At 39.4% G+C, this 72,089-nt stretch overlaps 1 protein-coding gene across 1 annotated transcript; it reads right to left on the bottom strand.

Moving 5' to 3' along the window:
* Window positions 1-14,136: 14,136 nt before the first annotated feature.
* On the bottom strand, window positions 14,137-52,851 carry LOC131996414 (uncharacterized). The gene is made up of 3 exons (XM_059366083.1): window positions 47,683-52,851; window positions 47,509-47,610; window positions 14,137-14,364 (listed from the first exon to the last, which is right to left on the bottom strand). The coding sequence occupies exons 1-3, from the start codon at window positions 52,849-52,851 to the stop codon at window positions 14,137-14,139; spliced, it is 5,499 nt and encodes a 1,832-aa protein (XP_059222066.1).
* Window positions 52,852-72,089: the final 19,238 nt, after the last annotated feature.

Raw genomic sequence — 72,089 nt, 5'->3', positions numbered from 1 at the left:
GGCAGACCATCTGTTATATTATTGTAAGCAATTCTTGGCAAAGACAGCAACAGAAAAGTACAACTGGGACATTAAGAGTACGTTGTGCTATAAGTGTTTGTGTTGCCATACATAATTCCACCGCAACGCAGAGGGTATATCGTTACCAGATCTGTACTTTTCCAACACTGGCAAGATCGATGTATTACTTGGAGCAGAGTTCTACTCCGCCCTGATCTTATCACAAGAAATTAAAATGCTAGTGAAAGGGCCCAGGCGGATCCGGGAACTATAACGTGTACAATTCTGGGAGAAAGTGAGCGGGCCTTGGAGGACTTACCAAAGAAGTTTTGGAGCAAGACGACGCAGGACCAGAAGTTGACGCTAGCAGATAAAAGGCGTGAAAATCAGTTCAACCAGCACACAACGTTCAATGAAGAAGGCCGATTTGTAGTACGATTTTTGCCGATGATTTAGAGAAACTATCCGATTCACTCAATATCGCTGCGTCGGATGTTGTTCTGCGAGAGCAATATGCTAAATACATGAAGGAATATGAAGGTCTAGGGCACATGATAAAAACACAATCAGGAGAGGTGCGAGGAAGCCATTATTACATTCAGCACCATAGTGTCTTACGACTAGATAGCAGTACAACAAAACTCAGGGTTGTATTTGACGCACCCTTTAAATCGTCATCAGGATGGTCACTTAACGATGTTCTACATTTAGGTCCGAAGGTTCAGGGAGATTTGTTTAGAATGTTGACAGACATTGCAATGATGTACAGACAAGTACTGGTCGATAAGAGGGATCGCAAGTATCCACTGACCGTATGGAGAAATTCCCCGCACCAGGAGCTCGAGCACTATATGTTGAATACATTAACATACGGCACGGCATGCTCAACTTATCTAGCCACCAGATGCTTCAATCAGCTGGCAGACACCAACATACACAAATATTCATTGGGTGAACCAGCACTTCAGAAGAATTTCTATGTAGACGACGGTATATGCGGCTCCAAGAGCTTATCAACAGCGATAGAAATTCAGAAGCATATTGTTGCAAGTAAGGTTTAGATTGCGAAAATGGTGTACGAACCATGTGAACCTTCTGCATGGAGTCCCTCCAGAAGACAGAGAAGTGGACCTCAACTTCGATGACTCATTAAACAAGGACTTGGGTTTGACATGGAATCCTCAAGCAGATCGATTTCGTTTGAAGAGTGATGTAACTGATGGTGCAAATGTTACCAATCGGAAGGTCACATCCGACCTGACGCGATTCTTCGATCCGTTAGGAATAGCAGGTCCAGTAGTTGCTGTGGCAAAAATATTTATTCAACAAATATGGAAACAGAACGTAGCATGGGACGACGAGCTTTCGTCGGAGATGACATCATATTGGTGAGCTTTCCGTGAGAGTCTAAAACTTTTGAACAACTTCAAGATACCCAAACATATGTTCGAGAGAGAACAAGTAAAAGCGTGCTAAGTTCGGCCGGGCCGAATCTTATATACCCTCCACCATGGATCGCATTTGTCGAGTTCCTTTCCCGGCATCTCTTCTTAGGCAAAAAAGGATATAAGAAAAGAGTTGCTCTGCTATTAAAACGATATCAAGATATGGTCCGGTTCGGACCACAATTAAATTATATGTTGGAGACCTGTGTAAAATTTCAGCCAATTCGTATAAAAATTGCGCCCATTGGGGCTCACGAAGTAAAATAGAGAGAACGATTTATATGCGATCTGTATCGGGCTATAGACCGATTCAGACCACAATAAACACGTTTGTTGATGGTCATGAGAGGATCCGTTGTACAAAATTTCAGGCATATCGGATAATAATTGCGACCTCTAGGGGTCAAGAAGTAGAGATCCCAGATCGGTTTATATGGCAGCTATATCAGGTTATGAACCGATTTGAACCTTATTTGACACAGTTGTTGAAAGTAAAAATAAAATACGTCATGCAAATTTTAGCCAAATCGGATAGGAATTGCGCCCTCCAGAAGCTCAAGAAGTCAAATCCCCAGATCTGTTTATATGACAGCTATATCAGGTTATGGACCGATTTCAACCATACTTGGCACAGTTGTTAGATATCATAACGAAATACTTCGTGCAAAAATTCATTCAAATCGGATAAGAATTGTGCCCTCTAGAGGCTCAAGAAGTCAAGACCCAAGATCGGTTTATATCAGGTTATAAACCGATTTGAACCATACTTGGCACAGTTGTTGGATATAATAACAAAACACGTCGTGCGAAATTCCATTCCAATCGGATAAGAATTGCGCACTCTAGAGGCTCAAGAAGTCAAGACCCAAGATCGGTTTATATGGCAGCTATATCAGGTTATAGACCGATTTAAACCATACTTGACACAGTTGTTAGATATCATAACAAAACACGTCGCGCAAAATTTCATTCTGATCGGATAAGAATTGCGCACGCTAGAGGCTCAAGAAGTCAAGACCCAAGATCGGTTTATATGGCAGCTATATCAGGTTATGAACCGATTTGAACTATACTTGGCACAGTTGTTGGATATCATAACAAAACACGTCGTGCACAATTTCATTCCAATCGGATAAGAATTGCGCACTCTAGAGGCTCAAGAAGTCAAGACCCAAGATCGGTTTATATGGCAGCTATATCAAAACATGGACCGATATAGCCCATTTACAATACCAACCGACCTACACTAATAAGAAGTATTTGTGCAAAATTTCAAGCGGCTAGCTTTACTTCTTCGGAAGTTAGCGTGCTTTCGACAGACAGACGGACGGACGGACGGACGGACGGACGGACGGACGGACGGACGGACAGACGGACGGACATGGCTAGATCGACATAAAATGTCACGACGATCAAGAATATATATACTTTATGGGGTCTCAGACGAATATTTCGAGTAGTTACAAACAGAATGACGAAATTAGTATACCCCCCATCTTATGGTGGAGGGTATAAAAACCGACAAACGGTTGAAGTCCACACATTTGTAGATGCTTCAGAGAAGGCATATGAAGCGGCGATTTATCTTAGAGCTACCCTGCAAGACGGAAGGCGGATAGTTAGACTCCTATGTTCAAAATCAAGAATCGCAACCTATCAAGGAGATCACGTTGCCAAGGTTAGAATTGTGTGCAGCTGAATTAGGAGCACAACTGACGACATAGGTCAGAGCAGAATTGGACTAGAAAGAGGCAAGGACTGTTTACTGGTCAGATTCAGAGATTAACACTGTACTGGATAAACTCGGAATAATCTACACTGGAAATGTTAGTTGCCAACATGGTTAAGCAAATCCAAGACAGGCCACTTAGTACTCAATGGCGACATGTTGGAACAAATTACAATCCGGTAGACTTTATATCCAGAGGGATGACTCCAGATCGACTATCAGGATGTATGATGTGGTTCTACGGACCGACCTTTCTACACGGAAACGAATCACTCTGGCCGGTGCTTTTCTCAAAAAATGGAAAAAATCAAACAGATCTTGATTTTAAGGTGAAGTCAACAGTATCGGCGGTAGCTTCACAGCAGATTGCAAGATGTGATCAATGGAATTGGCCACAAGATTCGTTTAGCATATTTAACCGAATCATTTGTTATGTCTTGCTGTTTACCGAAAGGTTACGGGGACACAAGGATGGAATTGACCCCGGCAGAGTTGGACCGCTCCATGCATTTTATAATCAGGACTGTTCAGGTGTCATGGTTTGCTGAAAAAGGCCAGCAGTAACGAAAACATGGAGCATTAGATAAATCTAGATCAGTACTCAGTCTAACCCCGTTTTTAGATGAAAGAGGAATATAAGAGTCGGTGTCAGATTGAATGAGGAAACCTTATCATACGACGCAAAACATACAATGCTGTTACCATACAACGATCCTTTGGTGAAACCGATCCTGGGAATGATTCATTGGAAAAACAAACACTGTGGCTCTCAATTGCTATTGGTCATATCCGACAGAGATTTTGGATAATCAAAGGAAAGGTAATGGCACGAAATTTTGTACATGGCTGTGTAAGGTGTATAAGGGCAAAACCTAAGTTGTACAATCAAATCATGGGAAATCTCTAATCTAGCAAAATCACGCCAGCGAGGCAGTGTTATCTGGCGTTTCTATTGTGACCCATTGTGGTTTCATTACAAAATAAGGGGCAAAAGACCACACAAGGTGTATATTTCGGTATTTTGTTGTTTCGCGACAAAGGCTTGCATCTCGAAGTAGTAACGGACCTCACAACAGAGGCATTTATTGGTGCGTTGAAAAGATTCATAGCTCGTAGAGGGAAATGTCAAACTTTATATTCAGACAATGCCACAAACTTTGTGGGAGCCAAAAACCATCTTAATGAGCTAAATCATGCTGTATTTGAAGAGCAAGGCAAGAAATTGATAGCAGAAACATGTTCAATGGAAGGTATCGAATTCTAAGTCATTCCCCCGAGAGCTCCGCACTTCGGTGGTCTCTGGGAGGCCGCAGTGAAGTCAGCTAAAAACCTGCTACTGCGTACTACAGACAGTGCATCGTTAACATAAAAAGAATTCGAGACTGTCGTCTTCGAGATAGAGGCAATCCTAAATTTCAGACCGCTTACTCGGTATCCAACGATCTGAATGATCTTTAGCTTTAACGCCTGATCATTTTTTGTCGGCGAACCTCTTAAAGTACAAGTTGATCCAACAGCTAGGCAATCTTCGTCATCGTTGTCAAGTAGGTGGAAGGTAGTAGGACAGAATAGGCATGCATTTTTGGAAACGTTGGTTAACGGAATATCTATGCACTCTGCAAGAAAGAAGAAAATGGAGTACATCATCTCCAAATATTGAGCCTGGTCAACTGGTCATCATTAAGGATGACAACATGCCTATAATGCAATGGCCGCTAGACAGAATAATCCGAACTTACAAGGGCGCCGATGGAATCGTTCGGGTAGTAGACGTTAAAACCCAGAACAGTGAAGTTAAGCGAGCTATCAACAGGTAAGCTCTATTAATCGAAACTGATGAGGAGTCGCCACTGCCTATAGAGAAGGAAGGTGGGGTTGAAGGATCAACATCATCAAAGCGAATCAAGGAGAGTAGTGTCGAGTCAGGCCATTAACGAGCATGCTGTTATCAACAATGCTCATGGCACTATTCTTTCTACCGTTATGCTTGTACCACCCCTTTAATATACGCAAGTTTGAATTCAAGCCCGGAATCTACTTCGAATGTATTAGAGTCACAAAGGTCATCATAGACGAATGGAAGTTATTCACGTATTACGAAATTTCTCCGTTTTGGGCAGATATGGATGACCTGTCCACTGGGATATAACATCTTCAAGAATTGTGCAAAGGATCCATCGAAAATAGAAGCTGTGAAATTGTCACCGGAAACCTTATTCAAGTTCAAAAACAGCTAGATGCTGGAACAACTAAAATATCTCCCAGGCACAGCAGAGGGCTTCAATATAGTAAGAAACCTCACACACTCGCTGGAGCTACTAAAAAAACAGAAATCAATCATAGATTCTACAGTGAACATAATCAAAATTGATGAAAGTATGAGTCAAACAAGTTTTAACAACATGAGATCTCAGATGCAACGTTTAGGAAACAAGGTAAAGAAAGAGGAAGATACTGCAAAAACAACTCAGGCAATCATTTTCCAACTTCACAACTTATCGTCAAGGTTATAGCGTGTAGAAGACACCATCAACGACTTCTTGACTGATGCGCATCACGACCGCATAAGTCCCTAGTAGCTATTGACCGAGCTACAAACGATCAAGGTGCACACTCCGCAATCTCGTGCTGTATCCGTTTCTGAAGAGAATGTAGCGGACTACTTTAAACTGATGAAAGGCAAAGGGTGTTATGAAAAATAGCATCATACTCGATATGATTTATTTAAATGATTCCCATACCCATCCCATACCCATGCGATACCGGAGTATGGTCCGCATTATTGGTAGCTAACGCTCATGGGGATTAATTCATATCACTGCCGACGGAAGAAATGCACAAGTGATACGTATTACAAATGACGTCTTTATCTGCCCTAACCCAGCAAAGTTTAGCAAGGGTAACCGGTCACATTTATGTGAAGTCAACTTCTTACAGAACAGATCATCAATAGCTTGCGACTCGGAGTCAAGCATTCATCATGACAGCTGGAGACAAGTGAATCATAAGGTTCAATGGATATTCACCTTAGAGAACAAAGCGGAACTATCATTTGTTTGTGGTTTACAAATGGTACACCTCGAGATACAAAGAAATTGTAAAGATTGGGCCAATTTGCACACTAAAAGACAACATCATCACTGTGAGATATTTGGCTCTTTGCATTGGAATAATATTATTCATCTACGTCACATTCAAGTTTCGTCGAAGCTCAATTTCAAACAACAGCAACAACAATCCAATGACAACCCTTCGACAATCATTGGCGGCATCACGTGTCATCGACGTTATCGTTTCTTGGACGGTCACCGTTCAACGTGGAGAATGATCCAAAAGAACATAAATGAAAGTACATCATAGCAACTTCGTCATAATCTAGTTTTAATTTGTAAGCTATGTTCCAATAACACTATTATTTTTATCTGCATTTAGTCATTATGCTAATATTTTCACCTACATTTTATCGTTATTTATGCAAGTCAGTAACCTTGGGCTACTGACTGAAGTAAATTTGTACTTGTATAAGAAGCTTTCTTTCAATAAATAAAGGGCAGTTTATGGGAAATCGTAAAGCTGATACTTATTGTGTTAAGTACATCAGTTATTCTATTTCAAATTATTCACCATCCTTCATTTATTTCTTAGTTTAACATTCATCCCACATTTCAGACATCCAGCTCCATATACAAAGAATGTACCAAATTTGATACCTAAATGTTACAATTGTGAAAAAATCATACAGTCGGGCATCATGTACTTCTAAGTTATACCTACATCCCAAATGTCAGCCCCCTAGCTCCATCTGCACAGAAAGTACCAAATGGTACCAAAATGTACGAATTTATAAAAGATACTAGTCACCCATCATATATTTCCTACGTGCCAAATTTCGGATCTCTGGCTCCATCTGCAATGAAAGTACTAAACGGTACCAATTGCGATACTAAATGTACGTTTCCTCCCGTTACTAGTACTATTTTTCCAGTTCACCCATTTCGTACCTTTTCAGTACTTTTTTTAGAACCTAAATGTAAAAATTTCCAAAAAGTATTAAGTAACCCAATTAGGTTTGTCAAAGTGTTCCTAAGTTCCAAAATTCAGAGCTCTAGTTCAATTTACAAAGAAGGTTTCAAACAGTACCAATTGCGGTACTGAACGTACTATTTTTCCCACTTCCAGTATGATTTTCCAAATTTTTTGCACCATACCTTATTTTCTCGATACGGTCTTTAATTTGAGTCTTATAGCATAATTCTAGCCCTTTCCGTTTGCGCTGGGCAAATATATACCATTTCGTACTTTTTAGTACCTAAACGTACGAATGACACTAGACCAACATTAAATATTCCGGTATTACAATAGCTCCATTCAATAGTTTCGATAATTTTCTTCATAACTAACGATATTATCGACAAATTTGTGAATTATATTATAAAATATAAATATTTTCAAAGAAAACATGTAAACTGCGTAAATTCGGCAGGTCCGAACAAATAAAATTTAGTAATATTACAGTACTCCACCTATCCTTCTACTAAAGTGCAAATATCAAAAGGTGCCACAAACTGATCAATAAGTCTAATGATCGATATGTCTTCCTATTAAGTTTCGCTGGCCTGAAGACTTTTATGTTCATCGTGGTCCAAAACCCATTCGGGTAGGTCAACTATACAGTTAGGAGCAAACTGCCGTATAAAGGGTTATTTTTTAAGAGTCATAGGAAAGTTAAAAAAAACAAGTAAAAAGGCGTTAAGTTCGGCCGGGCCGAACTTTGGATACCCACCACCTCGGGTATTTATGTAAACCACCTTTCATCAAAATTCGGTGAAAATTTCATACCTTATACTCATATACCTCATACCGATCTGAACTATATACGACACGGATGTCGAAAAGCAGAACATAAGTCACTGTGTCAAATTTCAGTGAAATCGGATTAAAAATGCGCCTTTTATGGGGCCAAAACTTTAAATCGAGATATCGGTCTACATGGCAGCTATATGCAAATCTGGACCGATCTGGGCCAAATTGACGGAGGATATCGAAGGGCCTAAGACAACTCACTGTTCCAAATTTCACCCAAATCGGATAATAAATGTGGCTTTTATGGGCCTAAGACCCTAAATTGGAGGATCGGTCTATATGGCAGCTATATCCAAATCTGGACCGATCTGGGCCAAATTGACGGAGGATGTCGAAGGGCCTAACACAACTCACTGTCCCAAATTTCAGCAAAATCGGATAATAAATGTGGCCTTTATTGGCCTAAGACTCTAAATCGGTGGATCGGTCTATATGGGGGCTATATCAAGATATAGTCCGATGTAGCCCATCTTCGAACTTAACCTGCTTATGGATAAAAAAATAACCTGTGCAAAATTTCAATATCTCTATTTTTGAAGCCTGTAGCGTGATTTCAACAGACAGACGGACGGACATGTCTAGATCGTCTTAGATTTTTACGCTGATCAAGAATATATATACTTCATAGGGTCGGAAATGGATATTTCGATGTGTTGCAAACGGAATGACAAAATGAATATACCCCCATCCGTCGGTGGTAGTACGGTCCATATATTCTAATATTTGAAAATTATGTCATGCAAATTTTGACCGTGACTGCGCCTCAAATGGTCCATTCGTTTAGTCCAAATTGTCTCAAATAAATGATTCAATGTTGTCTTCCAATACGGTTGAATTGAAGCAGGTTTGTCTGTATGGACATGAGCTTTAACAGAGCCCCATAAAAAATAGTCTAAAGGCGTTAAATCGGTCCCGGTCCCGAACGTGAAATAAATTTTCACCAAACTCGCCTCTCAATAAGCCCTTTGGTACACGAGCTGTATGGCATGTGCTACCCTCTTATTGAAACCAAATGTCATGCAAGTCAAGATCTTGCGTTTTGAGCCAAAAAAAAATTAAGAGCGTGCTAAGTTCGGCCGGGCCAAATCTTATATACCCTCCACCATTGATCGCATTTGTCGAGTTCTATACGGGGTAACTATTTTTAGACAAACATAGAATATTGAATAAGAACTGTTATCCTATTGGAGCTATATCAAGTTATAGTTCGATTCGGACCATAAATGAATGCTGATTGGCATTGTAGAAGTCATTGTGTAATATTTCAGTTCATTCGGATAAGAATTGCGCCTTGTAGGGGCTCAAGAAGCAAAATCGGGAGATAGGTTTATATAAGAGCTGTATCAAGCTATTGGTCGATTCAGACCATACTAGACACGTATGTTAAAGGTCATGAGAGAAGCCCTTGTACAAAATTTCAGCCAAATCGGATGAGAATTGCGCCCTCTAGAGGTTCAAGAAGTCAAGATCCCAGATCGGTTTATATGGCAGCTATATCAGGTTCTATATCGATTTACGCCATACTTAGCACAGTTATTGGATGTTATAATAAAACACCTTATGCAAAATTTCAGCCAAATCGGATAAGAATTGCGCCCTCAATTGGCTCAAGAAGTCAAGATCCAAGATCGGTTTATATGGCAGCTATATCAGGTTATTGACCGATTTAAACCATACTTGTCACAATTGTTGAATATCATACCAAAACACGTCGTGCAAAATTTCATTCAAATCGGATAAGAATTGCGCACTCTAGAGGCTCAAGAAGTCAAGACCCATGATCGGTTTATATGGCAGCTATATCAGGTTATGAAACGATTTGAACCATACTTGGCACAGTTTATGGATATAGTAACAAAACACGTCGTGCAAAATTTCATTTCAATCGGATAAGAATTGCGCATTCTAGAGGCTCAAGAAGTCAAGACCCAAGATCGGTTTATATGGCAGCTATATCAAAACATGCACCGATATGGCCCATTTACAATACCAACCGACCTACACTAATAAGAAGTATTTGTGCAAAATTTCAAGCGGCTAGCTTTACTCCTTCGGAAGTTAGCGTGCTTTCGGCAGACAGACGGACGGACGGACGGACGGACGGACAGACGGACGGACATCGCTAGATCGACATAAAATGTCGCGACGATCAAGAATATATATACTTTATGGGGTCTCAGACGAATATTTCGAGTAGTTACAATCAGAATGACGAAATTAGTATACCCCCCATCTTATGGTGGAGGGTATAAAAATAAGATATCATCTCACGGTAGAGCTCACCATTCACAGTTACTTTACGATTCGCATCATATTTGTCCAATGATGCCACCAGCCAAATACAATATCCCTTCCAATCACTTCCCCCCTCTAGTTGGATTTTTAAGAAGAACAAGTTAAGGCGTTATAAATTCGGCCTGGCCGAATCTTGGCACCATTAATTCTGCTAAAAATGTATACAAAATAAATTTAGTAGAAAGGTATAATTTTATTCTACATTCCAAACTTCTGTCAAAACACAACGTGCAAAATTTCAGCCAAATCGGACAAAAAATGAGGCTTGTGAGGGCTAAAGAAGTCAAATCGGGAGATCGGTTTATATGGGTCCTATATCAGGTTATACACCGATTTAGAACGTACTTGGCATAGTTGATGGAAGTTATAAAAAAACGCTACATGCACAATTTCAGCCAAATCAAAAAGTTTCGGCTTGTAAAGACACTGGAAATCAAATCGGGAGATTGGTTTACATGGGAGCTATATCCAAATCTGAACCGATATGGACCATTAGCAATCACCAATGACCTACCTCAAGAAGAAGTATCTGTGCAAAATTTCAAGTGGCGAGCTTTACGCGTTCGATCGCTTCGTGATTTCGGCAGATGGACATGGCTAGATCGACTCAGAAAGGCACGTGCCTAGCCACATGGGAACACATTCTTAATCCCACAAATTATTTGAACATATATTTGGATTTAATATTTTATGGATCACAACGCATGCTATGTTTCCTTTTTATCCACCACCGACAGATGGGGGTATATTCATTTTGTCATTCCGTTTGCAACACATCGAAATATCCATTTCCGACCCTATAAAGTATATATATTCTTGATCAGCGTAAAAATCTAAGACGATCTAGATATGTCCGTCTGTCTGTTGAAATCACACTACAGTCTTCAAAAATAGAGATATTGAGCTGAAACTTTGCAAAGAATCTTTTTTTATCCATAAGCAGGTTAAGTTCGAAGATGGGCTATATCGGACTATATCTTGATATAGCCCCCATATATACCGATCCGCCGATTTAGGGTCTTAGACCAATAAAAGCCACATTTATTATCCGATTTTGCTGAAATTTGGAACAGTGAGTTGTGTTAGGCCCTTTGACATCCTCCGTCAATATGGCTAAGATCGTTTTGGATTTGGATATAGCTGCCATATAGACCGATCGTCCAATTTAGGGTCTTAGGCCCATAAAAGCCACATTTATTATCCGACTGTGCTGAAATTTGGGACAGTGAGTTGTCTTAGGTCCTTCGACATCCTTCGTCAATTTGGCCTAGATTGGTCCAGATTTGGATATAGCTGCAATATAGAGCGATCGTCCAATTTAGGGTCTTAGGCCCATAAAAGGAACATTTATTATCCGATTTTGCTGAAATTTGAGACAGTGAGTTGTCTTAGGCCCTTCGAAATCCTTTGTTAATTTGGCTCAGATCGGTTCAGACTTGGAGATAGCTGCCATATAGACCGATCCTCCGATTTAGGGTCTTAGACCCATAAAAGCCACATTTATTATCCGATTTTGCTGAAATTTGGGACAGTGAATTGCCTTGGGCCCCTCGACATCCTTTGGGTATTTGGCTCAGATCGGTCTAGATTTAGATATAGCTGCGATATAGACCGATCCTCCAATTTAGGGTCTTAGGCCCATAAAAGCCACATTTGTTATCCGATTTAGCTGAAATTTGGGGCAGTGAGTTGTGTTAGGCCCTTCAGCATTCTTCGTCAATTTGGCCCAGATCGGTACAGATTTGGATATAGCTGCCATATAGTCCGATCCTCCGATTTAAGGTCTTAGGCCCATAAAAGCCTCATTTGTTGTCCGATTTAGCTGAAATTTGGGGCAGTGAGTTGTGTTAGGCTCTTCAGCATCCTTCGTCATTGGCCCAGATCGGTCCATATTTGGATACAGCTGCCATATAGGCCGATCCTCCGATTAAGGGTCTTAGGCCCATAAAAGGCGCATTTATTGTCCGATGTCGCCGAAATTTGGGACTGTGAGTCAAGTTAAGCCCCTTGACATACTTCTGCATTAACGCATAGATCGGTCCAGATTTGGATATAGCTGCCTTATAGACCGATCTCTCGGTTTAAGGTTTTGGGGCCATAAAAAGCGCATTTATTGTCCAATGTTGCTAACATTTGGGACAAAGAGTTAAGTTAAGCCCTCCACATATATCTGCAATTTGGTCTAGATCGATCAAGATTTGCATATAGCTCGATTTAAAGTTTTGGCCTAATAAAAGACGCATTTTTAATCCGATTGCACTGAAATTTGACATACTGACTTATGTTATGCTTTTCGACATCCGTGTTGTATATAGCTCAGATCGGATTTTTTTAGATATAACTACTAAAAGGTCCAATATTTTTTTATGTACAATTGAACAATGACTTTTACTTATTAGTATTTGGTCCAGTTCGGAACATATGTTAGTTAGTTAACGGAAATCAATGTGAACAAATTGAATATCCAATTTGTTCACTTAATCTAAGAATTTTTTTTTTGCCTAAGCAAAGTTTAACAGTGAATTGTTATGAGTTTCTATAATCTAAGAATATACTTTGGTAGTTAGTCTTTCCTTCTGAATTGCAATAGAATCTAAATTATTATGAATTTTTATACCCTCCACCATAGGATGAGGGTTTACTAATTTCATCACCTCGAAATATGGGTCTAAGACCCCATTAAGTATATGTACTCTTGATCGTCGTTACATTTTAAGTCAAACTAGCCATGTCTGTCCGTCGAAAGCACGATAACTTTTGAAGGAGTAAAGCTAGGCTCATGATTTTTTGCACAAATTTTTCTTATTGGTGTAGGTCGGTTAAGATTGTAATTGGGCGAAATCGGTCCATGTTTTGATATAGCTGCCATATAAACCGATCTTGGGTCTTGACTTCTTGAGCCTCTAGAGTATACAATTCTTCCGATTTGACTGAAATTTTGCATTAATTGTTCTGGTATGACTCGCAACAACTGTGCCAAGTATAGTCGAAATCAGTCTATAACCTGATATAGCCGCCATATAACTTGATCTCCCGATTAGACTTCTTGATTCTCTAGAGGGCGCATTTCCTATCCGATTTGGCTGAATTTTTGAATGACCTGTTTCGTTATGACTTCCAACAACTGCGCCAAGTATGGCCCAAATCAGTCCATATCATGAAATAGCCGCGATATAACCCGATGTGTTTTCTTGGTCTTCTAGAGGGCAACTTTAAAATCACTTGCATAATGGTTAATTCAAATGGTTTGGCTGCACGTTGTGACCGTAGTTGTCGCTTAAAGAAAGCACCAGCGATTACACCTGTATACTCGTCATAATGTACATATTTACTTAACATTTAAAGTCCTCACAAAACATGTTCGGTGTCCACGTGTAAGTACTTAAATAAATACCTGCTATTTTTCTTTGTCACTCCTGTAGGTTCGTTTACTCTCTTCTTTGTTTTGCGAAAATTCATCCAAAATGAAACGGAAACCCCGTACATAATTAATCTGTCAGATTATGGTGACATGTCACACCAGATGATATGCTTTCACGGTATTTAATTCCTATATTGTTTTTTCCTCTTTGCAGCAAAGCTTTAACTGTTTTCCACAAAAAAAGAAAACCTCTGCGAAAAATGAAAATGCTTTCAAGTGTATGAGCTAATCCAAGGGAGCGAGGTGGTTAAGAAGACAATGAAAAGTTGGTCTTTGTTGGTCGTGTTTTTCTTGGTGGAAAAAATCACAATGTAAATTCAAACAAACCAGGCAAACAACTGAACATATTTGCGAAGTGACAGAAGAAAATAAATGATGATGAGCTAGATGGGAGTGCTGAGTGGCTGCATGCACTTTACCATCATTCTCATGTTCATCACCCTCTCAACAAGGGTAGATATCCACAGAGCATCATCAGCATCACCATCATCATAAATATAAGCATTCGCCACCTTATTACCGTCGTCATCAATGTCAGGAACGTCATTATCATTTCGTGATTTTGGCGTATATAAATCGAGAATGTCAAAAAAATATGGCGAGCAAAATGTCTGTGAGGTGAATGAATGAAAATTTAACTGAAGTTCAATTGAAAGTGGGCTTAAATTGGAACTGAAATTAGAGTCTGCTCAAAAAGATTTAGTGTTATTTAAATATATATATATAACCATAGACGAAACGCATCCCAGAAGGTTAGTGTGAGTTGCTATCTATGGCTTTCTATTTGATAAGGGAATCTCCGATCATTGAGATCGTCTCGAAAGAGAAACAAACAAAAAACAAGTAAAAGCGAGCTAAGTTTTCCCGGCATCTCTTCTTAGGCCAAACAAACAAAAGCGTTGTAAGTTCGGCCGGGTCGAATCTTTCATACCCTCCACCATGGATCGCATTTGTCGAGTTCTTTTCCCGGCATCTCTTCTTAGGCAAAACAGGATATAAGAAAAGATTTGCTCTGCTATTAGAGCGATATCAAGATATGGTCCGGTTTGGACCACAATTAATTATATGTTGGAGACCTGTGTAAAATGTCAGCCAATTCGAATAAGAATTGCGCCCTTTGGGGGCTCAAGTAGTAAAACAGAGAGATCGATTTATATGGGAGCTGTATCGGGCTATAGACCGATTCAGACCAAAATAAACACGTATGTTGATGGTCATGAGAGAATCCGTCGCACAAATCAGGGAAATCGGATAATAATTGCGACCTCTACAGGCTCAAGAAGTCAAGATCCCAGATCGGTTTATATGACAGCCATATCAGGTTATTAACCGATTTGAACCATACTTGACACAGTTGTTGGATATCATAACAAAATACTACATGCAAATTTTCATTCCAATCGGATAAGAATTGCGCACTATAGGCCGAATCTTATATACCCTCCACCATGGATTGCATTTGTCGAGTTCTTTTCCCGGCATCTCTTCTTAGGCAAAAAAGGATATATTGTAAGAAAAGATTTGCTCTTCTATTAGAGCGATATCAAGATATGATCCGGTTTGGACCACAAATAAATTATATATTGGAGACCTGTGTAAAATGTCAGCCAATTCGAATAAGAGTTGCGCCCTTTGGGGGCTCACGAAGTAAAATAGGGAGATCGATTTATAAGGGAGCTGTATCGGGCTATAGACCGATTCAGACCATATTAAACGCGTATGTTGATGGTCAAGGGAGGATCCGTCGTACAAAATTTCAGGCGAATCGGATAATAATTGCGACCTTTAGAGGCTCAAGAAGTCAAGATCCCAGATCGGTTTATATGGCAGCTATATCAGGTTATGAACCGATTTGAACCTTATTTGACACAGTTGTTGAAAGTAAGAATAAAATACGTCAAGCAAAATTTCAGCCAAATCGGATAGGAATTGCGCCCAATAGAAGCTCAAGAAGTCAAGTCCCCAGATTTGTTTATATGACAGCTGTATAAGGTTATGAACCGATCTGAACCATACTTGGCACAGATGTTGGATATCATAGCGAAATACTACGTGCAAACTTTCATTCCAATCGGATAAGAATTGCGCACTCTAGAGGCTCAAGAAGTCAAGACCCAAGATCGGCTTATATGACAGCTATATCAGGTTATGAACCGATTTGAACCATACTTGGCACAGTTATTGGATATCATAACAAAACACGTTGTGCAAAAATTCATTCCAATCCGATAGGAATTGCGCACTCTAGAGGCTCAAGAAATCAAGACCCAAGATCGGTTTATATGGCAGCTATGTCAAAACATGGACCGATATGGCCCATTTACAATACCGTTCGACCTACACTAATAGGAGGTATTTGTGCAAAATTTCAAGCGGCTAGCTTTACTCCTTCGGAAGTTAGCGTGCTTTCGACAGACAGACGGACGGACGGACAAACGGACGGACATGGCTTTATCGACATAAAATTTCACGACGATCAAGAATATATATATACTTTATGGGGTCTCAGACGAATATTTTAGACAATTGTCTATCCGAACGTTTTTTACCAAAACATATCAAATTTGCACACAAATTTGACAATGAAAACAAGTAAAAGCGTGCTAAGTTCGGCCGGGCCGAATCTTATATACCCTCCACCATGGATCGCATTTGTCGAGTTCTTTTCCCGGCATCTCTTCTTAGGCAAAAAAAATGATATAAGGAAAGATTTGCTCTGCTATTAGAGCGATATCATCTTGGTCCGGTTTGGACCACAATTAATTTATATGTTGGAGACCTGTGTAAAATGCCATCCAATTCGAATAAGATTTGCGCCCTTTGGGGGCTCAAGAAGTAAAATAGAGAGATCGATTTATATGGGAGCTGTATCGGCCTATAGACCGATTCAGACCATAATAAACACGTTTGTTAATGGCCATGAGAGAATCCGTGGTACAAAATTTCAGGCAAATCGGATAAGAATTGCGCATTCTAGAGGCTCAAGAAGTCAAGACCTCTGATCGGTTTATATGGCAGCTATATCAGGTTATCGACCGATTTGAACCATACTTGGCGCACTCTAGAGGCTCAAGAAGTCAAGACCCAAGATCGGTTTATATGGCAGCTATATCAAAACATGGACCGATATGGCCCATTTACAATACCAACCGACCTACACTAATAAGAAGTAGTTGTGCAAAATTTCAAGCGGCTAGCTCTACTCCTTCGGAAGTTAGCGTGCTTTCGACAGACAGACGGACGGACGGACGGACGGACGGACGGACGGACGGACAGACGGACGGACATGGCTGGATCGACATAAAATTTCACGACGATCAAGAATATATATACTTTATGGGGTCTCAGATGAATATTTCGAGTAGTTACAATCAGAATGACGAAATTAGTATACCCCCCATCTTATGGTGGAGGATATAACAAGTAAAAGCGTGCTAAGTTCGGCCGGGCCGAATCTTATATACCCTCCACCATGGATCGCATTTGTCGAGTTCTTTTCCCGGCATCTCTTCTTAGGCAAAAAAAAAGGATATAAGAAAAGATTTTCTCTGCTATTACAGCGATATCAAGATATGGTCCGGTTTGGACCACAATTAAATTATATGCTGGAGACCTGTGTAAAATGTCATCCAATTCGAACAAGATTTGCGCCCTTTGGGGGCTCAAGAAGTAAAATAGAGAGATCGATTTATATGGGAGCTGTATCGGGCTATAGACCGATTCAGATCATAATAAACACGTATGTTGATGGTCATGAGAGGATCCGCAGTACATAATTTCAGGTAAATGGGATAATAATTGCGACCTCTAGAGGCTCAAGAAGTCAAGATCCCAGATCGGTTTATATGGCAGCTATACCAAAACATGGACCGATATGGCCCATTTACAATACCAACCGACCTACACTAATAAGAAGTATTTGTGCAAAATTTTAAGCGGCTAGCTTTACTCCTTCGGAAGTTAGCGTGCTTTCGACAGACAGACGGACGGACGGACGGACGGACGGACGGACGGACGGACGGACGGACGGACGGACGGACGGACGGACGGACGGACGGACGGACGGACGGACGGACGGACGGACGGACGGACGGACGGACGGACGGACGGACGGACGGACAGACGGACGGACATGGCTAGATCGACATAGAATGTCGCGACGATCAAGAATATATATACTTTATGGGGTCTCAGACGAATATTTCGAGTAGTTACAAACAGAATGGCGAAATTAGTATACCCCCCATCTTATGGTGGAGGGTATAAAAATCGCCAAAAATCCGTTCTGAGATATTTTAAATAGAGGTAACTCTAGCTGTGAATTCACTTACTCACTATGTTCGTGATAATTGCTGCAAATCGCAACCTTTTTATACCCTCCACCATAAGATGGGGGGTATACTATTTTCGTCATTCTGATTGTTACTACTCGTAATATTCGTCTGAGACCCCATAAAATATATATATTCTTGATCGTCGTGAAATTTTATGTCGATCTAGCCATGTCCGTCCGTCTGTCCGTCCGTCCGTCCGTCTGTCTGTCGGAAGCACGCTAACTTCCGAAGGAGTAAAGCTAGCCGCTTAAAATTTTGCACAAATACTTCTTATTAGTGTAGGTCGGTTGGTATTGTAAATGGTCCATATCGGTCCATGTTTTGATATAGCTGCCATATAAACCGATCTTGGGTCTTGACTTCTTGAGCCTCTACAGTGCGCAATTGTTATCCGATTGGAATGAAATTTTCCACGACGTGTTTTGTTATTATATCCATAAACTGTGCCAAGTATGTTTCAAATCGTTTCATAACCTGATATAGCTGCCATATAAACCGATCATGGGTCTTGACTTCTTGAGCTTCTAGAGTGCGCAATTCTTATCCAATTTGAATGAATTTTGGCACGTAGTATTTCGTTATGATATCCAACAATTGTGCCAAATATGGTTCAAATCGGTTCATAACCTGATATAGCTGTCATATAAACAAATCTGGGGACTTGACTTCTTGAGCTTCTAGAGGGCGCAATTTCTATCCGATTCCTTCTCGATCAATAGCGCACGCTTGGATACCAAATATTCCTTCAGATCCAGAATCCATACTTGAGAGACTAAGAGAATGTTATCCCAATATTTCAAGTGCCGGCTGGATATAGACAGACTAGTCAAGTGGATCACGAGGGCCCTGAATTACTCGCCTGTGTCAGCGTGTAATAGTGCCAACCCAAGGGGCAAACTGCGACCGACATGGTGGATCCCATAACTTTTTGGCCTAAGGAAGGGCTGCAGAAAACTTTTCAAAAGGGCCACAAGAGCACCACATGTTTGGGACGTTTTTAGGGCTGAGCTTAGAAAATACAAGGGCGAGCTGAAAAAGGCTCAGATGGAATTCTGGAATATCCATGGAAGATACATCTGAAAGAAAGATATATGGGCGGCCACTCAGTGAGTTGGCCTTGAATATATATATCGGATTCGTGTTTAACTTTAAAAACCCTCTTATTTGAGCATCATATTGCAATAGTCAGAAAGTACTTACTATTTGGGTGGTGTTGTGGGGGTGGCGTGGCCCCATAGACACTTTTCCCGAATATTGATATCAAAGTTGTGCTTTACTCCCAAAGATCTTTCATTTGATCCCCATATTGCTATGGTCGTAAATTTGTCTCCTTTTGGGGGATGTTTTTGTTGAGAGGCGGCCCCCCAAACACTTGGTCCCATATTTGGATAACAGACTCGTATTCTACATTTAAATACCTTTGATTTAAGCCCCATACTCCCCAGAAACGTGGTCCCACATTTGGATATCAGGTTTGTATTCTACTCGCAAATACCTTTCATTTGAGTCCCATATTGCCATGGTCGGTAAATATGTCCGTTTTAGGGGTGTTTTGGGGCTTGGGGTGGTCCCCCTAGCACTTGGTCCGACAATTGGATATCAGATACATATTCTTATCCTAAATACCTTTCATTTGAGTCCCATACTGTCGTGATTGGCCTAAATATATGTTTGGTAGGTTTTAGGGTGGGGTTTGGATACCAAATTTTTATTTTTAGGGTACTACATGAGAGCACACAAAATTTCGCTTAAATCGCACCACCCATCTCCGAGATCTGGCGTTTCTGAAAATTAGGGTAAGGGGGAGGGTAGTACCCTATTTTCAGCAGGGGGTCATTATGCAAAATCTGTGAAAATTTGAAGAAAATCGGTTCAGCCGTTTCTGAGTCTATAAGGAACACACAAACATACAAACAAACAAACATACAAACACACACAAATTGATTTTTATATTGGGTTGCCCAAAAAGTAATTGCGGATTTTTTAAAAGAAAGTAAATGCATTTTTAATAAAACTTAGAATGAACTTTAATCAAATATACTTTTTTTCTAAACCAAGCCAAAAATAACAGCTGATAACTGATAGAAGAAAGAATGCAATTACAGAGTCACAAGTTGTGAACAAATTTGTCAACGCCGACTGGATGAAAAATCCGCAATTACTTTTTGGGCAACCCAATATATAAGAACAAGATGTTTCCTTCCAGACCAACCTACACAGCATGTGAAAATTTCGAGAAAATCGTTTCTGCCGTTTTTCAGTCTATGCGGAACAATCAAACCGAGTCAAATATATCCGTTATTGGCTAATGTGACCATTTTGGGTGTTTTTTGCGGGAGCGGGTTAACCCCCTATACTTCAACAAGAATTTGTATGCCAGATTCGTTATCTACGTTCCTCTTCCGATACCGAAAAATTATATAACCCATGTTTTCTTCCAGACCAACCTACACAGCATGCAAAAATTTCGAGAAAATCGGTTCTGCCGTTTTTCAGTCTATGCGGAACAAACAAACCGAGTCAAATATATCCGTGATTGGCTATTGTAACCATTTTGGGTGTTTTTTGCGGGAGTGGGGTAGCCCCCTATACTTCGACATGAATTTGTATGCCAGATTCGCTATATATACTCCCGAATACCTTTCATTTCAGTCCCATGATCGTCAAATAAACCTATTTTAAGGGGTTTTGGACCTGGGGCGGCCGCCTACCTCGCTTGGACCATACTTTTATTATGAAATTTATACTCTACTCTTGAATACCTTTCATTTGAATCTCATAGTGTCCCGTTCGCTCCACTTTTATTTTTGGGTAGTACTTTTGGGGTAAGAAGGAGGCTCCCATATGATCTATATTGGACCACGAATTCGCTCGGAGGTATTAATACTATTCTAAAGACTTAATTTCCGCCCGATATTTTCATGATGTCCGATTTAGGAATGTTTTCGGCGGTGAGGTGGTCTCCTAGTCACTTGGCCCTGAAAAAATATCAGCATCGTGCTCTTGTTTCAAATACCATTTATTTAAACCCCATTTTGCCATTGGTTTAAGTAGAGTTTATAGGATGAGGCGTCCCCAAACACTTGACCATAAACTTGGTTACCAAATTAGTTTTCTAATCTCAAATACCTTTCATTTAAGCCCCACATTGACATGGTCAGTAAATATGCCAGCTTTAGGGGTGTTTCGGGGAGTGGGAGGTCCCCAAATACTAAGCCCTGAAAATATAACAGCATCGTTTTCAATTCTCATGTATCTATATACCATTTATTTGAAACCCATTTTGGCATTGGCCTCGAATTTGGATTTCAAATTCATTTTCTAATCTTTCATATAAACCCCTTATTGAAAAAGTTAGCAAATATGTCCGGTTTGGGGTATGGGCCCCAAAAACTATCAATATCGAGCTCCACTATTTCTAGGACCCAAATTGATTTGGGCAGCAAATACGTCCCATTCGGAGGTTTTTATGGTGGTGGTATGTCCACTAGACAGTTGGTCCCGAATGTTGATATCTTATTTGTGGTCCACTCTCAAATACCTTTCATTTGATCTCTATATTTTCATTGTCGGAAATTTCCGGTTTGGGGTTGTTTTGAGGGATGGCGCGGCCACTCATTTACATGGCCTTGAAAGTCAAGCGCCCCCCTAGGTACCCCATCCGAAATTTGGATACCAAATTATTGTTTGTAAGTTGCTATAAGGGAAAACACAAAATTTTCCTTAAATCACAAAGGTAAGGGGGAGGGTCCGCTCCCTCTTCGGATATCAAAAAATGTAGTGCCGTATTTTTATCACGGAATCATTATGCACCATCAGTAAAAATTTCAAGAAAATCAGAACAGCCGTTTCTGAGTCTATAAGGAACACACAAACAAAAAAACGCAAATTGATTTTTATACCCACCACCGAAGGATGGATGTATATTCATTTTGTCATTCCGTTTGCAACACATCGAAATATCGGAGTTTCTTAGTCAATTTGGCCCTTCGTCAATTTGGCCCAGTTCGGTCCGGACTTAAATATAGCTGCCATACAGACCGATCCTCCGTTTTAGGGTCCTAGCCCCATAAAAGCTACAATTATTATCCGATTTTGCTGATGTCTTAGGCCCTTCGACAACTTTCTTCAATTTGGCCCTGATCGGTTCAGATTTGGATATAGCTGCCGTATAGACCGATATCTCGATTTAAGGTTTTGGGCCCATAAAAGGCGCTCAGATCGGTCCAGATTTAAATATAGCTGCCATATAGACCGATCTCTCAATTTAAGGTTTTCGGCCCATATAAAGCGCATTTATTGTCCGATTTCGCCGAAATTGTGCTTTTTGTAAGGCTCTTTTTTTGTAAGGCTCTTCAACATTTTTCTGCAACTTGGCCCAAATCGGTCCAGATTTGGATATAGCTGCCATGTAGACCGATATCTCAATTTAAAGTCTTGGCCCCATAAAAGTCACATTTATAATCCGATTTCGCTGAAATTATTATCAGAGGCTTCTCGACATCAGTATCGTATATGGTTCAGATGGGTTAATTTTTAGATATAGCTACTGCACTTATTAGTATTTGGTCCAAATCGGAACATATTTCGATATAACTGCTATGGGACACAAGGTATGAAATTTTCACCGAATTTTTATAAAAGGTGGTTTACATATATACCCAAGATGGTTGGTATCCAAAGTTCGGCCTGACCGAACTTAACGTCTTTTTATTTGTTACTTGTTATCTTATAAATAACAAGTAAAAGCGTGCTAAGTTCGGACGGGCCGAATCTTATATACCCTCCAACATGGATCGCATTTGTCGAGTTCTTTTCCGGCATCTCTTCTTAGACAAAAAAAGGATATAAGAAAAGATTTGCTCTGCTATTAGAGCGATATCAAGATATGGTCCGGCTTGGGCCACAATTAAATTATATGTTGAAGACCTGTGTAAAATATCAGCCAATTCGAAAAAGAATTGCACCCTTTGGGGGCTCAAAAAGTAAAATAGAGAGATCGATTTATATTGGAGCTGTATCGGGCTATAAACCGATTCAGAACATAATAAACACGTATGTTGATGGTCATGAGAGAATCCGTCAGTTGGTCCCGAAGACGGATGGACATGGCTAGATCGATATAAAATGTCGCGACGATCAAGAACATAAATACTTTAAGGGGTCTCAGACGAATATTTCGAGTAGTTACAAACAGAATGACGAAATTAGTATACCCCCCATCCTATGGTGGAGGGTATAAAAATCAATTTGTGTTTGTTTGTTTGTGTGTTCCTTATAGACTCAGAAACGGCTGAACAGATTTTCTTGAAATTTTCACAGAAGGTGCATAATGACCCCTTGGGGAAAATAGGGTACAACATTTTTTGATATCTAAAGGGGGGCGGACCCTCCCCCTTACCCTTATTTTCAGAAACGCCAGATCTCGGAGAAAGGTATTTAGGATAAGAAAACGTATCTGATATCCAATTGTCGGACCAAGTGCTAGGGGGACAACCCCAAGCCCCAAAACACCCCTAAATCGGACATATTCACCGACCATGGCAATATGGGACTCAAATGAAAGGTATTTGATGAGAATACGAATCTGATGTCCAAATGTGGGACCACGTTTCCGGCGGTCCACCCCTTTCCCAAAACACCCCCCAAACAGGACTTATTTACTGGCCATGGGAATATGGGTCTTAAATAAAAGGTATTTGAATGCAGAATACTAATCTGATATCCAAATATGGGACCAAGTGTTTGGGGGGCCGCCTCTCATCAAAAACATCCCCCAAAGGGTACAAATTTACGACCATAGCAATATGGGGCTCAAATGAAAGGTCTTTGGGAGTAAAGCACGAATTTGATATCAATATGCGGGAAAAGTGTCTATGGGGCCACCCCACACTCACAACACCACCCAAATAGAAGGTATTTTCTGACTATTGCAATATGAGGCTCAAATAAGAGGGTTTTTAGAGTGGAATACAAATCCGATATATATTTTCAATGCCACACTGAGTGGCCGCCCATCCCCCAAAACACCCGCAAGCCGGTCATGTTTGCCGACTATGGAAATATGGGACTCAAAGGTATTTGGGAGTAGCCCACGTATCTGATATCAACATTAGGGGCCATTTGTCTAGCGGACCTCCCACCACCATAACAACCCCCAAATAGGACGTATTTGCTCACCAAGATAATTTGGGTCTTAAAGAGAGTGGAACTAAATATTCATAGTTTTTAGGGCCAATACCCTAAACCGGACATATTTGCTGACTGTTGTAATAAAGAGTTTAAATGATATTAGAAAACGAATTTGATATCCAATTTTGAGTCCAATTGCAATATGGGGTTTCAATAAATGATATAAAGATATATGAGAATAGATCACGTTGCTGATATATTTTCAGGGCTTAGAATTTGGGGAACCACCCCACTTCCTAAACAATCGGGCATATTTACCGACCATAACAATGTGGGGCTTAAATGAAAGGTATTGGGGGGTAGATACCCATACCCATTTTCGGAACCAATTATGTGAGGGTCTTCCCCTTTCCCAAAATACCCCACAAACAGCTATTTTAGTGACCATGGCAATGTGGGGCTCAATAAAGGTGTTTGGGAGTAGAATTCAAATTTGATGTCCAAATGTAGGACCATTAGGGCACCATCCCTTTCCCAAAATCCCCCAAAGGAAAACTTTTTTCGACCATGCCAATATGTGGTTCAAATGAAAGGTATTTGAGATTAGGAAACGAATTTGATAACCTATTTTTGGGCCATGTGTTTTGGGGACGCCTCATACTGTAAACTCCTCTTAAGCAAATGGTAATATGGGGTTTAAATAAATTGTATTTAAGAGAAGACCACGATGCTGAAATTTTTCAGGGCTAAGTATCTGGGGGACCACCTCTCCCCCAAAAACACCATTAAATCAGACATCATGAGAATATCGGGCTGAAATGAAGTATTTTTTATTAATGGCGTACACCTTACATCCAAACTTTAATGACCTTAAAAACTTTCGAGCGAATTCGTAGTACAATAAAGATCATATGGGATACAGACAAAGGCGCTTATATTGTTTTACTGTTTTTCAAGCGATATGCATATACTATCTCAAATACCTTTGATTTGGGCCACATATTGGCATGTTTACCCTTTGGGGGTGTGTTTTGGAGGTTATGGATATCAGATTCGTATTCTACTCCCAAATACCTTTATTTGGGCCCCAAATGGCGATGGTCAGTGAATAATTGCGGTCTGTTGGGTATTTTGGGCAAGGGTTAACCCCACAGAAAATTGGTAGACCTACATTGAGATGGTCGGTATTGTCGATTTAGGGAGTGGGGTGGTCCACCACACACTTAACCCAAAAGTCAGCAAATATTTTCCGGTTCCACTGTCTAGAAGACCCAAATTGTCTTATTTAGCAAATACCTTTCATTTGAGCCCCATATTTCCATAGTCGGCAAAAATTACCGGTTTGTGACTTGGCCCTGAAAATATATACGAATCTGAGTATTCTTCCCTCAAATACGTCTTATTTGGGCCCTATATTGCAATGGTCAGCAAATACTTCCTATATGGGTGGTATTTTGGGAGTGGGTGGCCCCATAGACACTTATTCCCGAATATTGATATAAGCTTCATGCTTTACTCCCAAAGACTTTTTATTTGAGCCTCATATTGCTATTGGGCCTCCAGGAGTTGGGTCCCACATTTCGATATCAGATTCGTATTCTACTCGCAAATACCTTTAATTTCAGTCCCATATCTTCGTAGTCGATAAATATCTTTGATTTAGGAGTGTTTTGGGGATTGGGGTGGTCCCCCAATCACTTGGTCCGACAATTGGTTAACAGATTCGTTTTCCAATCTAAATTACCTTTCATTTGAATCCCATATTGTCGTGATCAGCGTAACCGTTGGAAATTTTCAAATAGTGGCACAAAAAATGTCATTTGTAAAAAAAGTAGCATTTTATTTTTTTAAAAGTTGCAGAATAAGGGGCATTTTTATACCCACCACCGAAGGATGGGGGTATATTCATTTTGTCATTCCGTTTGCAACACATCGAAATATCCATTTCCGACCCTATAAAGTATATATATTCTTGATCAACGTAAAAATCTAAGACGATCTAGACATGTCCGTCCGTCTGTCCAGACAGACGTCTGTTGAAATAACGCTACAGTCTTTAAAAAAAGAGATATTGAACTGAAATTTTGCACAGATTCTTTTTTTGTCCATAAGCAGGTTAAGTTCGAAGATGGGCTATATCAGACTATATCTTGATATAGCCCCCATATAGACCGATCCATAAAAGCCACATTTATTATCCGATTTTGCTGAAATTTGGGGCAGTGAGTTGTGTTAGACCCTTCAATATCCTTCGTCATTTTGGCTCAGATCGGTACAGATTTGGATATAGCTGCTATATAGCTATATGGACCGATCCTCCGATTTAGGGTCTAAGGCCCATAAAAGCCACATTTTTTATCCGATTTCGCTGAAATTCGGGACTGTGAGTTGTGTAAGGCCCATCGACATTCATCGTTAATTTGGCTTAGATCGATCCAGATTTGGATATAGCTACCATATAGACCGATCCTCCGATTTATGGTGCTAGGGCCCATAAAAGGCACATTTATTATCCGATTCTGCTGAAATTTGGGACAGTGAGTTGTGTTAGGCACTTCGACATCTTTCTTCAATTTGGTCCAGATCGGTTCAGATTTGGATATAGCTGTCATATAGACCGATTTCTTGATTTATAGTTTTGGGCCCATAAAATGCTCATTTATTGTCCGATGTCGCCGAAATTTGGAACAGTAAGTTAAGTTAAGCTCCTTGACATACTTCTGCAATATCGCACAGATCGGTCCAGATTTGGATATAGCTGCCATATAGACCGATATCTAGGTTTTAGGTTTTTGGGGCCATAAAATACGCATTTATTGTCCGATGTCGCTGAAATTTGAGACAGTAATTTGCCCAGATCCTTAATTTTGCCCATATCGGTCCAGATTTGGATATAGCTGCCATATAGACCGATCTCTCGACTTAAGGTTTTGGGCCCATAAAAGCGACATTAATAGTCCGATTTCGCTGAAATTTGGGACAGTGCTTTGTGTTAGGCTCTTCGACATTTTTATGCAATTTGACCCAAATCGGTCCCGATTTGAATATAGCTGCCATGTAGACCGATATCTCGATTTAATGTCTTGGCCCCATAAAAGTCACACATATAATCCGATTTCACTGAAATTTGGCACAGTGACTTATGTTAGGCTTTTCGACATCCGTGTCGTATATAGTTCAGATCGGTTTATTTTTAGATATAGCTAATGTACTTATTAGTATTTGGTCCAAATCGGAACATATTTGGATATAGCTCATATGGACATAGGTATAAAATTTTCACCGAACTTTGATGAAAGGTGGTTTACATATATACCCGAGGTGGTGGGTGGTTTACATATATTTTTACTTTTTACTTGTTAGTATTTATAGATGTTTTGCAATTTTCATATAGTAAAAATAATGTTCGACATGTTCATTTTCCTTGCTCGCTGCATACAAACCACATATATACAGCCATTAAAGTGCATATAAGATAATATATATATTAAAGAGCTATATCTAAATCTTATCTGATGTTGTTTTTTGTACACATTTCAATATCTTTAATGTCTTATTTTAGATTTTTTAGATATCGTGATCGATTTCAGCCATAAACATGTATATTGGGTGAAAGAAATATAGGGGCCAAAGAGTAAATATGAACCGATTGCGATGAAATTTGGCCGACGTATAGCAAATACAAATTTGCCCATAAACATTCCACTAAGGAACTGGAGCAAACGACGTATCGGGACATCAAATAGTTCATCTCTTATAAAATTTGGTAATGCTCGGACTGAAATTGTCCACAGCCTTAAAAGCACATATTGGATGAAAGATATATATCGGACCTATATCTAAATCTGAACCAATTTTGAAGAAATTTGCAGACGTATTGGAACATCAAAAGTTACATATTTTTCCAAATTTGGTAAAGCTCGGTCTAAAAATGTGGCTGCCACAACCATAAAAGCACATATTGGATGAAAGATATAAGGGAGATATATCAAAATCCGAACAGATTTTTTTCCAGTTTTAAAATTTTCATTTCTAGACCAAAAAAAATATTTTTGCTAATTTTGCTAAAGATTTGACGCTTTTCTGAATTAATCTCCTTTTTGGATGCCAAATACCCCACTGTGCATTGTGCGTGCCATTTCCACTGGTGACTTCTTGACAAGAGGTTTCTATGTCTTTTGGCAAATGGGGTTGGAAATAACCGCGGAAATACTGAGTTGGACTGTTCTCCCGAAGGATCCCACACCACTACTTTAGACCGATTATCCTCTTGGCCACACTGGATGTGAAGGACGCATTCAATAACGCGCTCAGAGGGTAATTTAACATACAGGCGTATCTGATGAGAATAATAATAAGATGATGGAACGAGTGAATACGAGGTCACATCAGAAGCGACCTATGGCTCCATACATGGATCGGATCTTTGGACTGCCAGTTAAGATCGTCTGTCATTTCTGCTCGAAGTATTGCGAATATATATACTTTATTGGGTGTTCCCAACGGAATGACTAGTGAGGTATACGCCCATCCTATGGTGGTGGGTATAAAAAGTTAAATCATGTACTCAACCTTGTAACCATATGGATAAATAATAACAAGTAAAAGCGTGCTAGCTTCGGCCGGGCTGAATCTTGGCAACCCACCACCATGGATTCTGCTAAAAATTTATGCAAAATAAATGAAGTTATTTTATTTTATTAAACATACCAAATTTCTGTCACACCAACAAAAAATAAAGCTTCTAGGAACCGAAAAAGGATGATCGAGAGACCGGTTTACATGGGAGCTATATCAAGTTATATACTGATTTTGGCCGTACTTGGCACAGTTGTTGGAAATCATAACAAAACACTACATGCAAAATTTCAGCCAATTCTGACAAAATTTGGGGCTTGTAAGGGGTCAAGAAGTCAAATCGAGAGACCGGTTTATGTGGGAGCTATATCTAAATCTGAACCGATATGGCAATACCCAACGACCTACATCAATACTAAGTATCTGTGCAAAATTTCAAGCTGCTAGCATTACGTGTTCGACCTATGTCGTGATTTCGACAGACGGACGGACATGGCAAGATTGATTCAGATCGATGAGAATGACCTGATTAGTATACCCCCATCCAATGGAGGTGGGTATAAAAAAATTACATAACTGATAACAGCGGACTTCCTTTATTCGGTCGTAAGGAGGCCATACCAAAATATTAACTGAGATGTGTAATTTTTCGAAAACATTTGAACACATTAATAAGTAAAAGAGTGCTAAATTCGGTCAGGTCGAATCTCGGGAACCTACCACCATGGATTCCGCTAAAATATGGGAGTCAGGTATGTAGCTAGGATTTTATTTTGTGGGGTCCACGTCACATTTTTTCAAAATCGAAAATTGCCTACATTCTGTTGTTATTTAAATTAATAAATATACCTCAACATTTTTTTTTTTTGAAAATTGCCATTTGTTATGGTGCAGGAACTGGCCTATCGGCTGTAATATTTGGTTAAAGTCAGAGCGGAATTTTTTACTACCTCTCAACAGACTAACATAGGCCTATTCTTATCTCTCAAAGACTTTAAAATGTGGTTGTCTTTGCGAAAATCTTAGTTTCAAAGTGATAGTTTTGGCGAATCAGCTTCAGTATTTTGATGAAATTTTTTTCAATTTTTGCGCGTAGCCATCTTCGATCTGCTAAAACTATGCTGCTAATTTCTCATCCGAACTTAATTAAAATCGATTGAAAATCCATTTTTGATAGAAAAGATGTCCGGTAAAAATTGCATCCAACTTTTGCCGTATATGGCAATAATTTGCATCGTGTCTTTATAAGTCTTAAAGTGTTCCTAATTTATTGGAGATAAAATAAGAAAAGGCGGTAGAAATCTGAAATACGAAGAGAGATAATTCTTACTCGGTAGATGAAATAAATAAACTGTAAGTGAAATATCAAACTTGCTCTCAAAGACAAAAGTCTGCCGACTAATATTTTTATACCCTCTACCATAGGATGGGGGTATACTAATTTCGTCATTCTGTTTGTAACACCTCGAAATAATCGTCTCAGACCTCATAGAGTATATATTTTCCTGGTTCACATAGGTATATATCCTGAAATAGCTGCCATATAAACCGATCCTGGGTCTTGACTTTTTGAGCTTTTAGAAGGAGGAATTCTACACATAGTGTTTTGATATCATTTCCAACAACTGTGCGAAGTATGGTCCAAATCGGTCCATAACCTGATATAGCTGCCATATAAATCGATCTTAGGTCTTGACTTCTTGAGCCTTTAGAGGGCGCAATTCTCATCCGATTTGGCACATATTTTGTACAATGGCTCCTCCCATAGCTTATAATATACGTGTACAATATGGTCAGAATCGATCTATAGCTCCCATATAAACCGATTTCCAGATTTTGCTTCTTGAGCCCCGAATCGGACTATAACATGATATAGCACCTCGTCCGTCCTTATTCATTATTCTTTGTTTGCCTAAAAAAAGATAATGCACAAAGAACACGACAAATCCGACCATGGCGGTGGGTATATGAGATTCGGCCCGGCCGAACTTAGCACGCTCTTACTTGTTTTTACATATTTCATTACTTAAGGACTGTATCGAACCCTAGGAACAAAGCCTACAGAATAATAAATATAAATAACTAGCTGACCCGGGCCCGCTCCGCTGCGCCTTCTTTTACTTTATATGGAACACAATTTTCCTTGGAATATTTATTTTCGACAATTAAAGAGCGTTTAGTGAAATACCATGCTACGAAAATAGTATATTGGTTTATGAATTTAAGATTGGAGGTAAAGTGTACTCCATTCTTAAAATACTTTATTTCAGCCCGATATTCTCATGATATCTGATTTAGGGGTGTTTTCGGCGGTGAGCTGGTCCCCACACACTTGGCCCTGAAAAATATCAACAAAGTGTTCTTCATTTAAATACCATTTATTGAAACCCCATATTGCCATTAGTTTAGGGGAGTTTACACGATGAGGCGCACCCCAATCACATGGCTCCAAAATAGGTTATCAAATCTCAAATACTTTTCATTAGAGCCACATATTGGCATAGTCGAAAAATGTTTACCCTTTCGGGGGTGTCTTCCCCAAAACACCCCTAAATACATGAACCTACATTTGGATATGAAATTCGTATTCTACTCCCAAATACCTTTATTTGAGCCCCATATTGCAATGGTCAGCAAAAAATTGCAGTTTGTGAGGTATTTTGGGAAAGGGCTAGACCGCCAGAAAATTGGTCCCGAAATCGGGTATCATTTCTTGCTCTACCCCCCAATACCTTCCATTTAAGCTACACATTGACATGGTCGGTAAATATGCCCAATTTAGGGATGTTTTGGGGATTGGGGTGGTCCCCCAAACACTAAGCCCTAAAAATATATCAGCAACGTGCTCTATTCTCATATATCTATACACCATTTATTTGAACCCCATATTGCCATTGACCTCAAAATTGGATATGAAATTCGTTATTTAATCTCATTTAAACTCCTTATTGCAAAAGTCAGCAAATATATCCGGATTAGGGCATTGGCCCTAAAAACTATAAATATTTAGTTCCACTCTCTTTAAGACCCAAATTGTCTTGGTGAGCAAATACGTCCTATGGTGGTGGGACGTCCCCTAGACAGTTGGTCCCTAATGTTGATATCAGATGCGTGGTCTACTCCCACATACCTTTAATTTGAGCCCCATATTTCCATAGTCAGCAAACATGACCGACTTGGAAGGTGTTTTTAGGGATGGGCGCCCACTTAGTGAGTTGGCCTTAAAAATATATATCGGATTCGTGTTCTACTCTAAAAACCCTCTTATTTGAGCCTCACATTGCAATAGTCAGCAATTACTGACTACTTGGGTGGAATTCTGGGTGTGGGTTGGCCCTATGGACACCTTTCCCGAATATTGATATCAGATTCGTGGGGGGTCCGCCCCGCCTTCAGATATCAAAACATGTAGTACCCTATTTTCACCACGGGATCATTGTGCACCATCTGTGATAATTTGAAGAAAATCGGTTCAACCGTTTCTGAGTCTATAAGGAACACACAAACAAACAAACCTACAAACGAACACAAATTGATTTTTATACCCTCCACCATAGGATGGGGGGTATACTAATTTCGTCATTCTGTTTGTAACTACTCGAAATATTCGTCTGAGACCCCATAAAGTATATATATTCTTGATCGTCGCGAAATTTTATGTCGATCTAGCCATGTCCGTCCGTCTGTCCGTCCGTCCGTCCGTCCGTCCGTCTGTCTGTCGAAAGCACGCTAACTTCCGAAGGAGTAGAGCTAGCCGCTTGAAATTTTGCACAAATACTTCTTATTAGTGTAGGTCGGTTGGTATTGTAAATGGGCCATATCGGTCCATGTTTTGATATAGCTGCCATATAAACTGATCTTGGGTCTTAACTTCTTGAGCCTCTAGATTGCGCAATTCTTATCCGATTTGAATGAAATTTTGCACGACGTATTTTGTTATGATATCCAATAATTGTGCCAAGTATGGTTCTAATCGGTCCATAACCTGATATAGCTGCCATATAAACCGATCATGGGTCTTGACTTCTTGAGCCTCTAGAGTGCGCAATTCTTATCCGATTGGAATTAAATTTTGCACGACGTATTTTGGTATGATATCCAACAATTGTGCAAAGTATGGTATAAATCGGTCCATAACCTGATATAGCTGCCATATAAACCGATCTTGGGTCTTGACCTCTTGAACCTCTAGAAGGCGCAAATCTTATCCGATTGGAATGAAATTTTGCACGACGTATTTTGTTATGATATCCAACAATTTTGCCAAGTATGGTTCAAACGGTTCATAATCTGGTATAGCTGTCATATAAACCGATCTTGGGTCTTGACTTTTTGAACCTCTAGAGGGCGCAATTATCGTCCGATTTAACTAAAATTTTGCACATGGTGTTTTGATATTACTTTCAACAACTATGCTAAGTATGATTCAAATCGGTTCATAATCTGGTATAGCTGTCATATAAACCGATCTTGGATCTTGACTTCTTGAGCCAAGTGATGGCGCAATTCTCATCCGATTTGGCTTAAATTTTGCATGAGGTGTTTTGTTATGACTTCCAATAACTGTGCTAAGTATGGCCTAAATCGATATAGAACCTGATATAGCTGCCATATAAACCGATCTGGGATCTTGACTTCTCGAACCTCTAGAGGTCGCAATTCTCATCCGATTTGGCTGAAATTTACAAGGCCTTCTCTCATGACCTTCAATATACGTGTCTAGTATGGTCTGAATCGATCAATAGCTTGATACAGCTCCCATATAAACCTATCTCCCGATTTTGCTTCTTGAGCCCGTACAAGGCGCAATTTTTATCCGAATGAACTGAAATATTACACAATGACTTCTACAATGTCAATCAGCATTCAATTATGGTCCAAATCGGACTATAACCTGATATAGCTCTAATAGGATAACAGTTCTTATTCAATTATTATTATTTGTCTAAAAAGAGATACCGCGCATAGAACTTGACAATTGCGATCAATGGTGGAGGGTATATAAGATTCGGCCCGGCCGAACTTAGCACGCTCTTACTTGTTATATATAAGATATATAAATATATAATAATATAATAAATTTCTACAACAATCAACGTTGCATGCTACTGAGTGATAGATTTCGATCTTAAATCACTATGAGCTCCGTATCAATAGCCTTAAATGCTGTATTGTGAATTATGAAATTCAATGGAAAAATCGAAATGGTTTTATTTGAAATAATTATTTTAAAGTGTAAATTTATCTGGGTAATTCGACTTTTAAAGAAAATTTCATTAACCCATTAAATACGAATGGGTTGAAAAATATCAAGAATGGAGGAAAGTGGTACCCTAATGAAATTTGGAATGGCGTAAAGTGGACGAGTAAAATTAATTAAAAACAAGTAAAAGCGGCCGGGCCGAATCTTATATACCCTCCACCATGGATCGCATTTGTCGAGTTTTTTCCCGGCATCTCTTCTTAGGCAAAAAAGGATATAAGAAAAGAGTTGCTCTGCTATTTAAACGATATCAAGATATGGTCCGGTTCGTACCACAATTATATTATATGTTGGAGACCTTTGTAAAATTTCAGCCAATTCGTATAAGAATTGCGCCCATTGGGGCTCACGAAGTAAAATAGAGAGAACGATTTATATCGGGCAATAGACCGATTCAGACCATAATAAACACGTTTGTTGATGGTCATAAGAGGGTCCGTCGTACACACTTTCAGGCATATCGGATAATAATTGCGACCTCTAGGGATCAAGAAGTCAAGATCCCAGATCGGTTTATATGGCAGCTATATCAGGTTATGGACCGATTTGAACGTTATTCAACACGGTTGTTGAAAGTAAGAATAAAATACGTCATGCAAAATTTCAGCCAAATCGGATAGGAATTGGGCCCTCTAGAAGCTCAAAAAGTAAAATCCCCAGATCTGTTTATATGACAGCTATATCAGGTTATGGACCGATTTGAACCATACTTGGCACAGTTGTTGGATGTCATAACAAAATAATACGTGCCAAAATTCATTCAAATCGGATAAGAATTGCGCACCCTAGAGGCTCAAGAAGTCAAGACCCAAGATCGGTTTATATGGCAGCTATATCAAAACATAGACCGATATGGCCCATTTACAATACCAACCGACCTACACTAATAAGAAGTATTTGTGCAAAATTTCAAGCGGCTGGCTTTACTTCTTCGGAAGTTAGCGTGCTTTCGACAGACAGACGGACGGACGGACGGACGGACAGACGGACTGACATGGCGAGATCGACATAAAATGTCGCGACGGTCACGAATATATATACTCTATGGGGTCTCAGACGAATATTTCGAGTAGTTACAAACAGAATGACGAAATTAGTATACCCCCCATCTTATGGTGGAGGGTATAACAATTTCCCATCATATCCAACAACATTTTTACTCAAAATTCTTAGTTATATCTTGTTGCATTTGATGATTTCCATATTAAACAAATAAATTTTCAGCGATAAGCCAGCAGGTGCTATTTTATGTCAATGTAGTTAAATACACCTTTCTTCGCCAAACGATTATAAAATATTTAAAAATATGATATTTATTTTCCCACCACTGAAGGATGGGGGTATATTCATTTTGTCATTCCGTCTGCAACACGTCGAAATATCCATTTCCGACCCTATGAAGTATATATATTCTTGATCAGCGTAAAAATCTAAGACGATCTTAGACATGTCCGTCAGTCTGTCTGTTGAAGGCACGCTACAGTCTTCAAAAATAGAGATATTGCGCTGAAACTTACCATAAACTCTTTTTTTATTCATAACCAGGTTAAGTTCGAAGATGGGCTATATCGGACTATATCTTGATATAGCCTCCATGTATACCGATCCGCCGATTAAGGGTCTTAGGCCCATAAAAGCCCCATTTATCATAAGATTTTGCTGCAATTTATGGCAGGGAGTTGTGTTAGGCCCTTCGACATCCTTCGTAAATTTTGCTCAGATCGGTCTAGATTTGGATATATCTGCCAATAGACCGATCGGCCGGTTTAGGGTCTTAGGCCCATAAAAGCCACTTTTATTATCCAAATTTGCTCAAATTTGGGACAGTGAGTTATGTTAGGCAATTCGACATCCTTCATTAATTTGGCCCAAATCGATCCAGATTTGGTTATAGCTGCCATATAGACCGATCTTCCGATTTAGGGTCTTAGGCCCATAAAAGCCACATTTATTATCCGATTTTGCTGAAATTTGGGACAGTGAGTTATGTTAGGCCCTTCGAGAACGTTCTTCAATTTGGCCCTGATCGGTTCAGATTTGGATATAGCTGCCATATAGACCGATTTCACGATTAAAGGTTTTGTGCCCATAAAAGGCGCATTTATTGTCCGATGTCGTCGAAATTTGGGACAGTGAATTAAGTTAAGCCCCTTGACATACTTCTGCAATATGGCACAGCTCGAACCAGATTTGGATATAGTTGCCATATAGACCGATATCTCGGTTTAAGGTTTTGGGGCCATAAAACCACATTTATTGTCCGATGTCGCTGAAACTCGAAAAAAAAAACAGTGAGATGAGTTAGGCTCTTCGACGTACTTCTTCAGTTTGGCCCAAATCGGTTCAGATTTGAATAAAGCTGTCATATAGACCGATCTCTCGATTTAATATTTTGGGCCCATAAAAGGTCCATTTACTGTGCTGTGCTTTGTGTTAGGCTCTTCGACATTTTCTGCGACTTGGCCCGAATCGGTCCAGATTTGGATATAACTACCATGTGGACCGATATCTCGATTTAAAGTCTTGGCACCTTAAAAGGCGCATTTATATTCCGATTTCGCCGAAATTATTATCAGTGACTTATGTTGGGCTTTTCGACATCTATGTCGTATATGGTTCAGATTGGTTTATTTTTGATCTAGCTACTGTACTTATTAGAATTTGGTCCAAATCGGAACATATTTCGATATAACTGCTATAAGGTATGAAATTTTCACCGAATTTCAATGAAAAGTGGTTTACATATTTACCGAAGGGTATCCAAAGTTCGGCCGGGCCGAACTTTACGCCTTTTTTCTTGTCTTTGTTGCAAATACATTGTAGCTTAGGAAATAAAAAGACATTATTTTTCAAAGTTTTTTTTACAAATTAATTTTTTTATACCCACCACCGAAGGATGGGGTATATATTCATTTTGTCATTTAGTTTGCAACACATCGAAATATCCATTTCCGACCCTATCAAGTATATATATATAATGTCCGCCCGTCTGTCTATTGAAATCACGGTACAGTCTTTAAAAAAAACAAATAAAAAGGCGTTAAGTTCGGCCGGGCCGAACTTTGGATACCCACCACCTCGGGTATATATGTAAACCACCTTTCATCAAAATTCGGTGAAAATTTCATACCTTATGTCCCATATCAGTTATATCAAAATACGTTCCGATTTGGACCATATACTAATAAGTACACTAGCTATATCTAAAAATAAACCGATCTGAACTATATATATATATATATATATATATATATATATATATATATCTCGCCCTATATATTTATTGTCCGATTTCGCCGAAATTTGGGACATTGCTTTGTATTAGGCTCTTCGACATTTTTAAGCATCTTAGCCCAAATCGATCCAGATTTGGATATGTCTGCCATGTAGACCGATATCTCGCCCCATATCTTGCCCCATAAAAGATATGGGGCGGGATATCGGTCTACATGGCAGACATATTCAAATCTGGATCGATTTGGGCTAAGATGCTTAAAAATGTCGAAGAGCCTAATACAAAGCAATGTCCCAAATTTCGGCGAAATCGGACAATAAATGCCTCTTTTATGACCTTAAATCGAGAGATCGGTCTATATGGCAGCTATATTCAAATCTGGACCGATCTGGGCAAAATTGAAGAAGGACGTCGAATAGCCTAACCAAACTCACTGTCTCAAATTTCAGCGACATCGGACAATAAATGTGTCTTTTATTGCCCCAAAACCTAAAACCGAGAGATCGGTCTATATGGCAGCAATATCCAAATCTGGACCGATCTGTGCGATATTGCAGAACTATGTCAAGGAGCTTAACTTAACTCGCTGTCCCAAATTTCGGCGACATCGGACAATAAATGAGCATTTTATGGGCCCAAAACCATAAATCAAGAAATCGGTCTATATGGCAGCTATATCCATATCTGAACCGATCTGGACCAAATTGAAGAAATATGTCGAAAGGCCTCACACAACTCACAGTCCCAAATTTCAGCATAATCGTATAATGAATGTGGCTTTTGTGGCCCCAAGACCCCAAATCGGAGGATCGGTCTATATGGCAGCTATATCTAAATCTGAACTGATCTGAGCCAAATTGACAAAGGATGTCGATGGGCCTTACACAATTCACTGTCCCGAATTTCATCAAAATCGGATAATACATGTGGCTTTTGTGGGCCTATCTGTGGGGCCACCTCTCCCCCGAAAACACGACTAAATCAGACATCATGAGAATATCGAGCTGAACTTAAGTAGTTTTAGAATAGAGTACACCTTACATCCAAACTTAAATTCGTAGACCAATTTAATATGGGATTCAGATAAAGGCACTTATATTGTTAAACTGTTAAAATCAAACTGTTAGTCAAGTTAGCATGGTATTTCACTAAAAGATCTTTAATTGTCGAAAATAAATATCCCAAGAAAACTTTTGTTCCATATAAAGTAAAAGAAGGCGCAGCGGAGCGGGCCCGGGTCGGCTTGTCTTATATATAAAACAAGCCGAACCGGGCCCGCTAACCTAACCTTCTATAACTCTCTAATATATTTTTAGGGTGGGGACACTTCGCGCAGAATGCGGATATCGAATTCGTGCCATTGTATACTATGACGGTGAACGCGTTTGAATCCTGGCGAGAACATCGAACAAAGCGGTGTGTATCCCCTCTTAATTTTGGCGACATTAGAGAGGTAAATTACATGCATGGTCAATTAAAAAATGTTCCCCAAAGAGGTGTCGCACTGCGGGACGCCGTTCGGACTCGGCTATAAAAAAGGTCCCTTATCATTGAGTTTAAACTTGAATCGGAAAGCACTCATTCATGTGTGAGAATTTGCCCCTTCTCGATTCCTGCCGGTAATGTTCTTCCTTAGAGTAATGAGAAGTGCTTTTTAGGGGAGGGATGGCACCTCAGACATTTCGACTCAAATATGGATTTGAAATTCGTGCTGCACTTCCATATCCCTTTAATTTGAGTCCTATATTGGCATGGCGGTAAATTTGAACCGTTTGGAGGGTGTTTTGGAGCTAGGGCTGCCATCGACACTTTGCACTGAAAATAGATATCAAATTCGTTCTTTATTCCCAACGGTTTTGAAGTTCAGTTTAAGAGGTGCTTTACGGCGTACCCCAAAACACTTGGCTCCAAAATTGGATATCAAATTCGTTTACTACTCTCAAATACCTTTCATTTGAGTCGCATATTGTCATAATAGGTCAAATAACCCATTTGATGTATCTTTAGGAGAAAAAGCGCCACCAAGACTTGAACGCAAATTTTAATTTCATATTCGTAATCTACTCCCTAATACCTTTCATTTGAGTCCCATATAACCATGGTCGGCTAATATGCCCATTTGGGGGTGGTTACTTGGACTTAATGTTTTGTGCTATATTTGTAATATACTGCCTAATACTTTTCATTTGAGTCCCTTATTGATATGAACTTCGAATATATCTGTTTAGAGGAGTTTTAGGGTTGGGGGGAGGAGGACCCCGCTGGCTACTTGAACCCAAATTACATAGCCTATGTTTCCTTCCAGACCAACCTACACAATCTGTGAAAATTTCAAGGTAATCGGTTCAGCCGTTTTTGAGTCTATACGAAACAAACTGACAAACAACAACAAACAAACACAAATTGAATTTAAATATATAAGACTAGCTGAACCAGGCCCGCTCCGCTGCGGCTTCTTTTACTTTACATGCGACAAAATTTTCCATTGAATATTCATTTTCGACGATTAAAGAGTTTTTAATGAAATACCATGCTACGAAAATAGTATATTGCTAGACTAACAGTTTAACAATATAAGTGCATTTATCTGAATCGCATATGATCTTTATTAATCAACGAAGATAAGTTTGGATGTAAGGTGTACTCCATTCTTAAAATACTTAATTTCAGCCCGATATTCTCATGATGTCTGTTTATGTGTGTTTTCGGGGGTGAAGTCGTTCCCAGACACTTGACCCTGAAATAATATCAGCATCGTGGTCTTGTCTCAAATGCCATTTATGTAAACAACATATTTCCATTGGTTTAAGAGGAGTTTACAGGATGAGGCGTCCCCCAAACACATGGCCCCAAAATTTGTTATCAAATTTGTTTTCTTATCTCAAATACCTTTCATTTGAGCCATATATTGGCATGGTCGAAAAATGTTTTACCATTGGGGGGTGTTTTGGGGAAGGGGAGATGCCCTAAATACATGGTCCTACATTTGGATATCAAGTTCGTATTCTACTCCCAAATAGCTTTATCTGAGCCCCATATTGCGATGGTCACTAAAAAATTGCTGTTTGTGGAGTATTTTGGGAAAGGGGTAGACCACCAGAAAATTGGTCCGAAAATGGGTATCAATTCTTGCTCTACCCCCCAATACATTTCATTTAAGCTCCACATTGACATGGCGGTGTTTTGGGGGTTAGTGTGGTCCCCCAAACACTAAGCCCGGAAAATATATCAGCAACGTGCTCTACTCTCATATATCTATGTATCATTTATTTGAACCCCATATTGCCATTGGCCTCAAAATTGGATATCAAATTCGTTTTCTAATGTTACTTAAACTCCTTATTGCAAAAGTCAGCAAATATGTCCGTTTTGGGGTATTGGCCCTAAAAACTATAAATATTTAGTTCCACACTCTTTAAGACCCAAATTATCTTGGTGAGCAAAGACGTCCTATTTAAGGGGTTGTTTTGGTGGGACTTCCGCTAGACAGTTGGCCCCTAATGTTGGTATCAGATACGTGGTCTACTCCCACATACCTTTAATTTGAGCCCCATATTTCCTTAGTCGGCAAACATGACCGACTTGGTGGGTGTTTTGTGAGATGGGCGGCCACTCAGTAAATTGCCTTGAAAATATATATATGATTCGTGTTTCACTTTGAAAACCCTCATATTGCAATAGTCAGAAAATACTTATTATTTGGGTGGTGTTGTGGGTGTGGCGTGGCTCCGTAGACACTTTTCCCGATTATTGATACCAAATTCGTGCTTTACTCCCAAAGACCTTTCATTTGAGCCCCATATTGCTATAGTCGTAAATTTGTCCCCTTTGGGGAATGTTTTTGGTGAGAGGCGGCCAACCAAACACTTGGTCACGTATTTGTATATCAGGTTCGTATTCTACTTTTAAATACCTTTTAGTTAAGCCCCATATTCCCATGGTCAGTAAATAAGTCCTGTTTGGGGGGTGTTTTGAGGAAGGGGTGGACCCCAAGAAACGTGGTCCCACATTTGGATATCGGATTCGTATTCCACTCGCAAAAACCTTTCATTTGAGTCCCATATTGCCATGGTCGGTAAATATGTCCGATTTAGGGGTGTTTTGGGGGTTTGGGTGGTCCCCCTAACACTTGGTCCGACAATTGGATATCAGATACTTTTTCTTATCCTAAATACCTTTCATCTGAGTCCCATATTGTCGTGATTGGTCTAAATATATGTTTGGTAGGTTTTATGAGGGGCTGCCCCCCTAGGAACCCCATCCAAAATTTAGATACCAAATTTTAATTAAAGGGTACAATTTGAGAGCACACAAAATTTCGCTTAAATCATACCACCCATCTCCGAGATCTGGCGTTTCTGAAAATTAGGGTAAGGGGGAGGGTCCGCCCCCCCTTCAGATATCAAAAAGTTTAGTACCCTATTTTCACCACGGGATCATTATGCACCATCTTGGGCTTGTTTAAAAAACAAATCCAAGTAATGGACTCAATGTTTGGATACCCACCACCTTGGGTATATGTGTAAAACACCTTTCATCAAAATTCGGTGAAAATTTCATACCTTATGTCCCATAGCAGTTATATCGAAATATGTTCCGATTTGGACCAAATATTGATAGCTATATCTAAAAATAAACCGATCTGATACGACACGGATGTCGAAAAGCCTTACATTAGTCACTGATAATAATTTCAGCGAAATCGGATTATAAATGCGCCTATCGGTCTACATGGTATCCAAATCTGGACCGATTTGACCCAAGTTGCAGAAAAATGTCGAAGAGCCTTACACAAAGCACAGTCCTAAATTTCGGCGAAATCGGACAATAAATGCGCCTTTTATGGGCCCAAAACCGTAAATCGAGATATCGGTCTATATGGCAGCTATATTCAAATCTGGACCGATCTGGGACAAATTGAAGAAGGACGTCGAAGAGCCTAACTAAACTCACTGTCTCGAATTTCATCAAAATCGGATAATAAATATGGCTTTTCGGGTCTAAGACCCCAAATCGAAGGATCGGTCTATATGGCAGCTATAACCAAATCTGGACCGATCTGAGCCAAATTGACGAAGGATGTCTAAGGGCCTAACACAACTCACTGTCCCAAATTTCAGCAAAATCTTACAATAAATGTGGCGGATCGGTATATATGGGGGCTATATCAAGATATAGTCCGATATATCCCATCTTCGAACTTACCTGCTTATGGACAAGAAAAGAATGTATGCAAAGTTTCGGCTCAATATTTCTGTTAGTGAAGACTGTAGCGTGATTTCAACAGTCAGACGGACGGACATGTCTAGATCGTCTTAGATTTTAACGCTGATCAAGAAAATATGTCTTTATAGGGTCGAAAATGGATATTTCGATGTGTTGCAAACGGAATGACAAAATATACCCCCATTATTCGTTGGTGGGAATAAAATATATATATGTATATATATATATATATATATAAATATATATATATATATATATATATATATATATATATATATATATATATATATATATATATTTATATTTATATATATATATATATATATATATATATACAGGGTGGCTGATGAAAGCCGCTACCAAAAAAAAATGTAATAACTTTTTTTCTATTTAATAATAATAATTTAATAATTAATTTAATTAATTAATTAATTAATTTAATTAATAATAATTTAATAATTAATTTAATAATTTAATTTAACATGAATAAAAGAAAAATGTATTCCATACACCGAAAAAAAAATGTAGCAATATTCATCATTGTAGCAATATTCATCAGCCACCCTGTATATATATATATATATATATATATATATATATATATATATATATATATATATATGTATATATATATATATATATATATATATATATATATAAAGGGTGATTTTTTTGAGGTTAGGATTTTCATGCATTAGTATTTGACAGATCACGTGGGATTTCAGACATGGTGTCAAAGAGAAAGATGCTCAGTATGGTTTGACATTTCATCATGAATAGACTTACTAACGAGCAACGCTTGCAAATCATTGAATTTTATTACCAAAATCAGTGTTCGGTTCGAAATGTGTTCATTCACTCATTTTACCAACTAATATAAATTTTAGGGCAGCCCCAAAAGAGACAAGTTTTAGAAAAAAAAATTTTATCTCAAATTTCTCAAATCGCACAGCACCGATTTTAAAGTTCTTAACACTTTCAAGTTGCCCCACTTGGCTAGTAACAAACTGCGAAAGGTTTCTACATCCTAGGAATAAACGTGCAAGAAACAGCTAATTTACAAAAAAGGCTCATTTTTGCTAGATTTTTACCTCATTTCGGTCAATTGGACCACTTTTTATAATATACTAGCTGAACCGGCCCCGCTCCGCTGCGCCTTCCTTTACTTCGGGACACTTCGCCCTGAACGCAGATATCGAATTGGAGCCATTGTAGCCTATGACGCTGAACGCGTTTGAATCCTAGCGAGAACATCGTGCAAAGCGGTGATTGGTGACATTTCCGAGGTTCAATGCCATGCATTGGGCATTTGGAAAATTTTACCAAAAGAGGTGTCGCAGTGCGTGACACCGTTCGGACTCGTATATAAAAAGAAGATCCTTATCATTCTGTTTAAACTTGAATCGGAAAGCACTCATTTATGTGTGAGAAGTTTGCCCATGCTCGGTTCCAGGTGTTTTTAAAAATTAGGGTAATGAGAAGTGCTTTTTAGGAGAGGGATGACACCTCAGACATTTCGACTAAAATATGGATATCAAATTCGTGCTGGACTTCTAAATCCCTTTAATTTGAGCCCAATATTGCCATGGCCGGTAAATATGAACCGTTTGAAGTGTGTTGTGAGGCTGGGGCAGCCACTGGCACTTTGCACTGGAAAAATATAACAAGATCGTTCTTTATTCCCAACGGAAATGAAGTTCCGTTTAGGGGGTGCTTTCCTCAAAACACTTGGCTCCAAAATTGGATATCAAACTCGTTTTCTATTCTCTATTTAAATTGAGTCTCATATTGTTATAATGGGTCAAATAACCCATTTGACGTATCTTTAGGAGGAAGAGCGCCACCTAGACTTGAACTCAAATTTTAATGTCATATTCGTTAATATGCCCATTTGGGGGTATTTGGGGGTGGCGACCTCCCATAACTTTGACCTAATGTTTTATGCCATATTATACTAATACCAAACCCAATTTTAATAGCATATTAGTTTATATAGCCCATGTTTCCTTTCAGACCAACCTACACAATATTCAACAAGTTCGAGAAAATCGGTTCTGCCGTTTTTCAGTCTATATGGAACAAACAAACCGAGTCCCACATATCCATGATTGGCTATGTGCCCATTTGGACGTTTTGTGTAGGTGGGGTGATCCCCTATACATGAATTTGTATGCCAGATTAGTTATATAATCCCCCATATCTTTCATTTGATACAAATATTATCCTTATCGTTCCACTTTAGATTAGATGGGTGGTATTTTTAGGGTAAGATGGGTGGTATTTTTAGGGTAACGAAGTGTGTGACCACTTCCGTTATCAACAAATTATTAAGCCCATTCCCACTTCCTGACTATATTCGTAATCTACTCCCGAATACCTTTCATGAAAGTCCCATTCTGCCATGGTCGTCAAATTAACTTATTTTAAGGGGTTTTGGGGCTGGGGCAACGCCGCAGGCAATTTCACCAAACTTCTGTTATGGGGCGGACCCTTCCCCAAAAATCTCCAAGAGGACACTTTCACGCTTTGGGCAATATGGGTATCAAATGAAAGGTATTTAAGAGTAGAGTGCGAACTTAACAGGACAAATTTACGGATTCGGACAATATGGATACCAAATGAAAGCTATTTTAAGGTAGAGTGAAATGCTGATAACACACTTTATTCCTTGATGTCTGAAGCGCCTCCCCACACCCAAAACCCCTCAACAGGACATATTTACCGATTGAAACAATATGGGTATCAAACGAAAGGTATTTGGAACTTGTTATAAGAATTTGGTCCAAGGTGTCTACCCCCGAAACGGCCATAAGTGCCCAACGTCACAAAATAGGTATCGAATGAAACGTCTTTGGGAGTTGACTACTAATCTGGATCCGGCTCACTCACTAAATACCCTTCAATAGGACGTGTAGTTCGATCGGGATAATATGTCAATTAAAAGAAAGATCTATGACAGAATATTTCAAATCCAATGTTGGTAGAAGGATTCAAGTATCTGGGTCACGTCATACCATTCCGCAGGACAGCAGATCGCGGCAATAGAAGACTCAAATATATAGTCGATTGGTCTATAGCGTGGGGGGGGGGGTCGATGAACTCAATTGAAAGGAGGAGTCAGAGGGCAATCCCCTTTCCCTTATCCTACTCAAAAAAAGGAAGAATAATATATGAATTATATGGAATAATATATGTTGGCCGATCAGGATAGAATAGGACAGAAATAAAAGGTCTTTGGTAGTAGAGTACGCATTTAACCCTCAGATAGGTGTGGATACAGGAAGACCTGCCGATCTTTAAGAATGTAGTATTCCAATTGGTCGCTTTGAAATGTGATTTCGAATGTAGATAACCAATACAAAACAAGAAAAAAGGCGTTAAGTTCGGCCGGGCCGAACTTTGGATATCCACCACCTCGGGTATATATGTAAATCATTTTTCGTCAAAAACCGGTGCAAAATTCATACCTTAAGCACCATAGCAGCTATATCACTATATGTTTCGATTTGGACGAAATACTAATAAGTAAAAGTCATTGTTCAATTGTATATTACAAAATATTGGTTTCTTTTAGTAGTTATATCTGAAAACGTTGGGGTTCAGTGGACTGTGAACGAAAGGGTGATAATGGCCTCCTGAAAGATAGAAATTCTTTTTGGAAGTTTGGAAAGTCCAAAACCCTTAAGACTCGAAATGTGTTTTTGGGTTATGTATGTAAAAAAGTAACCTTAATACCAAGTCACAATGACTTAACAAAAAAAAAAAACGATATATGTTTAGATTTTACGAAGACTGAACTTTATTGCTCTCGAAGTTAAAACGGAATGAACGAGTCTTTCATTTCATAGTCATGACTTCTCAAAATAATGACATTTAGTTTACCATAAAACTAAATTTAGAACTAAAAAGTGTAGTGTTCTCAGTGCCCTCTGTATGTGGCATTATAAAAATGCAGACCTGGAAGTTGTGTGGCACAAACATTACCGGCCCATGTTGCAAGATTGCAAGGTAAAAGTTTTAAATTCAAATATATAATGGTATGAGGTCAAAAAAAAAAAATAGGAAAATATACAATTCATACGATCTTTGAGTGTTCATAAAATGCTTGAAATTCAATATGCCTTAATACTATAAGGGTTATCTCTAGTCAAAATTTAATAACAATTCAGTTTACTTATAGATTCTAATGTTAATTTTAAATATAATCCAGTTCAATAGTTGTTGCATCAGGTGGTGCATGAGCCAGACAGCACCCAGCCGAAGATAGTATTTGTGGCGACTGGAAGAGAGCCATCACTAGCTAAAAGACCCGGTAATATAATGCGCCCATATATGTCAGATCCAAGTACGATTGAAAACGGCCCAGAGATATAAAATTTTGGATCTGCTAAAGTCAAATTAGCGAATTTTGCAGCAATGGCAGCATCAATGGATCTATTAGGCGTGTCCATTGATATGTGGTTGTTGACTCTCATTGTGGTGTCTAAAACAGTGTGAGAAGAGTGGCGAGATGCTATAGAGACTGCACATATGGACTCCGATCCTAGGACAGTTGTGTTAAGTCGTAACTCTTCAACAAACTGTTTAGATATTTTACTAATGGCGGTGCAAGGATCAATAACTGCGCGGATATGGTGCTTTTTCTTGCCGATCACAACCAGTATTATAGCCGTTGGAAATAGCAAAGTGGCGTTTGGAGTTGCAATAGACGCTATCGTTAGTGATCGCTGGTTAGTTGAACTGGTGTTTGGTGGTTCACCTGCGGGGCTTTTTTCGACCTTTACTGTCCTTGTTTTCTTGCTTCGCAATTTTGGATTATCTATATGCAATAAGGAGTGATGGTTGCCTCCACAAAACCGACATCCTTTAGTTGAAAAACAAGAACTAGATGAGTGTTGATGGGCTAAACAGTTTGGACAGTAGCGGTGAGTCACAACTAATTGCATACGTTGTTTCGCATCCTTTTTTCGGAATACCTTGCATTTACGAAGACCGTGGTTTTGTGAACAGATTCTGCAAGAGTAATAATTTTTGTTTGCCTCGGAACGGCTAAGGCGGGATAAAATAGGTGGCATTCTGTAAGAGTAAACTAAAATATAATAAAGGACAATAATGTAACAAAAGGAAATTGAATAACTAATTTCTAACATGGTGGGAGTACCACGACTTTTACAACAGGCCGAGTTATGGTTCCCCTTTGTGTAGTTATATCGACTACTCGCACTAAATCATCCTTGCCATAATATATCTTCGAAATACGCCCCAATTTCCATTCCTGGGGTGGCAAACAGTCGTCTCTCACAACAACCATAGAACCAATCTGGATATTTGGCTGTGGTCTTTTCCATTTAATGCGCTTGTGAAGCTCTTTAAGATACTCATGTTTCCATCTAATACTGAACTGTTGAGATAATGCCACAACTCTTCGCCAACGATTAACTACAGAAATAGTAGTCTCGGATTCGTCAGGTTCGGCAGGTGAAAGCAAAGGACCCCCAGTAAGGAAATGTCCAGGGGTAAGAGCTAGCAAATCGTCGGGATTTTCGGATAAAGGTGAAATAGGTCGCGAGTTTAAACAGGCTTCGATACGGGAAAGTATAGTAGTGAATTCCTCGAACGTAAATTTATGACATCCTGCCATCTTTCGGAAATGAGCCTTAAAACTTTTCACCCCGGCTTCCCAGAGCCCTCCCATATGAGGAGCTCCTGGTGGAATGAAGTGCCAGGATAAGCGCTGGTAGGAGAATTGGAAAAGTGTCTCGTCCCGCGATCTTTGAAGAAAGTTTTTCGCCACCTCTTTCGATGCTCCAACAAATGTTTTGCCATTGTCGGAAAAGATCTTTAAGGGACACCCACGTCTGGAAGAAAAACGGTGAAAGGCCGCTAGAAAGGCTGAAGTGGTCAAGGAACTTGTGAGCTCCAAGTGGATAGCACGTGTAGCGAAACAAACGAATAAACATACGTATCCCTTTGTTATAGTACAGGATCGCGCCGAGTAGTTTTTTATGTCGAACGGACCTGCAAAGTCAATACCAGTATTCGTGAATGGTCGACTGAGCGTGGTACGTTCTGGAGGAAGGGTTCCCATCAGCTGCGTTCTAAGCTTGTGTTTGGAAATTACACAAATCTTGCAATTGTGAACACAGGCCTTTATAAGAATTTTCGCCTTTGGAATCCAGAACTGGAGACGCAACATTCGTAGCATTAAACTGTTGCCTCCATGCAATGTAATGCAATGTATGAACAGTATCAGCAATCGGGAGAAGGTACCGTGATACGGCAGGATAATAGGATAACGCTCATTATAAGTGAGGCTCTCGGAATGGGCTATGCGACTACATATTCTTAAGAGGCCTTTAGGATCACAAAAGGGGTTCAAAGTCAATAAGGAACTGGTGGACGTAATTTGCTCCCCATTTGACAATGCCTTATATTCAGTTGGATAAAATAATTTTTGTGACAAGACAATTAAACGATCTCGAACATCCTGGATTTCGTCATTGGTCAGCGAATGAGTTCGTGAAGTTATATCGGCTGAAGCACGGCAATTAGAAATAAAACGGTATACATATGCCATCACTCTAAGAGCTCTTCCCAGCGAAGAAAACCTATCCAGAGGATCTTGGTAGTTTTGGAAGTAAGTAAAGTGGCTGTGAATAGTCTTAGCTTCCAATAGTGTCTCATCTATTGGCAAACCATTCTTAATTGGCCAAAGGCTCGATGGATGCCTAAGCCACAGAGGACCAAACCACCAAAGGTCATTCTGAATTAACTCATCGGGAAACACTCCACGGGAAGCCAAATCCGCAGGATTCTGCCTTGATTCAACATGGCCCCAGTGGTCCACTGGTACTACCTCACATATTTTTGAAACACGGTTAGCCACAAAAGTCTTCCATTGGAACGCTGGTTTCATTAACCAGGCAAGGACTATCGTTGAATCTGTCCAACAGAAAACCTTGCAATTTGGAATGGACGGCAGAATCGATTCAATGGCCTCCGCCAGTAAGGCCGCGCCACAAAGTTCGAGTCTAGGAATTGAAATTGTCTTCAATGGTGCCACCCTCGATTTTGACATAAGGAGGTGTGTGACAATTTCACCGCTGGGAGCCGCGACTCGAACATAAATGGCTATTGCGTACGCCTTTTCAGAGGCGTCACAGAAGCCATGGAGTTCCATATCGCTTTCAGGAGTGAAATGTATCCAGCGAGGAATTCGTATATCTCCAATCCTAGAATAATTCCCCAAGAATGAATGCCATGCTGCAAGTAAATTCGGAGGAAGGGGATCATCCCACCCGACTTTGGATAACCAAACATCCCGCATTAGAAGTTTTGCGAGAACTATGAAGGGGCATAGCCACCCAGCTGGGTCGAATAGTTTCGATATATTGGAAAGAATATTCCTCTTAGTGGGATCGGAATTTGCGTCTAATTGCCCGGCTACGAAATAAAAATCATCAAGTTTCGCGTTCCAACGAACACCCAGAGTCTTGGCCTTACTTGAATCTTCAAACTCAAGAAATTCGGAATTCAGAAGATGGTCCTTTGGAATGGATTTTAGGAACTCCTTAGAGTTAGAAGTCCATTTTCTCAATAAAAAACCGGCTGTCCCCAAGGCCGAAATGAGTTCCTTCTGGGTCTTAGTTGCGGACAAAATATCATGACTCCCCCCAAGAACATCGTCGACGTACATCGACGATTCCAAAATCTCGCTTGCAAGCGGATATTGAAGCCTTACGTCTGTAGCCAGTTGCTGAATTGTGCGTAGAGCCAAGAATGGGGCACAATTTACCCCAAACGTAACCGTCTGTAGCTCAAATTCTTCGATTTCATCGTAAGGGGACTTTCGGTAGAGAATTCTCTGGAATGTAGTGTGTTTCGGATGGACACAAATCTGGCGATACATTTTTTCAATATCGCTATTGAAAACCACTTTATAAAATCGCCACTGGAGTAATAAAGTGCACAGATCTTTCTGCAAAGATGGACCAGGGTGGAGGACGTCGTTCAAACTCATACCATTAGAGGTAGGGTTTGACGCGTTGAACACTACACGAACTTTTGTAGTAACGCTATTTGGACGAACAACAGCATGGTGTGGCAAGTAGTGAAAATTGGATTTGGGAGTGAAATCAATGTCCCTTACCCTCTTCATATGGCCTAATTCAATATACTCTGCCAGAACCGCATCGTACTGCCTCTTGAGCTCAATATCTCTGAGAAGCCGATTCTCATTTCTTATATACTGAGAAAGAGCTATCTTTTGGGACTGCCCGAGTTGAATACCGGAAGGAAATTCGGGTTTAAATGGCAGCGTAACAATATACCGGCCTGCCTCGTTTCTGGTGGTGGTTTCCACGAACATGTCCTCACAATACTTGTCCATATCGGAAATAGGTTTAACCCTAGGGAGGTCCTCCAGTTCCCAGAATTTGGAAACTAGTTCATCTAAGGCGATATCATCTGGAAGTGAAACAGTAGTGCGGAAGACTGAAATAGGCTCTTTTGGAATGGGACCGGTCAGAATCCAACCAAATACTGTTTCTTGGGCCAAAAGAGACCCACAAACTGGATTAATAATGCCATTTAACATGACCTGCGGAATCAGATCTGCCCCTATCAAAATGTCAATATACGATGACCGATAAAACTCAGGGTCTGCCAGGTGGATGTCAGGAAGTGTGGAAAACATTTCCTCGGATACAGAAAAAGTAGGCAGTGAGGATGTTAGCTTGGGAATGACCATAATGGGAGCCTCCAGGTCAAAACCTGAAGTCATTGGAGAAGTGATTTGAAGCATACATATTTTCTGAGCCTTCGCAGAGAGGGTGCCATTAAGGCCGGATATATGAGCCATAAATTTGCGTGCTTTTAGTTTAAGCAAGTTGAAAAGGTGTTCTGACAGGAAAGACGCTTCCGACCCAGAATCGAAAAGTGCTCGTGCCTTGAAAATCTCCCCATTATGTCGGATACCAACCATGGCCGTTCCCAACAGCACGGTCTTGCTGTTGGCTGCGAAACAAGACTGTATGGGAACAATGGAATCACCATTGGAAGTGGACTGTATCGATTTCTGATCAGTTTCGGGAATTTCCATTTCCTCATTGCAGTCTTGATGCAGTAGAGTGTTGTGCCTCCTGTTGCATTTTTGGCAGTTAAATGCACTTTTACAGTCTTTGACAAGATGTCCCTTAGAAAAACAATTAAGGCATAATTTTAACTGCTTCACGGTTGTCAGTCTATCGGCGTAGGTCATATTATGAAATTTCGAACACAATCTTATGGTGTGGTTTTCATTGGGGCATAACTTACAATTTGGAATGACAACACCATTTCGATACGAATTCACTCTTTTGGAGGAGCTATTCTTTGGCATTGATTTGCCAACGTTCTCGTTCTTGGAATTTGATATCGATTGAGAAGTGCTGGGAAAACCGAAATCCCTCACCGTCTCCAATGTCTGAAATCGACATGTCAAGAAGGAATCAAGTTCTGTCCAAGATGGAAAGTCACTTTTATTCTTGACTGATTGCTCCCACAGGGACAATGTGATCTCAGGCAAACGCATGGAACAAACATACACAAAAATGGGGTTCCAACTCTTGATATCTATACTATAGAGCTTTAGTGAAGCTATAATCCCATTTATAGTACTTTGAATCTGCTTTATGGACTCGCTTGATTCAACGGTAATTCCTGGCAAATTAAAAAGGGTCTTAAGTTGGCTGTTCAGTAGTAAACGTTTGTTGTCGAATCTAACCTCCAACGCCCTCCATGCTAACTCAAATCCCTCATTCGTGAGAGGTGCCTTTCGAACTATTTCCCTGGCTTCACCGCGAGTCTTGGAATTCAAGTGAAATAATTTTTCGACAGGGGAGAGCCTCGTGTTATTGATGTATAAGGCAGTAAAAAGGTCGCGAAACGATGGCCAGGAGAGGTAATCCCCGTGAAAGAGGTCGGTGTCACAAGGAGGTAGGTTTACATTCGGACTCGAAGAGAATTCCAACCGCGTTGGATTGGGGGGAGAAACAGCAGCGGACCTTTTGGATTCTATAACCTCACTTATTTTAGCTATGCCATGAACGTAAGTTCGATAAGTGGTCTGATACCGCGCTTTCAGGGTTTCTATGTCCCTCTTATCGTCAGCAGCGGCTAACTCAGCCAAGCTAGCCTCATACTTTGGTTTAACTCTCTGCCATATTTCCCTCAACTCGTCCCGATGAACCTCCAAGGAGTGGATCGCGGACTGGTGCAGAAGTTCGCTTTCGAGTTCTGCATTGAACTCGATTAAAGCATCGGATATTTGGATAAAGTTTGATAGGGCCATTCTGTTCTATCAAAAATCTTTCGCTAGCAACGGATGTCAAAAAAAAAGGAAAATTCGATGCAAATTATACGGGCCACTACTTCAAAGGAAATTTCTACCAGAATCGATGTTCTGAAGGAAGTGAGTGGATCCCAAGAGGGCAAACCGAACAAAGGTGATCCAAAAAAAAAGCTAATCTCCACGTCTAAGAACTCTAAAACGTCCAAACAATAGCTATATAGCCAACTATGAAGAACACAGTATGTAGTACTATTCACTCCACTAAAAATTGTCTGCAATGTAATTCGTATCAGAAACAAGGAATTAAAAATTTGATTCTAATTGTTATTTCACTTTGAAAAAATAAAACGAAATATCGGAAACTTAATGCACAAAGGACAGTCTGGTTAATATACGACTTTGGAATTGTCGTACTTACTAATGCACCGAAGAGGAATCAAAAAATTTGTTTGGTTGTATCCACTAGAATAGACTGCAGCATCAAAAATATCAATTATAAACACTTTTATCCAACACAATTATTTCTTTCACCTGGCCCTTTGATTTCTCTTCTCAATTGTGTGGTTTCATCGAATTTTTCTAAAGTTGCTTTATCAATTAGCGAAATGCTGTTCTTCTTCTTCCACTATTCTATTTAAATAGTCTCAATTATCAAAATTATTCAATTGTCTACTATTTCTTTACCAGCAAACTGCTCACTACTCACGTGGACTTTCTAAAACAGTAACAGCAATACCAAATGCACTAAATGTTTGTCCAAATTTGACAATTCGGTTATATTTCGATCGCTCAATCTTTTTTCTCTTCGAATAATATGAAATTTTAATAAATTTAACATCCAAATATTCATTTAATTCCTTTATTTATTTCGATGGCATCAAGTCAAAATGAAATTTTATAAAATCTATCACATGCTCGTCTACACTATATGTTATCACACTTAGTTTGGAAATTTCAACGAATAAGACGAAAAGGCAAAAAATCATCAACATTCGAGCGACCTGATGTGGGAGACAACGTGTAGCTTAGCTTTGGTTAAGCTACAAAATCTAGTTCTTGACGGAGGGATTGTAGTATGGTGAGAAAAAATTATAAAACTGGTACTGGTACTGCTTGTGGTTCTCTCGTGTAGTCAGCGAATAAAGAAACAACAAGGGATGGGTAGTCTGTAGGTACCTACAACTTTTATCAAAAAGGAATGAAAATCAACGTGGATGATTGATTCTGTGGTGATCGATTGGAATATGGATAGGAAAAAATATGATGTAAAGAGTATTTTTTTTGTTGTTGCTTGTTTTTTAATAACCACTATGATGAACACGAATGTACCATATACGACAAAAAAACTGTCAAGTAGAGCCTTTGGAGACCATTAAGTGTAATTACTGTGCTTTGTCTTCTTATAAATCAAGATCAAAGTTTTTGTGTTTAAGAGGATTGAAATTGAAATAAGCAAAATAATTTGACACACTTGATAAGGAGATTGGTTTGAAATGTGTGAACCAATTCAGCGAATTTTTTTGAAGTTGTAATTGCCAGAAGTTTAAGCAAAATATTATAAGCAAGCAAACGAAAGAATTTAGTATCAATTTCTTGGAAAAAATTGAACTTACAATGAAATTGAAATCACTTTCACGGAAATGAATTTTTGTGTAATTGACCTTCACAAAAAAGAATGTTGCTCGTACTTTCTAAACTTATGTAGGAAGAAATTTTGTACGACAATGGCATGTAGGTTACCTGGTTTTCCTTGTGAACTGCAGGGATTGATTTGGATGATTTTCCAGATTTCACGTCTTTTAGGTTAGCCAAAATCCGGGTTGAAGGATCATGAAAACGTTGGGGTTCAGTGGACTGTGAACGAAAGGGTGATAATGGCCTCCTGAAAGATAGAAATTCTTTTTGGAAGTTTGGAAAGTCCAAAACCCTTAAGACTCGAAATGTGTTTTTGGGTTATGTATGTAAAAAAGTAACCTTAATACCAAGTCACAATGACTTAACAAAAAAAAAAAACGATATATGTTTAGATTTTACGAAGACTGAACTTTATTGCTCTCGAAGTTAAAACGGAATGAACGAGTCTTTCATTTCATAGTCATGACTTCTCAAAATAATGACATTTAGTTTACCATAAAACTAAATTTAGAACTAAAAAGTGTAGTGTTCTCAGTGCCCTCTGTATGTGGCATTATAAAAATGCAGACCTGGAAGTTGTGTGGCACAAACAATATCTAAAAATAAACCGATCTCAACTATACACGACACGGATATCGAAAAGCATAACATAAGTCAATATATCAAATTTCAGTGAAATCGGAATAGAAATACGCCTTTTATGGGGCCAAGACTTTAAATCGAGAGAACGGTCTATATGGCGGCTATATCCAAATCTTAATCGATCTAGACCAAATTGCAGAAATATGAGGAGGGGCTTAACATAACTCACTTTCGCACATTTCGGCGACATCAGACAATCAATGCGTTTTTATGGCCCACAAAACTTAAAACCGAGAGATCGGCCTATATGGCGGCTATATTCAAATCAGGACCGATCTGTGCGATAATGCAGAAGTATGTCAAGGCGCTTAACTTAACTCGCTGTCCCAAATTTCGGCGACATCGGATAATAAATGCACCTTTGATGGGTCTAAGACCCTAAATCGGAGGATCGGTCTATATGGCAGCTATATCCAAATCTGGACCGATCTGAACCAAATTGACAAAGGATGTCGAAGGGCCTAACACAACTCACTGTCCCGAATTTCAGCAAAATCGGATAACAAATGTGACTTTTATGGGCCTAAGACCCTAAATCGGAGGATTGGTCTATATGGCAGCTATATCCAAATCTGAACCGATCTGAGCCAAATTGACGAAGATGTCGAAGAGCCTAACACAACCTACTGTCCCAAATTTCAGCTAAATCGGATTATAAATGTTGCTTTTATGGGCCTAAAACCCTAAATCGGAGGATCGGTCTATGTGGCAGCTATATCCAAATCTGGACCGATCTGAGCCAAATTGACGAAAGATGCTAGAAGGCCTAACACAACTCACTGCCCCAAATTTTAGCTAAATCCTATAATAAATGTGACTTTTATGGGCCTAAGACCCTAAATCGGAGGATCGGTCTATATGGCAGCTATATCCAAATCTGAACCGATCTGAGCCAAATTGACAAAGGATGTTAAAGGGCCTAACACAACTCACTGTCCCAAATTTCAGCAAAATCAGATACTAAATGTGGCTTTATTGGCCTAAAACTCTAAATCGGAGGATCGGTCTATATGGCAGCTATATCCAAATCTGAACCGATCTGACGAAGGATGTTGAAGGGCCTAACATAACTCACTTTCCCAAATTTCAGCAAAATCGGATATTAAATGTGGCTTTTATTGATCTAAAACTCTAAATCGGAGGATCGGTCTATATGGCAGCTATATCCAAATCTGAACCGATCTGAGCCAAATTGACGAAGGATGTCGAAGGGCCGAACACAACGCCCTGTCACAAATTTCAGCAAAATCGGGTAATAAATGTGGCTTTTATTGGCCTAAGACCCTAAATCGGCGGATCGGTCTATATGGGGGCTATATCAAGATATAGTCAGATATAGCCCATCTTCGAACTTAACCTGCTTATGGACAAAAAAAAGATTCTGTGCAAAGTTTCACCTCAATGTCTCTATTTTTGAAGATTGCAGCGTGATGTAAACCGACAGACGGACGGACATGTCTAGATCGACTTAGATTTTTACGCTGATCAAGAATATATATACTTTATAGGGTCGGAAATGGATATTTCGATGTGTTGCAAACGGAATGAGAAAATGAGTAAACCCTCATCCTTCGGTGGTGGGTGTAAAAATTAATTAGTGTGAATCTAAACGAGACCCCCTGGCTCTGAATTTCTTGATAACCTCCATCAAAATGCTTGACATTATGGGGCTCAAACAAAATCGTGCTCTAGCACAATGCTGATATTACTTCAGTGTCCGCCTCTAAACTCTCTTCTAGCCTGTCATGATTGCCTACTATGGCGAAATATAATATCCAAGTTTGAGGCCAAATGTTTGGAGGTCGTGCCAATCCATAAACTCCCCCTAAACCAATGGCAATTGGGATTCAAATTAGAGAAATTCGAGAGTAGAGCACGATGCTGATATTTATTCAGGCCTAAATACGGGCTAATGCTGGCAACATTTGTGAGGTAATATGCCATGTAAAACTTCTGCGCCACAGCGTTCGGACTCGGCTATAAAAAGAGGCCCCTTATCTTTGAGCTTAAAACTTGAATCCGACTGCACTCATTCATATGTGAGAAGTTTGTCCTTTTTCCACAATGGAATGGTCATGGGCAAAATTTGTAGTTTGTTTGTAAGTACGTAGGTGGCCGGCCCACCATGCATACCCCCCCAAACTGGACATATTTGTAGATTATGGCAAAAAGGGACTGAAATCTGTATCTGTTTCTTGGCAAAGTGTTTCGGGGACGCCTCACCTCATAAACTCCGCCTAAACCACACATATATACCGACTATAGCAATACGTAGCTCTTATGTGATTTTCGGTAATGGAGTATAAATCTGATATCCACTTCTGGGGCAAAGAGTTTGGCTAATTCAATCCACCACCAAATCCAAGAGAATAAAGAAGATCTAACATACAAACTTAAATGGGCGGACCTTTTCCTAACCCTATTTCCCAAAACGCCAGATCTCGGAGATGGGATATCTAGGGGGCCGCCCACCTCCAAAGCCACCAGCCAAATGGAATATAATCCAATAATGACCATATGGACTCAAATGAAAGGTATTTGAGACCAGAGCACGAATCTGATAAATGGGGATCAGCCTCACTCATACCGCACATATTTACCGAACATAGCAATATACAGCTCCAATAAAAGTTATTTGGGAGAAGAGCACCAATATAATATCCAAACAGGACTTATTTCCTGACGTGGCCGTATAGGGCTCAGATAAAATAAGAGAGTGAAAGAAGGCGCTGTGGAGCGCGCCCTGTCCAGCTATATTATATATAAGAAGATTGGTGCATTTACTGTTTTTGGTACATACACAATTTTATCTAAAAGCTGTAAAAAAATCATGATAATATCCCTACGCGTTCCGATTTTATAGCTCCTCAAAGATACAAGCCATATCTCAAAAAAAAAAAAAAAAAAAAATTAACAATAATTTTTGTTTGGATTTTATCCCAAATATATAACTCATGTTCGGAATTTTTCCGCGACAGTTTTTTACATATATAAATGGTGTAAGGTTCTTCCCCTAATTTATTTTCATTGCTAACCTCAGGTTAAAAATTCATCCGGAGTCAAAAAATCTTGTAGGCTGACCTCGTATTAGCGAAGACATTTGTCGACCGATTTTAGTTTACAGACAGATTCAGATTGCTTACAAAATTTACAATAATTATACCCTCCACCATAAGATGGGGGGTATACTAATTTCGTCATTCTGTTTGTAACTACTCGAAATATTCGTCTGAGACCCCATAAAGTATATATATTCTTGATCGTCGTGACATTTTATGTCGATCTAGCCATGTCCGTCCGTCTGTCCGTCCGTCCGTCCGTCCGTCCGTCCGTCCGTCCGTCTGTCTGTCGAAAGCACGCTAACTTCCGAAGGAGTAAAGCTAGCCGCTTGAAATTTTGCACAAATACTTCTTATTAGTGTAGGTCGGTTGGTATTGTAAATGGGCCATATCGGTCCATGTTTTGATATAGCTGCCATATAAACCGATCTTGGGTCTTGACTTTTTGAGCCTCTAGAGTGCGCAATTATTATCCGATGGGAATGAAATTTTGCACGACGTGTTTTGTTATGATATCCAACAACTGCGCCAAGTATAGTTCAAATCGGTCTATAACCTGATATAGCTGCCATATAAACCGATCTTGGGTCTTGACTTCTTGAGCCTCTAGAGTGCGCTATTCTTATCCGATTGGAATGAAATTTTTCACGACGTGTTTTGTTATGACATCCAACAACTGTGCCAAGTATGGTTCAAATCGGTCCATAACCTGATATAGCTGCCATATAAACCGATCTTGGGTCTTGACTTCTTGAGCCTCTAGAGTGCGCAATTCTTATCCGATTGGAATGAAATTTTGCACGACATGTTTTGTTATGACATCCAACAACAGTGCCAAGTATGGTTTAAATCGGTCCATAACCTGATATAGCTGCCATATAAACCGATCTTGGGTCTTGACTTCTTGAGCCTCTAGAGTGCGCAATTCTTATCCGATTGAAATGAAATTTTGCACGACGTGTTTTGCTATTATATCAAACAACTGTGCCAAGTATGGTTCAAATCGGTTTATAACCTGATATAGCTGCCATATAAACCGATTTTAGGTCTTGACTTCTTGAGCCTCTAGAGGGCGCAATTCTTATCCGATTGGAATGGAATTTCGCACGAAGTATTTCGTTATGATATCCAACAACTGTGCCAAGTATGGTTGAAATCGGTCCATAACCTGATATAGCTGCCATATAAACCGATCTTGGGTCTTGACTTCTTGAGCCTCTAGAGGGCGCAATTCTTATCAGATTGGAATTGAATTTCGCACGAAGTATTTCGTTATGATATCCAACAACTGTGCCAAGTATGGTTGAAATCGGTCCATAACCTGATATAGCTGCCATATAAACCGATCTTGGGTCTTGACTTCTTGAGCCTCTAGAGGACGCAATTCCTATCCGATTTGGCTGAAATTTTTGCATGACTTATTTTATTTTTACTTTCAACAACTGTGTCAAATAAGGTTCAAATCGGTTCATAACCTAATATAGCTGCCATATAAACCGATCTGGGATCTTGACTTCTTGACCCCTAGAGGTCGCAATTATTATCCGATATGCCTGAAATTTTGTACGATGGATCCTCTCATGACCATCAACAAACGTGTTTATTATGGTCTGAATCGGTCTATAGCCCGATACATATCCCATATAAATCGTTCTCTCTATTTTACTTCGTGAGCCCCAATGGGCGCAATTCTTATGCGAATTGGCTGAAATTTTACACAGGTCTCCAACATATAATTTAATTGTGGTCCGAACCGGACCATATCTTGATATCGTTTTAATAGCAGAGAAACTCTTTTTTATATCCTTTTTTGCCTAAGAAGAGATGCCGGGAAAAGAACTCGACAAATGCGATCCATGGTGGAGGGTATATAAGATTCGGCCCGGCCGAACTTAGTACGCTTTTACTTGTTAATCCTCCTAACCTGTGAAAAGCTATTGCAATAGTCTAAAAGTTCTATAAAAGCAAAGTAATTGAAAAGAAAGTATAATTCATATGGTGTAAAAGGAAGCGCAGCGAAGCGGGCCGGGTTCAGCTAGTCTTATATATAAAAATCAGTTTGTGTTTGTTTGTTTACGGGTTTGTAAATTTGTTTGTTCCGTACAAACTCAAAAACGGATGAACAGATTTCAAGGAAATCCGTTTGTTGATATCGGGAGGAGGCGGACCCTTCCCCTTACCTCAAAAGTACAACCCAAAAATAAAAGTGGGGCGATCGGGACAATATGGGATTCAATTGAAAGGTATTCAAGAGTAGAGTACGAATTTCATAATAAAAGTTGAGTCAAGTATCTGGAACTCACCCGCACCAGCCCCAAAACCCCTTAAAATAGGTTTATTTGACGATCATGACAATATGGTCAGGAAGAAGAAATATGCCTTATAATTTGTTGATATCGGAAGGGGCGGACCCCCTCCGTTACCCCAAAAATACCCCTCAAATCACAAGTGGACCGATAAAGACAATATAGACATCAAATGAAAGGTATTGAAGAGTAGAATACAAATATGGTGTTAAAAAGTGGGTCCAAGTACCCAAGAAGTCGCCCTAACCCCAAAATGTCTTAAAACAGTATAATTGGTCGTCCATATCAATAAGGGGCTTATATGAAAGGTATTCGGGAGTAGATTACGAATCTGGCATACAAAATCAGATCGAAGTGTAGGGGGTCACCCCACCAACTTTAAACTCACCAAATGGGAGACTCGGTTTGTTTGTTTGTTCCGTAGAATCAAAAAAAGGAAACATAGGTTATATAATTTTTATACCCTCCACCATAAGATGGGGGGTATACTAATTTCGTCATTCTGATTGTAACTACTCGAAATATTCGTCTGAGACCCCATAAAGTATATATATTCTTGATCGTCGTGAAATTTTATGTCGATCTAGCCATGTCCGTCCGTCTGTCCGTCCGTCTGTCCGTCCGTCCGTCCGTCCGTCCGTCTGTCTGTCGAAAGCACGCTAACTTCCGGAGGAGTAAAGCTAGCCGCTTGAAATTTTGCACAAATACTTCTTATTAGTGTAGGTCGGTTGGTATTGTAAATGGGCCATATCGGTCTATGTTTTGATATAGCTGCCATATAAACCGATCTGGGGTCTTGACTTCTTGAGCCTCTAGAGTGCGCAATTCCTATCCGATTGGAATGAAATTTTGCAAGACGTGTTTTGTTATGATATCCAACAGCTGTATGTTGTTGGTTTAAATCGGTCCATAACCTAATATAGCTGCCATATAAACCGATCTCGGGTCTTGACTTCTTGAGCCTGTAGAGTACGCAATTCTTATCCAATTAAAATGAAATTTTGCACGACGTGTTTTGTTATTATATCCAACAACTTTGCCAAGTATGGTTTAAATCGGTCCATAACCTGATATAGCTACCATATAAACCGATCTCGGGTCTTGACTTCTTGAGCCTCTAGAGTGCGCAATTCTTATCCGATTGGAATGAAATTTTGCACGACGTGTTTCGTTATTATATCCAACAACTGTGCCAAGTATGGTTCAAATCGGTTTATAACCTGATATAAACCGATCTTGGGTCTTGACTTCTTGAGCCTCTAAAGTGCGCAATTCTTATCCGATTGGAATTTTGAAATTTTGCACGACGTGTTTTGTTATGATATCCAACAACTGTGTCAAGTGTGGTTCAAATCGGTCCATAACCTTATATAGCTGTCATATAAACCGATCTTGGGTCTTGACTTCTTGAGCCTCTAGAGGGCGCAATTCTTATACAATTTGAATGAATTTTGGCAAGTAGAATTTTGTTATGATATCCAACAACTGTGCCAAATAAGGTTCAAATCGGTTCATAACCTGATATAGCTGTCATATAAACCGATCTTGGGTCTTGACTTCCTGAGCCTCTAGAGTGCGCAGTTCTTATCCGATTGGAATGAAATTTTGCACGACGTGTTTCGTTATTATATCCAACAACTGTGCCAAGTATGGTTAAAATCGGTACATAACCTGATATAGCTGCCATATAACCGATATGGGATCTTGACTTCTTGAGCCTCTAGAGGTCGCAATTATTATTCGATTTGCCTGAAATTTTGTACGACGGATTCTCTCTTGACCATTAACATACGTGTTTATTATGGTCTGAATCGGTCCATAGCCCGATACAGCTCCCATATATATATCGATCTCTCTATTTTACTTCTTGAGCCCACAAAGAGCGCAATTCTTATTCGAATTGGCTGACATTTTACACAGGTCTCCAACATATAATTTAATTGTGTTCCAAACTGGACCATATCTTGATATCGCTCTAATAGCAGAGCAAATCTTTTCTTATATAGTTTTTTTTTTTTGCCTAAGAAGAGATGCCGGGAAAAGAACTCGACAAATGCGATCCATGGTGGAGGGTATATAAGATTCGGCCCGGCCGAACTTAGCACGCTTTTACTTGTTTTACTTCATCATGTTTTGAAATCCGATTGTTCACTTTAAAGTTATGTTGATTAGAAATAACAAGTAAGAGCGTGCTAAGTTCGGCCGGGCCGAATCTTATGAACCCTTCACCATGGATCGCATTTGTCGAGTTCTATGCTCGGTATCTCTTTTTAGGAAAACAAAGAATATTGAATGCTATTGGAACTATATCAAGTTATAGTCCGATTCGGACCATAAATGAATGCTGAACATTGTAGAAGTCATTGTTTAATATTTCTGTTCATTCGGATATGTATTGTGCCCTGTAGGGGCTTAAGAAGCAAAATTGGGAGATCGGTTTATATGGGAGTATTATAAATCTATCGATTCAGACCATATAAGACACGTATGTTGAAGGTCATGAGAGAAACCGTTGAACAAAATTTCTGCCAAATCGGATGAGAATTGCGCTCTCTAGAGGCTCAAGAAGTCAAGATCACAGATCGGTTTATGTGGCAGTTATATCAAAACATGGACCGATATAGCCCATTTACAATCCCAACAGGCCTACATTAATAAGAAGTATTTGTGTAAAATTTCAAGCGGCTAGCTTTACTCCTTCGAAAGTTAGCGTGCTTCCGACAGATAGACGGACGGACATGACTAGATCGACTTAAAATGTCATGACGATCAAGAATATATACTTTATGGGGTCTCAGACGAATATTTCGAGGTGTTACAAACAGAATGGCGAAATTAGTATACCCCCATCCTATGGTGGAGGGTATAAAAAATTGTAAACAAAACATGTTTTGCTTCCTTTGTCCATGAAAATTTTTGATTTTTGGGGCTACTGAACTTTGGAATCGGTGCTGTGCATTTTAAGAAATTTGTGGGAAGAAAATTTTGTCTAAAAATTGGCAATTTTGGGACGACCTTAACATGTGTATTTGTTGGTCAAATCGAGATTTCGGCAGCATTAATTGTATCTACATTAAGTCATCTTTAAAACATATAAAAGAAAATAACACCTACTGGAAAGAAAAGTCAGTAAGGAAAGGCAAAAGTGGGGCGCCGCCGCTGTATAATACCCTACACCTACCCTATAAGTACAATGTGGGACCAATATTCAATTCTGAACCAATTTTGATGGACCTCGGCGGATGTTTTCAGATGTATCAAATTTCGAGCAAATATGTTCAAACTATAGTAACTACGGTTGAGAAATGACAACATTATTGCAAATTTCCCAAAATCTTAACCGATTGCGAGCAAACTTTTCATATATTGTAGTAGTCATCGAGAAAAGCGTTGTACAATAATTTGGCAAGATTGGTCAATAAATGTGCTTGGAGTAAAAATCGGACGATATTCATATATGACAGCTATATCTAAATCTGGAATGATTTCTATGAAAGAAAGAGTCAAAAGAAAATTCATTGTGCCAAATTTCGAGAGAATCGGTTAACAAATGAGAATTTTATTGCAATATTTCTCAAAACCCGACGAATATATATATGGGAGCTATATATAAATCTAAACCGATTTCGAGAAAACTTCTTGGATATTGTGGTAGCCGTCGAGGAAAGCGTTGTGCAAAATTTTGGCGAGATAGGTCAATAAATGCGCTTGCAGTGGCTTTTTGAGTGAAAATACGGCGATATACATATATGACAGCTATATCTAAATCTGGGCCGATTTCTATGAAATTCACCAGTAATGTCGAAAATCATAAAAAGACCCTCCTGCCAAATTACGAGAGAATCGGGTAACAAATGAGCACTTTATTGCAATATTTATCCAAATCGGACGACCATATGTATGGGAGCTTTATCTAAATTTGAACCGATTTTTATACCCTCCACCATAGGATGGGGGGTATACTAATTTCGTCATTCTGTTTGTAACTACTCGAAATATTCGTCTGAGACCCCATAAAGTATATATATTCTTGATCGTCGCGACATTTTATGTCGATCTAGCCATGTCCGTCCGTCTGTCCGTCCGTCCGTCCGTCCGTCTGTCTGTCGAAAGCACGCTAACTTTCGAAGGAGTAAAGCCAGCCGCTTGAAATTTTGCACAAATACTTCTTATTAGTGTAGGTCGGTTGGTATTGTAAATGGGCCATATCGGTCCATGTTTTGATATAGCTGCCACATAAACCGATCTTGGGTTTTGACTTCTTGAGCCTCAAGAGTGCGCAATTCTTATCCGATTGGGATGAAATTTTGCACGACGTGTTTTGCTATGATATCCAATAACTGCGCCAAGTATGGTTCACATCGGTCCATAACCTGATATAGCTGCCATATAAACCGATCTTGGGTCTTGACTTCTTGAGCCTCTAGAGTGTGCAATTCTTATCCTATTGGAATGAAATTTTGCACGACGTGTTTTGCTATGATATCCAATAACTGTGCCAAGTATGGTTCAAATCGGTCCATAACCTGATATAGCTGCCATATAAACCGATCTTGGGTCTTGACTTCTTGAGCCTCTAGAGTGCGCAATTCTTATCCGATTGAAATGAAATTTTGCACATAGTGTTTTAGTATCACTACCAACAACTGTGCTAAGTATGGTTCATATCGGTTCATAACCTGATATAGCTGCCATATAAACCGATCTTGAGTCTTGACTTTTTGAGCCTCTAGAGTGCGCAATTCTTATCCGATTGGAATGAAATTTTGCACGACATGTTTTGTTATGATATCCAATAACTGTGCCAAGTATGGTTCACATCGGTCTATAACCTGATATAGCTGCGACTTGTACTTTGTACACAAATTAACATGGATAGACAGACAAGCGGACATAGCTATATCGAATAAGAAAGTTATTCTGAATTGATCGGCATGCTTATCAATAGGTATATCTCTCTTCTCTCTGGGCGTTACAAATAAATGCACTAAGTTATAATACCCTGTATCACAGTCGTGGTGTAGGGTATAAAAATCAGTCAAACAACAGACTATTCAGCAGTAAGCCTGCTGCTCTTAAATTTTAGAACTACCGTTGTAAAAGCAACAAAATTAACTACTTATTTTCAGCAGACAGTGTTTGCAATTTTCAGCAAACTTTTTTCTATGAGTGTAGAGCGTCGCTTCTAGCTTCTTCTCCAGAATTACCTAAAATATCTATGTTATCATGCAACTTATCTATGCTGAACTTAAACCCCGCATGTGAACACCATATTTAGCTTTTTACAATTTTCATTGCTGATTATTAGAATAGAACTGCAAATGATTTCTAACCCAAACGAATATTTTATTTATGGTTTTAGTCACAAAATAAATCCAATTATCGTAAAATAAGCGGAATCGTTTGCCTTATAAAGCAATATTTGAACATTTGCGGCTATTCATCATTTCCATGCCTTGCACGTGGAGCAAAGTCAAAAGAACCGCTGAACCGTTTTTTAAGAGGTTTGGTGCACGCGTCAAATACTAAATTTCAAAAACTACAATTATTCATTCAAGGCACACAATCAACGTTCAATGAATACCATACGATGAAACTTTTGGGATTTCCTTTTTCGTTGAGAACAATTAATTGGATAACCACTACCACAAAATGTCATGTGAACTGTTGTTAGAACTTTTTCGGATGACAGTAGCAATAAACTCGCTTTGTCATAGACAAACTGTCTGCCAGATCCAGTGTTTTGAAAGGAATCAAACAACATCGACAGCACAAATAACAATGACATACAAACACACAACTGTAAAATTTAATGCAAATGCATACAAAAGAGCACAAAAATTGATTTAATTTTAATGAATTCAGTTCAAATGCGCTCCAAAATACTGAGGGTAATTAAATCAAACCCTGAAAATTCGGAGCCGATAGACTCCTAAAAAACTCAAACACAAACGATAAATAATGTCTGAATATTATTCCATTTGTGTATCCTTTTTTGCCATTAACATAAACTAGACAAAAAGACCTCCAAATGGTAGAACGGTAGAGTTTTTTATTCTTCTGCTGTGGCCAAAGGGTCGAAGTGTCCATCCAGAGCTCTGTTGGATGGTGTATTTATGCATTCAAATCAAAGGGATCGCATTATAATTCAAACATTCTACTAAAAACCGTATACAATACATTTAGGGAAAAAGAACATCATTTTCATTTTTACGTTCTCCCTTCCGTTGTTGAGTTAATACATTATTCAGTAGCCCATGATAACCGTACAGTGGTTCGCTGCTCGTTATCGCATGTTTCTTTCTAGATACTGATAAGATTAGATGAAACATCATCAAACGTGGATGTTTAGATCTTAAGAATCTATTAATTTTTTTAGATTCTCACCATTTTTTCATCTGTGCAATTCTGTTTTGATGACAAGTAATCGATTTTGTGGTAATAGGCGGTGCTCTTTGATATTGGTTAACAGTGTGGATAGTTTTATGATGATATATGGTGGGAATTTTATGTCCCTTTGGCCTTAGAGAGATTGAATTCGTTGGTTTTGTAAGTGTTAGGCTTTAACGACTTAAAGCATCTACCATTTGCCACATTTAACACATTCTTTCAACAGCACAGTGAAAGATTTTTTGTGACTGACTCGTTAAAGAAGTGGAAGTTATATTTTGTAAGTAGCACGGAATTCCTAACATTTTCTTTTTCGAGGCTACTTTTTAGTTTTAGAGCGCACAACAAACCGATTACTGGCTTAGATGAATGTCCATAGTGGAATGGGGCAAATTAATATCTGGACCCTCTTTCAACCTATCCTAACATAGCCTATAGCGGTTTTTACAAATGGGATGACGAAATAACTTTTTGTCAAGAAGTAGAAATGTTAGCATTATTTCTTGAACCATTGTGTGAACGTAAATACAAAAATTGAAAAAAGGAATTTGAGTGTCGTCCAATTAAATTTTAAGTTCAATTACCTCCTTATTATAGCCGAGTCCGAATGGAGTGCCGTTTGGTGACACTTCTTTCTAAAGAAGTTTTACATGGCTGAATACCTCACAAATGTCGCCATCATAAGTAAGGAGATAACCAACGCTGACATGTTTTTCTGATGTTCTCGACGGGATTTCAACTCAGGCGTTCAGCGAGTTGTCTGACATGTAAATTTCTCCGCCACGCCAACAAAATGGAACACAATGAACATAGCAAAAAATATGTGTTATAAAATTTTGGGTAGTTAACATGGATTTAAGAAGCTTGTCTTCAAACAGCCACCCAAACATAGAAATGGCAATAGTATTGGATTAAGAAGTTAATAAGGTCGATTTAGATACATTACGCATAGCTATTACATGAAGTGGGTTCTTTATAAAAAACTAGCCGAACCGGGCCCGCTCTGCTGTGCCTTCCTTAAATCTCTAATATCTTTTTAGAGAGGGGACACTTTGGCCTGAATGCGGATATCGAATTCGTCTCATGACGCTGAACGCGTTCGAATCCTGGGGAGAACATCGAACAAAGCGGTGTTTATCACCTCTTAATGTTGGCGACAATTGCGAGGTAAAATGCCATGCATGGTCATTTAAAAAATTGTCCCCAAAGAGGTGTCGCACTGCGGGACGCCGTTCGGACTCGGCTATAAAAAAGGTCCCTTACCATTGAGTTTAAACTTGAATCAGAAAGCACTCATTGATGTGTGAGAATTTGCCCCTTCTCGGTTCCTGGTGGTAATGTTCTTCCTTAGAGTAATGAGAAGTGCTTTTTAGAGGAGGGATGACACTTCAAACATTTCGACTTAAATATGGATATAAAATTCGTGCTGCACTTCCAAGTCCCTTTAATTTAAACCCCATATTGCCATGGCCGGTAAATTTGAATCGTTTGGAGGGTATTTTGGGGCTGGGGCTGCCACCGGCACTTTGTATTGAAAATAGATATCAAATTCGTTGTTTATTCCCAACGGTAATGAAGTTCATTTAGGGGTTCTTTACGGCGTAACCCAAAACACTTGGCTCCGAAATTGGATATCAAATTCGATTTATACTCTCAAATACCTTTCATTTGAGTCCCATATAACCATGGTTGGCTAATATGCCCATTTGGGGGTGGGCGACCTCCCATTATTGGATCTAATGTTTTGTGCTATATTTGTAATCTGCTGCCTAATACTTTTCATTTGAGTCCCATATTGACATGAACATCCTATATATCTGTTTAAAGGAGTTTTCGGGTTGGAGGGAGGGGCCCCCTGGCTACTTTACCCAAATTTTTATACCATATTCGTGTTCTGGTCTCCAATACCTTTCATTTGATACCCTTATTGTGCCCAACGGCACTTTCGGATATGGGTGGCATATTTGCGGTAAATGGGAGGGTCCGCCTCTACCCGATATCTAACAAGTAAAAAGGAATCAAGTTCGGCCGGGCCTTATTTTGGATACCCACCACCTCGGGTATATATGTAAACCCCTTTTCGTCATAATCCTATGAAAATTGTATAACTTATGCACCCAAATTCGGCACGGACATTGAGTGGTCTTATATTAAAGGTCATTGTTGAGTATGAGTTTCAGACCCTTAACCGGCATATCGGTCTATATGACAGCTATATCTAAATACAGCCCTATTTTTACCATATTTGGGTCGGATGTCGGGTGGCCTAAAATTACTCACTGTTTAAAATTTCAGTGAAATTGTATAAAAAATAATGTTTTTATGGGCTTCAGACCCTTTATCGGGAGATCGGTCTATATGACAGCTATATCAAATATAGTCCGATCTGTACCATATTTGGGTCGGATGTTGGGAGGCTTAAAACTGCGCACTATTCCAATTTTCAGCGAAATCGGATAATAAAAAAGCCTTCATGAGATTTAGACCCTTTATCGGGAGATCGGTCTATATAGCAGCTATATCGAAATATGGATCGATCTAATCCATATTCAAGTCAGAAGTCGGGAGTCTTAAAATAACGGTTGCAAAATTTCAGCGAAATCGGGTAATAAATAAAGCTTTTATGATCTTCAGACCCTTTATCGGGAGATCGGTCTAGTAGTATTCTTTTCTTTACATATCAACTAAAAAGGCGTAAAGTTCGGCCGGGCCGAACTTTGGATACCCACCACTCCGGGTATATAAAGGGTGATTTTTTTGAGGTTAGGATTTTCATGCATTAGTATTTGACAGATCACGTGGGATTTCAGACATGGTGTCAAAGAGAAAGATGCTCAGTATGCTTTGACATTTCATCATGAATAGACTTACTAACGAGCAACGCTTGCAAATCATTGAATTTTATTACCAAAATCAGTGTTCGGTTCGAAATGTGTTCATTCACCGTAACGTTGCGTCCAACAGCATCTTTGAAAAAATACGGTCCAATGATTCCACCAGCGTACAAACCACACCAAACAGTGCATTTTTCGGGATGCATGGGCAGTTCTTGAACGGCTTCTGGTTGCTCTTCACTCCAAATGCGGCAATTTTGCTTATTTACGTAGCCATTCAACCAGAAATGAGCCTCATCGCTGAACGGTGAATGAACACATTTCGAACCGAACACTGATTTTGGTAATAAAATTCAATGATTTGCAAGCGTTGCTCGTTAGTAAGTCTATTCATGATGAAATGTCAAAGCATACTGAGCATCTTTCTCTTTGACACCATGTCTGAAATCCCACGTGATCTGTCAAATACTAATGCATGAAATTCCTAACCTCAAAAAAATCACCCTTTATGTAAACCACCTTTCATCAAAATTCGGTGAAAATTTCATACCTTACTCATATACCTCATACCGATCTGAACTATATACGACACGGATGTCGAAAAGCCGAACATAAGTCACTGTGTCAAATTTCAGTGAAATCGGACTATAAATGCGCCTTTTATGGGGCCAAGACTTTAAATCGAGATATCGGTCTACATGGCAGCAATATCCAAATCTGGACCGATTTTGGCCAAGTTGCATAAACATGTCGAAGAGCTTAACACAAAGCACTGTCCCAAATTTCAGCGAAATCGGACAATAAATGCTTCTTTTATGGGCCCTAAACCTTAAATCAAGAGATCGGTCTATATGGCAGCTATATGCAAATCTGGACCGATCTGGGCAAAATTGAAGAAGGACGTCGAAGAGCCTAACCAAACTCCCTGTCTCAAATTTCAGCGACACCGGACAATAAATGCGTCTTTCATGGTCCCAAAACCTAAAACCTAGATATCGGTCTATATGGCAGCTATATCCAAATCTGGACCGATCTGTGTGATATTGCAGAAGTATGTCAAAGGGCTTAACTTAACTCACTGTCCCAAATTTCGGCAAAATCGGACAATGAATGAGCATTTTAGGGCCCAAAACCATATATCAAGATATCGGTCTATATGACAGCTATATCTAAATCTGAACCGATCTGGACCAAATTGTAGAAATATGTCAAAGGGCCTAACATAACTCACTGTCCCAAATTTCAGCAAAATCGAACAATGAATGTAGCTTTTATGGGCCTTACACCATAAATCGGAGGTTCGATCTATATGGCAGCTATATCCAAATCTGCACCGATCTGAGCCAAATTGACGAATGATGTCGAAGGGCCTAACACAACTCACTGCCCCAAATTTCAACAAAATCGGATAATAAATGTGGCTTTTATGGGCCTAAGACCCTAAATCGGCGGATCGGTCTATATGGGGGCTATATCAAGATACAGTCCGATATAGCCCATCTTCGAACTTAACCTGCTTGGACAAAAAAAGAAACTTTGCAAAATTTCAGCTCAATATCTCTATTTTTAAAGACTGTAGACGCGTGATTTCAACAGACAGACGGACGGACATGTCTAGATCGTCTTAGATTTTTACGCTGATCAAGAATATATATACTTTATAAGGTCGGAAATGGATATTTCGATGTGTTGCAAACGGAATGACAAAATGAATATTCCCCCATCCTTCGGTGGTGGGTATAAAAAGTGTTGCAAATTTTCATTTTCGTTTGTAGTACACATTGAACATCGAGGATTTGAGTTTTGAGGGAAAAGGGTTTCATTCAGTTTTATCATATTGCTTCTGGCCTTAAATATCCACGTTATTTGGTCTTGGGTATAACAGTTGTTCAGGTATAACTGACCTACAGATGTATCAAGTTTACCATAGAACCTTCTCGTTTCATTTGCTTTCGCCCTATAGCCATCAATGTATTTTGATCGCAGGTTTTTTAGTAAACGCTCACTATTTTGAATCCAAGTATGACTTGAGTTGTAGTCAAGACGCTCCATATTGTTTTCCAACATAAGTTCATTTATTTTCTTGGCCCAGAAGAGTTGACGCCGATGAATAAGTTTTGCAAGTTTATGTGGAAGCCTTTCTTCGTTGTATGTACCAAGGGTTGGTGTGTACCAAGGGTATATATGTGTCCATTTTTTACACCGGTTTCGAGCATAAGAATATAAGTGGGTGTAAATGTTGGCAATTTAAGTATTTTCTTGAGGAAATATAAACAGAGTTTGTCCACTTCTTCGAAATTAGAAAACCCCCATATCTGGGACCCATATGTTTGAATTGCTCTACAAACTGCAAGAAAAAGTTTCCATTTCGC

The sequence above is a fragment of the Stomoxys calcitrans genome, chromosome 1, assembly GCF_963082655.1.
Source record: "Stomoxys calcitrans chromosome 1, idStoCalc2.1, whole genome shotgun sequence".
In the NCBI taxonomy this organism is placed as follows: domain Eukaryota; kingdom Metazoa; phylum Arthropoda; class Insecta; order Diptera; family Muscidae; genus Stomoxys; species Stomoxys calcitrans.
This window is presented reverse-complemented; position numbering and strand designations above follow the sequence as displayed.

Bases quoted from the DNA above. Each gene is read 5' to 3' on its own strand.
- LOC131996414 (XM_059366083.1), bottom strand. From the start codon at position 52,851: ATGGCCCTATCAAACTTTATCCAAATATCCGATGCTTTAATCGAGTTC. The intron at 47,611-47,682 runs GTACTCCCACCA...ATTATATTTTAG, and splicing joins GGCCTGTTGTAAAAGTCGTG to TTTACTCTTACAGAATGCCA. The intron at 14,365-47,508 runs GTAAATGCAAGG...TTCACCTCACAG, and splicing joins TTCACAAAACCACGGTCTTC to ACATTTTGCTCGCCATATTT.